The 72089-nt window shown below is 36.7% G+C and overlaps 3 protein-coding genes and 1 long non-coding RNA gene across 12 annotated transcripts; 2 read left to right on the top strand and 2 right to left on the bottom strand.

The window, feature by feature from the left end:
• Positions 1-16251: 16251 nt before the first annotated feature.
• Positions 16252-49648, top strand: IMPL2 (inositol monophosphatase family protein). The gene is made up of 9 exons (XM_006833413.4): positions 16252-16879; positions 17551-17629; positions 17821-17915; positions 23898-23947; positions 35129-35253; positions 38125-38191; positions 38989-39078; positions 47769-47880; positions 49282-49648. The coding sequence occupies exons 1-9, from the start codon at positions 16579-16581 to the stop codon at positions 49350-49352; spliced, it is 990 nt and encodes a 329-aa protein (XP_006833476.2). The 5' UTR covers positions 16252-16578; the 3' UTR covers positions 49353-49648.
• A 417-nt stretch (positions 49649-50065) lies between these two features.
• Positions 50066-51224, top strand: LOC148782841 (uncharacterized). Of its 2 annotated transcripts, none has more exons than XR_016051059.1 (2): positions 50066-50206; positions 50867-51224. It is a non-coding gene; the product is annotated as an uncharacterized LOC148782841 (long non-coding RNA). The 2 variants fall into 2 exon arrangements; XR_016051060.1 differs by having other exon boundaries at positions 50123-50206; positions 50864-51224.
• Positions 51225-52172: 948 nt separating this feature from the next.
• On the bottom strand, positions 52173-57473 carry LOC18426769 (NAD(P)-binding Rossmann-fold superfamily protein). Of its 7 annotated transcripts, XM_020662696.2 has the most exons (9): positions 57409-57472; positions 56292-56367; positions 55857-55949; positions 55456-55534; positions 55298-55379; positions 53646-53685; positions 53426-53560; positions 53167-53304; positions 52173-52523 (listed from the first exon to the last, which is right to left on the bottom strand). In XM_020662696.2, the coding sequence occupies exons 2-9, from the start codon at positions 56354-56356 to the stop codon at positions 52250-52252; spliced, it is 906 nt and encodes a 301-aa protein (XP_020518355.1). In that variant the 5' UTR covers positions 56357-56367; positions 57409-57472; the 3' UTR covers positions 52173-52249. The 7 variants fall into 7 exon arrangements, with proteins under 7 accessions (XP_020518355.1, XP_088716644.1, XP_020518357.1 ...); XM_088860518.1 differs by lacking the exon at positions 56292-56367 and having other exon boundaries at positions 57409-57473; XM_020662698.2 differs by lacking the exons at positions 56292-56367; positions 57409-57472 and adding an exon at positions 56847-57101.
• An 8626-nt stretch (positions 57474-66099) lies between these two features.
• Positions 66100-67671, bottom strand: LOC18426770 (uncharacterized). 2 transcript variants are annotated; one of them, XM_088860517.1, is made up of 3 exons: positions 67600-67671; positions 67244-67491; positions 66100-66573 (listed from the first exon to the last, which is right to left on the bottom strand). In XM_088860517.1, exons 2-3 carry the CDS (start codon positions 67469-67471, stop codon positions 66355-66357), a joined length of 447 nt encoding a protein of 148 aa, XP_088716643.1. In that variant the 5' UTR covers positions 67472-67491; positions 67600-67671; the 3' UTR covers positions 66100-66354. The 2 variants fall into 2 exon arrangements, with proteins under 2 accessions (XP_088716643.1, XP_006833478.1); XM_006833415.4 differs by having other exon boundaries at positions 67244-67622.
• Between the last annotated feature and the right edge of the window lie 4418 nt (positions 67672-72089).

The raw sequence follows: 72089 nt of genomic DNA, 5'->3' as shown, positions 1-72089 counted from the left end.
AGGAAGATGTTGTCCCTCTTTTTGCTAGGCTTAGACATTTTCCTGAGTGCCTCCTTTCCTATATTTCGCAAGGCCTAAGAACAGGTGATGCTCCTCAGCAAATTCAGGGTTATCCTGTTATCGGCCCCTGTTTCAGGGGTTGGTTCCTCTCTGCTTGGCACTGGCCTGAGCTCATGGCCTTTCTGACCTCGATTTCAATGGTGGGTATCTTGGCCACTTGCCATGTGAAGTTTCCCCTCCTTGAGGCCCTTGTCGAGAGGTTCAACTTTTAGACCAATACCTTCTTTCTACCGTCAGGAGAGACGACTCCTACTTTAAAAGAGGTTGTCAGGATCTCTAGCTCGAGTCTGTCTAGTATTGCATATAAACCCTCCACAGCTATGGTTGATCATTCCTTATTGGGTGCATGACTGTTGGGGGCCGCGTACTATTCTCATGGTGATTAAGTTGACATGGAGTTGCTGGTCCTTAATCGAGAGAGATCCCGGGCTGCCGAGCAAATCCATATCTTTCTCTTTGTGCTATTGGGGTCGGTCCTCTTTCCGAGTAGTCATAAGACTATTTGTAGTTCTCTCATCCTTCTAGCTCATGCTTTCTAAGTGAGACAAGGTATACCATTATTTTGGCTGTGTTAGCGGTCATATACTGGGGTCTTCACAACCAAGTTACCTGAGGCGATCGATTTATCGAGGGCAGTGTTCTAATCTTGCAGGTGTGTTCTTAAACTCAAACTTTTACTTCATTTTTTCTTTTGAAATTCAGTTTTTTTCCCTTGTTTTTGCTCATTGAATCCAATTTTTTATCACAGATCTACACTGAAAAAGACCCGAACTGATCCAGGGGTGTCTGACTTGGGCGACACTGGTAGTGCCGCCCACACAATTTGTGCGACACCAGTAGTGTCGTGTAGGTCATCCTGCCCCGAGATTCTAAATTTAAGTTTTGTGACATATTGGGGTGTTTTGGCTCTTGATTTCCACAGATTTGGGCCTATGACCACATCGCAGTTATTCGTCATCATCGATCCATGACAGCTGTATCTGCTGCTCTGGGACTCGCGTATGTCAGTGATACCACCCAGCATGACAACATCAATCATTATCGAGGGATTTTTGACGAGTTGTCATCATTCGATTGAGTAATCAAGGGTCTCGAGAATGTGCCCCTGTTTCTGCCTCTTATGGGGTATTCGTGTCGGGGCAGTTCACAGAGGGCTATTTCCCTTAAAGGTTGCGTCACCAGTCTCGACATATTCAGCACTATACATTTCCTGGAGAGGCAATCAATCGTCACCCTATCTTTGCATTTCAACGATACTCTTCCACCCTTCTTGTTAAAGCAAGTTTATCATGGAAGGAGAAGAAACCTTCTTCTGGTGAAGGGCTGATCAAGCAAGACAAGCCCACAATCACTTCCAACTATGATTCGTAGTGGGAACGTGCCTGTCCTCTTCCACTATGCCCTAGGGCTCCGATTCATCGCGACGAATCTTCTGCCCCTTCTCATAATTTCATGCCTTCTCAAGAAGACAACGCCTCTTTTTCAAATAAGCGAGTCAAATCCAATGATGATGTGTCCAACATCAGCTTGGAAGAAGCTGAAGTTGAATTGGCTTGATGGGTGGCCTTTGTGGCGGACCTCAAGGAGAATGATGTTTATCCCAAGTCAAAGACTGAGTAGTCATAGTTTTTTTTTCATGAATAAGTTGATCTCATGATCACCTTCATTTTTCATTAGTTTTATTTCTATTGAAGTCTGTTAGGACAATAGAAATTTTGGTCTCATGACCATATTTGATTACGTGAGTGCATGTAATAAACCCATTTTCAATGGATGATTAAGATATATATTTTGAGATATCTAGAATTTTATTTTTCAGTTTTGATTGATCCTCTGGGACTCTGGATTCCTCTCCATTTTTTTTTAGAATTTTCTTTTTAAATTCTTTTTTTTTTGGAGGGGAGCCTCTTGGGCTGGGCGACAAAGCCTGTGTTGCCCACAATTTCTTTTCATTTTTTATTTTTTTTTGGAACCTCTTGGGCTGGAGGACACAACCTGTGTTGCCCGGGTGACACGAGTAGTGTCGCCCACCAAACATTTTTTTTGTCGATTTTTTTTTGGAATCTCTTAGGCTGAGCGACCAGCATGTATCGCCCATGCGACACATGTAGTATCGCCCACCAAATTAGGCTGGGTGACATGGGTAGTGTCACCCACCAAATTATTATTATTATTATTATTTTATTTTTTTTGGAACCTCTTGGTCTGAGTGACCAGCGTGTGTCGAATGGGCGACATGGGTAGTGTCACCCACCATTTTGTTGTCTGTTTCACCTCTTGGGATGGGCGACACAAGCCTGTGTCACCCACCATTTTTTTTTTCTTTTTCAAAATTTTTTTTTTTTTTTGGAAACCTCTTGGGTTGGGGGACCAGCTTGTGTCGCCTAAGTAACTAGGTAGTGTCGCTCAGCAAAGTTTTTTTTTTTTTCGATTTTTTTTTTTTTTGAACCTCTTGAGCTGGGCGACACGGCTAGTGTCACGTGTTGCCCACCATTTTTTTTTTTTTTTGGAACCTCTTTTTTTTTTTTTGGAACCACCCTAGTTATGGGATGTCTTATTTATTAGTCTCTTGTGTGCAATTGATTCTTCGAGGTAAAGATGGACATTTTATTCGCACACACTTTTCATAATAAATTTTTAAAAACTCACCCGCCTTGGTTTTAAAAACTTTGGTTAACGGACCGTCATATACCTAGACGGCGATGGGTTCACCTCTTTTTGCCTCAGGGGATTTAGTTGAGAGAGAGAATGCTTCTGAATTAGCCAATGTTGTCATTAGCGAGGTTCACCCATCTCCGATATATGGTAGTTGACAGTTACACTCATACAACCATGAAGTGCCTGACAAGTTTCAAGCCTTCATAACAAGCATAGGAAGTTGGCTTCAAGAGTGAGGTCAGATCGACTAACAGTTTAACCTCTTATAGTAATGGAGGAAGTCCTTTCTAGAAATGAAAGATTTTTTAAAATGGATGATTTGAACAGTTAATTTGAAAAGCATTTTCTAAGAGGGACGGACCTTACAGTTTTTGCCACCTGTGGCCCCTTTGGTGGTCATTTTCTTTATTTCTTATTTATTCATTTATTTAATGATGATGAAAAGGATTTCCTTGTGAGGGCTTAAGAGTCTTAACGTTTCCCTTGGCCTTTGGAGCTCCCATCTTTTGTTTCGCAAAATCATAAGGAGTTCTTTGGGTTCTTGCCGGGCTTCCTTCTTAGAGAGGTCTCATCATTCTTCCTGGGGATCGTTGAAGTCTTGGGTCTCCAATTTATGTTACTTTCCCATATCTTCCCGAAGTTGGTTCTGTTGGGAACCTGTGGGGATTAGGGGGTGTCTCCATCCTCAAGGTCTTCTTATGTAGTATTATTGTGGCTTGCAAGCACTTATTTCGTACTTGAAATTTTGGACTAGCGCCTCATTTTTGGAGGATTTTTTTTTTTTACCTGTGATGCCTTTTCAGGTTTTCACCACGTCTTTTATTTTCATTCTTCTCTCTTTTTTTTTTTTTTTTACTAGTGATGCCTTTTCAAGTTTTCACCACTTTTTTTTTTTTTTTGAGCCTGTTACGGGTAGCATTTTCTAAGATACATTACATTTGAGTTCATAGTCCCCCCTGATTTTTTATTTTATAGGAATTGCCTGCATGTACTCGGGTTATCACGAATGACCCCTCCCAATTACGTTTGAATTTGCCTAAGGGCTGCAGATTTACAGGAGTGTGGAAGATCATCTTGAGTACCATGTCTCCTTCTCTGAATTGTCGAGGAAAAATGTTTCTTTCGTATGCCCTCTCGATTCTGCAATGGTAAGCTACGATATTTTGTGTTGCTCGTAGTTGGCTTTCATCCAAAGTATCGAGGGCAACGACTAGTGCCTCGATATTTTGTTCCTCATCTAAATCTTTAAGAATGAGCACTCGGAGAGACGGTATCTCAACTTTAATGAGTAGCACAGCCTCCATACCATACATTAATGAGTATGGGGTCATGCTAGTGCAAGTCTTCTCAGTTGTTTGGTAAGCCCATAACAAGTCATTTTGCTTTTTGTGTTAATATTTGCCACCTTCTATTATTCTATCTATAATTATGAGAAGTCCTTTGTTTGTGGCCTCTGCTTGTCCGTTTCCTTGAGGGCAGTAGGTTGTGGGGAATTTCCTCTTTATCCCAAACTTTTTGCACACCTTAGTGAGCCTTTCATTTTTGAAGTTGGTTCCATTGTCGGTAATGATTGACTCGAGAACGCCAAATTTGAATACAATGTTGTTCTTTATGAAATAGAGATCATGCTAACCTTCAATTTTGACAAATGATGCGGCCTCTTTTGTGCAGTATTATGTAACTATTAGTATGTAACGGTGGCCATTCGAGGCTTTTGGTGAAATCACTCTGATGATATCAAGACCCCCATATGGCAAAAGGCCATACGGGCGGTGTTGAGTTAAGTGGTACTTACGGTGCATGGATGAGGTCTTCATAAAGCTGAAATTTGAGACACATCTTAACGAATTTCCAGCAATCTTTGGCCATAGTGGTCCAATTATAGCCTTGACGCCTGATTTTCTGGGCTAAGGTAATTTTGTTAATACTTGGTCAATTTCTAGATGGTCGAGGCACCACCAGATGATGTTGTCGAATGATTTATTGAACAGAATATCATCTCTTATTAGGAAACCCATAGAAAACCTTTGAAGGACTTCCTTATCCTTTTTGGTCGCTCCGTTGAGGTATGACCTATCTTTTAACAAGGACAACACATCGTGGAACCACAATTGCGCTTTGACTAGCGCATCTAAGCCCATGAAAGACACTTCCTCATCATTCACATTTTCTTGTTCTATTTCGTTTTCAATCCTTGATGGGGAAGGGTAATGTTTATGCCTGATGTAAAATGCAGCGTGGTGACCTTTAAAGGGATATCGGCCATCAAACTAAGGGTCGCAAGGGTGTCGATGAACCGATTGTTTCCCTAGTTACATACTGGAAGGTGATTTGCTTAAAATATTTTATCATCTTTTTCACCTTTTCTTTTATAAGGTTTGAGCTTTTCTTCTTTAACTTTTCAAATCCCCTGAACTTAGTTTATGACGAGTAAGGAGTCACCAGTGACTCGTATTTTTTGGATCTTCAGTTTTATGGCATTCTTAAGCCCGACTATCAAGGCTTCGTATTCAGCAATGTTATTGGTACATGGGAAATTCAGTCTGATGGCTGTTGTCATTAAAATTTTATTGGGTGAGTATAATATACCCCTACACATTAGCCATATTCGTTTCTTGCACTATCAAAGTATAGCTCCGAAATTGAGTCCTCAATTTTGAATAAGTTTTCATCAGGGAGATCTGTGTTAACGGGAGTGTTATCCAGCAATGCGTGTTCAACTAAGTAGTCACTAATGGCTTGTCCTTTAACCGATTTTTGGGAGACATATTAGATTTCGAATTCGCTTAATAGCATTATCCACTTTGTGAAACGTTTGTTAAGGACTGGTCTCGCCAATAGGTACTTATGTGGCTTTTTTTTATATAAGCTTGACTATATGAAATAAGACATAGTGTCTTAATTTTTGCATAACCCACACAAGCATTAAGCAATGCTTCAACACGTTTGTGTATCTCATCTCATAGTTGACCATAGTTTTGCTGATGTAATATATGGTTTGTTCGTTTTCATGGTCATCGTATTGTCCTAACATTGCCCTCATGGTCTTGTCTTTTCACAGATATGTATAGGAACAAGGGTTTGTCTAAATTATGAGGACTAAGGATGGGAGGTCTAGTTAGGTACTCATTGTTTTGGTCGAACGCCTCTTGGCATTCATTATCCTATATGAATGTGGTATCTTTCTTAAGGAGCCTATTGAAGGGTGCACACTTGTCTGCCAGTTGTGAGATAAAACACCTTATGGATTGTATGCGACCTTGAAGCCCACAAATTTCTCTGATGCTCCGGGGAGGGGACATTTCGGTGATGGCCCCTATCTCAATGCCCCTTTGGCTTATTATAAAGCTAAGTAATTTCATGGATTCAACTGCAAAAGCACGTTTTGTAGATTGAGTTTGAGTTGATATTTCCGGAGTCTTTTGAAAATGGTTCTTAGGTTAGTGAGGAGTTCGGACTTGGCCTTTGACTTGACTCGGATGTCCTCAACATAGTCTTCCATGATGGTGTGTACTAAGTCGTGGAAGATGCTAGTCATTGCCTGTTGATAAGTTTTCCCTACATATTTTAGGCCAAAGAGCATGACACGATAGCAGTAGGTTCCCCATTGCATTATGAATGATGTTTTGGTCTGATCTTTTTCTGCCATGAGCATCTCGTTGTAACATGAGAAACCGTCCGTGAATGACAACATCTCGTGCCTCGCAATGTTGTCAACCAAGGCATCCATATTTGGTAACGGGATATTGTCTTTGGAACATGCTTTGTTGAGGTCTCTGTAGCGACACACACTTGGATCCTCCCTTCTTTCTTGGGTATGACCACTATGTTGGCCAACCATTCTGAGTAATCGATAGGGGCGATGAATTTTTCCTTGAGCAGTTTATCGATTTCTTCTTTGATTTTGAGCTCAAGGTGGATCTTTTGATGTTAGAGTTTCTGCCTTACTGACCTTGGCCCTTTGTTGAATACTAGGTGATGATGCACTAATGTGGAATCTAACCCTGACATATCATCGTATGACTAGGCGAAGATATAACGATATTCTTTGAGAAAGGAAATCATGTTTTTTCACTCCTCAAGAGATAGGGAGGCTCCAATCTTGATTAACCTTCGTAGTGTACATCATTTTTGATGTATTTATATCTTTTTCACAAATAAGGAGAGAGCCAGTGACAACCTGGTCCTGTAGGTACCAAAGACACCGTCAGATCAAGAGAACACTGCAAAATAAGTCTAAGACTAGGCAACCTTGGAAAAAGACTATCACGCCAGAAAGAGACCGTACAAATACAACCCTATGGTAGGGACATCAAACAATACCAGACCACTACTATTGCATCCAAAACATCGAAAAACCCCCAAGGATCAAATTTGGGCTCAATCGAACCTCTTAAGAAAATTTTGACGATAGGTTGTACACTGTTGCATTGTGGCCTCATCAAAACAGTCCCCAATCATGGAGGTCGTGATTTTTCACATCTCGGAATGATCTGCAAACACCCACACATTGCTCAATTGGATCAGAACAAGCTCAAATTTGGATACAAGCTAGGTCTCGACGACCCGAACATTTTGACATATGGCAAGTGTCATGACATGACCCATAATCAAAGATTTTCTAGAGAGAAGATGAGCCCGCAACCATGGAAATCAAAGTTTTTGAAGAAAAGACATCTCGAACTTCGTGAATCAATAACCGAGATCCGTACATCGAATCATCGCATAGTTAAGTCTGATGCGACCGTATCACGAAGGGCTACAAGCTGGTATAATTGTTACACTCAATCTAAGGTCAGATAAATCATGAATTCCAAGGTTGAAGAAAGAAAGATCACTCGGTTGCTGGAATCCCTTTTTCCGACGATATCTCGAATTCATAAAGTATTTCAAGCAAGAACCAAAACAGAAAAAATTTGGTGGAAAATGACTATGGAAGTCTCATCTTTAATTTGCAATCAAAATGGAACACCATGGACTGCATTGCATTTACGGCAAAAGTTCACGATCAAGTCGGATTTCTACCCCTCAGAAAAAGTCCATCTCAAGACAATCTAAAGATATCAAACTCTTCATAATCAAGCAAGCATCAAGACTTCAATGATGAATTGTCTGAACCACCACCATAAGCATCCAAAAAAGCTTTCAAGATCTGGCAATGGCGAAAGGCCCCTCATAGAGGGATTGTTTTATCATTAGCACAAAAGGTTTAGAAGGCATTTTGATCACTATTATTAAATTTGGGATTTTAGTGTAATTTCTTTTAATTGTTATTAAGCTTAGTTTTGGGCATCCACCCTTGGCCGGTGGGTCCTCTATATAAACCAGCTTAGGTCATTTGTAATAGGGTCGGATCATTCATTAATGAAATAAAAGTATTCAGCTCGTTTCTACTAGTCTTTTGCTTCTAACCCTTGGATCCAATGCCAAAGAGAGAGAAAACTTTTCAGAGAGAGAAACTACCCCTAGTCCACCCTAGTCATGTAGCTTCGTTCTCTCTCTCTTTCTCTTCTTTCTTTCTTTTCTCTCTTCACTCATTGCTTGCCCATGTGCAGTAATCCATGCCCACGGCAAACGCGCGGTCCCGTCTCTTTCCCCTTGCATCCCTTGCGTAAACGCAGCAAACCTGCGGCACCGCATAGCATCCTGCTATCCGACATACGCTCGACTCAATACCGTTCAGAGTCAACCTAGGAGTTCCAACCCTCTGACCTTCGCTCGAACTTCCTCTCCGTACATTCGAGTTGAGTTGTGAGAGACACATATGCTATCTCCCTCAGTCACTTGGGAGGAGTTTTCCCTAGCCGATAGTCACGAGTGTCCTAACCCTTCATTTGCCCTGATCACCCGAGCACGTAGCGTTTGTGTGCATAGGGAGAATATTGTCACCATTTCTCCCCATCTTATTTCTTGCCAGCCAGCCTCTTGTTTGAGTGAACTTTTATAAAGGAGTACCGACGAATCTGCATTGCAATTTTCAGTGAAAGGGAACGGAGCGATGTGTTAAAGCCTGAGGAAGGTTCATGTCCAAACCGCACCGGCAAACAGCCGGAGGGCTTCGTAATTGTTCTAAGAGGGCGAACTGCCCGAGTGTGTCCTAAACCCCAAACGACGAGGAAAGCGCCTAAAACGCACCCCGGTCGTAAAATCTCTTTCATTGTTGGTTCCTATCCACGCATAGGAGAGCATGCTTGCGCACACTCACAAACGTGCAGTGCGCACAGACCCTCCACAGTGTTTGGGAGAAGATTTTTCTCGCCGTACGCTTGTGGAAAAATCAGGCTCGACCAACTGCGGACATGCCACACTATAGTTGGCTCTGACTGTTCTCAAGCAAATGCCTCTCTTCTTTCTCTCTCTAAAACTGCAATGGAGTCTCATTACTCCTCTTTCATCCAAGTTGGGGACTTCATCATCCCTATATTTGCGACCTTGCCTACGGAGAGCAGGACAACTAATTTTGTTTCTACCCTGTCCTGCTCAAGCGGCTTGGCTGGCCATATCATCCTAGTTTAGGATAAAAAAACTAGGGGAAAGTGTGCTCAAATCCCATTTCCTCTGACATCAAAGTGAAATCCATTGATGTCATCTACATGGGTGGCCTTGAAACCACCTTCTCTCATAAGCACCACGTTACTGGCGGGTATCCTGTCGGTCATAAGCTTAAAAGTGGTCCTCGCACCACTCTTCCTCTTCACCTGATGGGTCCTAATAGGACTACCGTTTCAGTGGGTAACCAAAAGGTAACCCCACATGAGCTTCACAAAGGCATCGCTGTTACTAGTGCATCGCCACACACACCTCACTTTGGCGACTCCTACGTCAGTTTGTGTGGCCCCAAAGCCATCACGCCCACATTTACACACGTCGTGGCTGATGGTTTAACCATCACCGTGATGAGACGAGAAAAGCAACACCTTACCCCAGTCTCTTCACTTGTTTCTGGTCTCTTAAGGCCTCGACTCATCACGAGTGGTCTTCAGGCCACTAATGCACCTCGTGATAATCTTGCAGCTCGGGGCAGCCCAAAGGCTGGAACCAAGTGAGCACACGACTTTCGAGGCAATTAAGTCTTTCAGGACAATGCACATTCATGCTGAAGGCCCTAAGGGCTCTCCAACTAAACATGTGGGTATTTCAAGTACTCAGCCTTTCACTTCACTTGGTGTTGGGTCACAAACTACCTTGAACACTTTTGTGGGCCACACACACAACCACAGGTCCAGTGACTCTACCAACGGAAAGAGGAAAGGAGTGTCAAACACGCGCCTCACTACCCCGAAGTCTCTTAGCACGTGGTACTCGAAGAAATTCCCTTCAAGCACCATTCTGTCTACTCCTTCTGTATACACGTGAGCTAGCCCTTGGGGCAGGGCTCGGGGCAAGATATTCTCAAAGACAATCAGTCATCATCCCCCTTCCCCAAACAAGCTTATGCCTTCAAAGTTGGTCACGAGCTCCCTTCTTCTTAGATGTCATACGTTGCAGAAGTTGATCAATTTTGCACTCATCTTCGCAGGGCGAGCCAGTTGGGAAGGAAATCGATATCGTTTCCGATTCTGAGAAAATATCTATCAGAGCTTGCGAATTAAACAAATGAAAGAGATGAGGGTGCCGATTAGAAAACGAAAAGCAAAGTCTTCAGCCTCAAAAGACTTGTAGAACAAAACTGGTTCTACTCGTTGCAAGCCACAGAAGAGCAAAAAATCAGCGACGTTGTTCATTGCTATGTCGTCAAGGTACATGAGGATGAACTCACTCCATTCGATCCATGACCCCATGGCCGTCACGAGCAAGTAAAGAAGATATGGCCCCAAGGCCGTTTCAAACCCATTCAGGTTGAACGATGGCCCTAAGGCCGTCTCAATCCCATTCAGGTTGAACAATGGCACCAAGGCCTTCGAGCACCAAAATCGGCAGTAATTCGACCCCAAGGCCGCCTAGAGCCAGTGCTTACTCACACTGCAAGGCAATCCCAAGCTCAATTTGGGCAAGCTCAACCCCTATTGCTCGGATTGCCATATCTAGGTGTGAAGAGGACCAGAATCACCCCTGTTGCCGAATTATCTGACCAGGGCAAACAAGTCGAGGTAATGGTAGTAAGCCATAATGAGGATGAGCCTGAAAATCCAATGGCCTGTTTCGAGGACATATTGAACAACATTCTGGACAGGCTCAAAGGACTCGATACAAGAAGCCTTACCCGCCTTTTATTGATCGAATCCCCTTCCCCATCGGATATCAAAAAGGAAGGCTACCAGTCTTCGATGGCACAGGCTCGCCCCAGCAGCATGTGGCTCATTTTGTGTCGGCATGCCAAGAATCTGCTTCAGACTCCAGACTGCTTCTTCAACAGTTTGTAGAAACTCTAGTTGAGCCCGCTTTCAAGTGGTACACGCTCTTACCCCCAGACTCAGTTCATTCATGGCAAGAGATGAAGCAGTTGTTCTATAAGCGCTTTTACGAAGCAGAACTGGATGTTCAAGCAATATAACTCCTCACATTAGCTCAGGAGATGGATGAGTCAGTGGACAAGTACATCCAGAGATGGAGAGACCTCGCCATGTGCCAGGGCAATCCTATGACTGAGATTGATGTTGTACAAACGTGTGTAAGGAACATGAAGAAGGAAATCTCCTTACATGTCGAATCTTCTAATTCTATCACTTTCTCCAACATGATCACAAATGCAGCTAAAACTGAAAGCTTGCTAAAGTATCATGCAGGAAATCGAGCTCAGACCTCGGGGGGGTGGGACTCGTAATTCCGTTAATAACAAAGCTAACCCTCAAGCTAGCCAGCAAAGGAATCCGGTCAGCGTGGTGGTCACTGCCACGCCCCTTCGTCATGAATCCCCAGCTAATGTTACTCCTCTCTAGACATTAGACACCTCTCGAGGGTTGCCACCCAGGGGTCAAGGGGAGCCTCAGTAGCAGCAACCTCAAACACATAATTGCAATAGGGTACCTCCGGCACAAAGCTACTATAGGACCGAACAATTCATCCGAAGACTGAACCAACCATATAGCTTCAATAAGGCATGCGTGCCAACTCTCTTGAAAGTGCTGATTGAATAAGGCATGGTGAACCTTCCTGACATTAGAAATCCCGAATAGGCAGAACTCATCAATCACGCCAACTACTGCGCTTATCACCGAATGTTAGGCTACTTCGTGCAAAACTGCCTCCAACTCAAAGAGCATGTCGAAGCCTTAATTCAAAAGGGGCAAATCAACTTGGAGAGCCTTAAGAAGGCTTTCAAAACTCTAGAATCTTCACAGAGGATCACAGTCCAAGAAGAGTCGACCAACGGTGCCCCTGTAGGCGAATTGTCTCCTTGCATGTTCCCCGTTCTCTTTGACGTAATGATACAACACAAAATGATCGAGCCTTGTGTACCCAAGAAACAAAAACGGGTGGCAGAAAAAGATCAACTTGTGGTGCTGATATTATCCACTAAAGGGCACGATCTGTGCTATTGTTTCACATTCCGATCTGTTGTGGAGAGGTATATACGAACGGTGAGATAGTCATAAACAACGCATCATCTCCACCTCTAAAGGAAACTCATGAGGTCGAAGCCTAGCAACATGAGAAGTTCAAGCAGGCTCAAAACCCCGCCCCTAGTGCCCCGGAAGCACCTGCTCTTCGTGACCCTGCGGGAAAGCCTAGACCATGGGAAATATATTGTGGTCGTGGCAAGATGAAAAGCCTCGGGAGGGAGGCTATTCACCAAGCGAACTTGGTACCCACATCTCGAGCTCAAGAACCCCGTCCACCGAAAAGAAGAGAAGAAAACAAAAAGGTTTTGTGAGCACAACCCTACAGGTTGAAACTCCCTCAACACCCAATTAAAACGGCTCTCCTTCCCCCTTTTCCTACTCTGTATGACTTTATGCCAAGGCAAGTTCCTTTTGCAGAGGGCGGTCAATACATGACTGTGAGGACAATCCAGGACACATCCCATACAGGGGAGGTTACAAAGGAGGCCCCCGCAACGGTCTGATAAAGGTACTATTCCTGAACAAAGGTCCAATCTACACGACCGGTAAATTGCTAGCGCATGTCCCGGATGTACGACACTAAAACTGCACCACCCATGGTCACGACGGTATGTCCTTCAAAATTGCCTCCTCAAAAAAAAAAAAAAAAACCTTGAATGAAAACCTTAGCGGGTGTTCAGGTCAAGCAAGGAAGAATTCAAATCTGCTTTTGGGAGGCGTCTAGGTTCATCCCTTATTCCCCCTCTTCAGGAGATAAACGATAGGTGTAAAAGCATAAATGGAGGAAACAAGCCATTAATAGAGTAAACATGGGAAGCAAAGAGAGAAAAGAGAATCATTCCAAACATGTGTTAAAAGAATTACAAAATTTTGGATGGGCATCAAAAGTCCGCGAGCTTAGAAACCCTTAAAAATGTTCGAGAGCTTCGCGGATCTTCGCCTTTAGCTCCTGCGCGTGCCCCAGTGCAACTTGCCTTCGCTCTTCAAGAATACACCACAACCTCCTTGTCCACTACCTATTTGGGTGGCTATCTATCTATATCTCGAACACCTATTGTGGCACCCTTTTGTTTTTTTTTTTTTGGTAAATTTCATTATTTTTATGACATTAGAAATACTTTGAAAACCCTTAGGACTACACTATCACATAGCACCTTGGACCACAATATTCCATGGTCTATGGCTTTCATTCCATGATCCCTTATCCCTTCAAACCCTCATTTAAAATTGAAAATAATCTAAATCCAAGATAGAAATTGCATTTAAATTCATAATTATTATCCAAAATTGTGTGAGAGATAACAAGAAACAAAATACCATTATTCTGGTGGTCTGTGACCAAAGCGACACACAGTGAGTCGCTTTGGGCGACACGGTGTGTGTCCCCAGACCTGCTAACCTAAACGACACATTGTGCGTGGTTTGGTCCATTTGGTGTTTGTTCCTTGTAAATGGTTATCGTTAAGCTTTACGATCCAGTTAGTGTTGTTTGGTTGTGTTTGACCAAAATGACACACTGTGCGTCATCTATATGTTTGACCACCAAAATTTCAAATTTTGAGTTTAACCATTTGGATAAGCACTCCTAACCTTCTCCCAACCAATCAGAGGTTTATAAAAGGAATTGAGTTCAACCTCTATGGGTTGGTCACAAAAATTTACCTAGACTTTATTAGTGGAGGGAAACACTTATAATTATAGGATCACGAATTCCAATAGAAAACCCATACTTCAACCTTTAAGCCTTAGATTTAGAAAACCCTGGGTCCCATTTCAATCAAAGCTATGGCTTGGTCACTTTTAAAGAGTAAGAGAAGGACAAACGGCATAAAGTGAAGCCACAGTCCTGATACGGGCGAAGCTTCAAGCTTCAGGTGTCTCGGGCCAACTGACCTGATCAGATAAGTCTCTTACCTCAATCTTTTAATTATCTTAGTCATATCTTAATTATTTGTATTTCTTTAGGTATTTTAGTGAGAAAATCATGCCGGCCCTGCCGATGATCTAAGGGAGGATCTGTTTATTTGGATAGATCAACCCCTGGATCATAATTAGACTGATCTATTGACTTCTCTATGATTTTAATTAATGAGTTTGTAGTGTCATATCAGGAGGATTTTCACTTAAGAATCTTTCAGATTTGCGTTGTAAACGCCTATGCACTATGCCAACTTGAGGGGTAGAATGATATAGTAGGGTTTTATTATGTTTTACTATTTTATAGATTTTAAAGTTGGATTTATTTTGAGTTTCTATTTTTTTTAAGGAGAAAAAATTAGGGTTTAGGGCTTTTTTTTTTCTTTTATAAGCATATAACTATTGGATTAGAAAAAGAGAAAAGAGAAGAAGATATTATTTTGGATCTTGTGAAGAGATTTTTCAAGATGAACTCCTTTTCAAACATTTGAGAGATGATATATTCATCAATATTTTTTTTTATCTTTCATTTTTTTGATTTATTTATTTCATTACCCCTCTTCCAGAAATCAATTGGTATAAGAGCTGTTGGTTTCGCCAATGACAAATGCCACCAAAACCTGCTCTTATGATAATTGGAATATTGTTGCAAGTCATAGAATAGTGAATTAACAAATGAAAGAGATCATGAATCAACAAATTAATGAGAACATAAATCAAGCCATGACACATATTCAAGTTGAGAAATGAGGAATGTGAGAAGAGGTCAGGGAAATAAGTCAATGGTTGTAATGGTCAGAAACAATGTTACTTGAGAAGAGGGTGCTTGCAAATATATGAATTCAATGAGCTCGAAGTCCAACTTCTCCCAACCCTATGAGAATGATGTAATATGTTTTTTAGTTTTTTTTTTTACTATTTTCTAGATTTTTGGTATGGAGTTTATTTGAGGTTTTTGGTTTTCTTTAGGCATATTTGTGTTTTTCAGTTGTAGAGATTTGAGGGACATAACTGGAATATTATTGATTAGGACTTCTTAGGGAGTAAATTAGAATTTAGGGTTCCTTTTACATAACAATTGGATAAAAAAAAAAGAGAAGAGAAGAAGATTTTAATTTGGATCTTGTAAAGAAATCTTTTGGGATAAACTTTCTTGCATACCTTCTATATTTTATCATCATTTATTTTTAATTTTTGATTTTTTTATTTTATATCCCATCTTCTCTATGTCAATTCGTATTAGAAATTTGCTCTCCATCACATTTTCCTTTGTTTATCAAGGGATAAGTTCTTATGAGTCCTAGGACTCATAAGTGGATACATGTCCACTTATTCATGATCCGTTTTTTAGATAAATTTTGGACCCAATTTTTTCGGTATAAATAATCTCCAACATGGATAACATGAATTTATAAAGCAAAAATAAAATTTTAAAATAAAACATTATTGATTTTCAAAGGAGAATTTTAAATTATTAATTATAACTTTTCTTGAAGAAAAAAATCCACATCCATCTTTAAGATGATGCAAGATGCCTCAAAGAACGCATAGATCACTTTACCTTTATCAAGAGGCTATTTTGGTGAAAAGAAAGTCCGCAGGGGTTTTCGAATACTTCTACTACCAAGCAATGATCCAATGCAACAATTGTATCATAGTATAATGCAATGACACTTCTAGAAAACTATGTTTGTGGTAGTTGTATGACCCCAAATTTGCACACACACTCTCTTCATCTCAATAATCAATTCCCAAAAAAAAAAAAGTTCAATTTGAATCCTAGATATGTTCAGAATGAGTCATCTCCAAAAATGAATCTAGACAATTCAGTTTGTGAATTTTAAGATTTTAGCCTTTATAAATTCAAAGTCATTTTTTTTTTTTTAACATTGTTCATCTAATTATAATAAAGCCATAAAAAAAAATAAAAATGAAATTTCTAAAGCTTAGATCCAAACATCTCACTAAAATGAACTGTCTACGTTAATTGGGCTAAAAAAGATATTTTTTAGATTGTGTTTTTAATTTTTAATATTTTTTAATTGTTTATTAGAATGAAAAGAGCGTATATTGCAAATTTTGGATAAAACAAAGGGTCATAAGATGGTTTTTTAAAGTTAGTTGCATCGTATTACTATTGCATGATAGATACTTCCATGTATTGTTGCGGCCGACGTTGAGAATGTAGATTCCCGCCACTTCGAAGCTCCATTTCTCTTTCTCCTGTATGGGCATCTCTCTCTCAACTGTCGACCAGTGCATCTCGTCTCTCTCTCTCTCTCACACACACAAAACACAAAGCCGAGACTTCCTTTTGTCCTCTACCCTTTCTCACTCCAACCTACCTCGCATCTCTCTCTCTGCTTTCCCCCATTAAAATTTGCTTTTCCTATTTCTAGCCTTTCTCTATTTAAAATATCTTAAATCATACCCCATTCCAATGATCTCTCTGTCTACTTCTCCGTCTCCACTCTCTAAACCTTCTCATCTTGCCACCCTTTCACCAAACCTATCCCAAAGCACCCTTGCCACCTCTGTGAAATTCCCAATCTTTCACATTAAATATCGTAAATTTAGATCGAGTTGCAGCTCCAATTTAATGGATCAATCCTCTTGCATGGATTATGACCAAAATATGGGTGTTTTTGAAAAAGTTGCCAATAAGGTTGCAGATGCTGCCGGAGAAGTTATCAGGGGCTATTTTCGCAAGAGTTTCACAATTCTTGACAAAGATGATTTGAGTAAGAAATTAAACTTCATAGTGTCTCATTTTAATTGCCTGTTTATTTTTGTATAAATGAATTTTCATTCATGATTATTTGTTTGTGAAATGCTGGTCATTTTTTTGGTATCAATGTTTTGGGTCATGGGAAATGGGAAGAAGGAATAATAGTGAAATAGGGTTATCTGTATTTCATTGGCCCGTTTAGGTATAAATGGTGCATGTACCATTTGATGCATCCCTAAATCTCAGTCAGTTCAAGTAGAATAGAATATGCTTTCTCTCGTCAGTCTTCTTTTGGTTCTCATATTCTTCAGGGTTTAGTTACCGCAATGTTCTGATGTGCATTGAAGAAACTATCGAGCTAGTAACTGCATTCCACTAGTTGACATTTGTTTCTCTGGAATGGCCTCAATCTGATATATATTGATACTATTACAATTATAATTTTGAGAACTGTTTCGAAAATGGGAATTTTTAGTCTTTTTGTTTAAGGAGTCTTTTTATTTTTGTGGTGCTATTGCTCTGAGTTGTGGATTGCAATTCATTGTTTTCATGAACTTTGTTGGCTACAGCATGGAATCGTAAAAATTTCATTTTATGTAATATAATTAAAGTACCTCTCTTGTTTGGCAACACACTGACTATGTTGAAGTCTGGGCAATTGGATTGAATTTCCTCCCGATACAGGTCCTGTAACCATTGCTGACAGAGCTGCTGAAGAATCTATGGTTTCGGTCATCTTGGAAAATTTCCCTTCTCATGCCATGTGAGGACCATATTGTGCTGAATCTGCTGATAACAAAGGATATTGTGTTCATTTTCTGATAGCATTTCCTTTTAAGAATTCAGTGATTTTCATTTGCAAATAGCATTCATATGTTTAGTTTATTGCTCTGGCGGATCTATTGTAGTTATAGTTTCAGACTTATAATTATGCTTTACTAAAATCTTTGGCAGATATGGCGAGGAAAATGGATGGAGGTCTAGCGAGAGAACTGCAGATTATGTTTGGGTATTAGATCCCATCGATGGCACAAAAAGTTTCATTACTGGTATTTATTTCTTGAATCAACTATGTTGCTTTCATGGGGTAAATTTTTAACAGATATGTTGTTTATTAATTTGAAAAAGAAAATCATAACTCATTCATGCGAAGAAGGCATTAATTCTCATGGACAGAATTTTTGTATATATATTGATTAAAGTACCCCAAACGGGTGACATACTGATGTGATGATCTAAAATGGATAGGATATAGATACTTACAATTCATTTACTACAGCTTTCCCTTGATAAATTTGAATCTACATAGCATGAAAACAATATATTCTAGTCTCAACACTTAAAAAGTTATTTTCAAATGTATATAAAATCCATAAAATAAGGAATTAGGCTTGTAATACATTTTTTAATATTCTTTATATTAAGGTAAATATTAAAAATTGTTTTGGTCATTAATACTTACTTTTATATTTTTTCATCTTTTCTGGAAAATTTTAAAAATACCCCTAGGCACAAATCGATTATTTAAAATTTATTTTTTTCATGAATTTTCAACATCATTTGAATGTGTTTTGTTTTAATCATTCTTTATATGTTTTTCATATTTTAGTAGATTTTTTTGTTTCTTTTTTATTTTTTTTAGCAATTTTTTGATCGCCTGGGACTTGCCCTGTTAGAACGGTTGAATCGGCCTGTTTACTGGTTAGGCCGGTTAAACCACTTCCGGCCCCACGTCCAGTTAACCGTTCCAGTCGATTTTGCGAACACTTGTCTGATTACTCTCCTCAAACTAGAGCACCAGTTGATAGAGACAATATTCTATTAACTAAAGTAATTATGACTTAGGAAACAGATTTGTATTTTCTACTATGAGACGGCTTTTTGACGATGGACAAAATGGTTTTACTATAGAGATCCATATTTTTCATAATACAGGGTCTGAAGATGACTAATATCCTTAGTTGTAAGTTTACTTTAATTGTTAAAACCAAAGTAAACTTCAAAGAAATTATGGAAAGTGCTCTGCTCTTGCTCATTTTTTTCTTCAATATAGCTTAATATCCTCTATTAGGAACTTTTTGCACATTAAAAATGCTGTTTTGGGAGCCCTACTTCACTAGACATTGAAGAAACTTCTGTTTTCTTCTTATAATAAACATACACACAAAAATTATGTTAAATGCAACTTTTGTAGTTTGTTGTAAAAAAAAAACGGTTGAGGTGTGTCATTCTCCACCCAAGTGGACATTGACATCACACATAAGGTGCTATGCCTTGAAACCATTGAATGAACTGTATTCCTTAGCTTAAGCAGGGATATATTGAATGATGCTGCTTCTGCTACATTGTTCGATAAGTTCTTATGCTAAATTTTATGTACTTTTGTTGAGGAAGGACAACAGTCAAATTTGTTGAATATGTCAGTTCACATCAACAACCCAGAAGTTGCACCTTAGAAACTTTTGCCATATCATACATAATATTAGATGATCTTCTGAACATGGTCCCTGAACTCTAGGTTGCCATCTCTTGAGCTTATGACCTGCCTGCTCTACTGGCGAGTAGGTATAATCTCTTGATTATAGGAATTTGATGAAAATTGTCTTTTCTTTGGCACTTCTGTTTTTCTCCTGCAACATCAAGAAACAATATATTCTGTAAAAATAGAATACTAGGTTGCGTACAACCCCATGTCTTTCACATACTTCAGGTTTGTGTTGCTTCATTCTTCTTGACATACCTTTCCATGCATCTTACTACTTTATCTTGGCTAAAACTAGAGTGATTCAAATAATCACTGGTTTAATGTTTCGAAAGACTTCGTCTATAAACGGCGATAGAATCGGTGTCAAATCATCCCTCTTGCACTGTCAACATGGTTCTCCATTAATGACTAAGAAATTATTTCATGAGGTCTTTTCTTTTTTATTGTAAACATGGGCTAAGAGTGGCATTTTCAATGCTTAATTGCAAAAGACACTGAAAACAATGGTCCGTTGACCACCATAAACCCTTAACTGTATTTTTGTTTGGGTATAATTTTGACCTAACCTAAAACTTTGTCATAATACACTCTTGAGAAAACCCATTTTCTATTCAAGTCACGCACTATAAGGATTAGATCCAGACTAAGTGTTAAACCTACATAAATTCAATTCATTACTTTGGCATTCTTCTAAAAAAGCTGGGGATAATGTCTATAATGACCCCCCAGTTTGTATCTTTGACCTTTAGTTGCACTCCTGACCTTGATTTACCCTTTACGAGACCCTTCGGTGAATATCCATCATTCTACGAGGCTCTCTGGTGAATCCATTCCTTTTTCTGTTATGCTCCGGTGAATACCTTCTCTTATCACAAACTCTTTCTTATTAACCAGTATATAGAAAATTCAAAGATTCCCTTTTGCTCATCTCAAGATTTAGTATTGATAAAAATACTCTTTTTTGACCCATTCATGTGGTCCGGAGAACCGTGAACACTTTCCGAATGAAAACAACTTTATTCTTACCAGAGGGGCAAAATGGAAATATAAGCTCTTTCCTACAAGTCACTTATGATGGAAATAGTATACTTCCTTCTAAAATGTTGTGTTGGATAAGGTATGACACAATGCACGTTTAAGAAGCATAACAATCATCCTTCAGAAACTAGACATGAAGACCACTACATGCACTACACCGTAACTATCGTGCATGATTGCAAACTGTCAAACAAAAGCGTTTGATATTTGTATATAAGCAAAGAGAAAGATAGGTAGTGAATGACACACACCGTAGTGAGAGACAATAGAATATCCTTTGGCATACAAATGATGTATCTTGTATTGTATTCATATTTGATCGATTAAACATAGGTTTTTCGCTTCTCCTTAGTATGAGACAATGAATGTAATTAACAAGGCATCCATGGGTATCATGGAAATGCTTGACCAAGAAATAAAATAAAAAGCTTTGTATATGGATATACCTGGTCAGAGTGATTGTTTGAAGCAGTGTTAAAAAAATCGGCGATTTGATCTGGAACCGGGCGATCTGGATCGGGTATCGGTTGGGCCGTTCTGAATCCAGCCATAAAATGAGATCTGGCCGTGTATGCACAGTAAATCGGTAGCATGACATCACAACTCACCGAGTCTATTGATTATGACATCACAACTCACCGAGTTTGTTGATTATAACATCATCAAACTTAGTATTGACTTCATCACACTTTTTTTTAAAGTTGGAAGGGCATTTTTGTAATTTTCGTTAAAAATGGGGGCAGTTACATAGCCATGTTTGCCTTTGTCAACCATGTCCCCCTAGCACCGCGTGCCTCTATCAACCATAGGCACAATGCCTCATGCTCCATCATGGATGGATGATCCATTAAAGCGCCACGTACCCCATGCTCCTTCATGCTTTTCAAGCACCCCTATAGCGCAACATGTCTCATGCTCCATCTTTTCAACCACCCCTAGCGCCAGGTGCCCCATGCTCCATCATGCTTTTCAAGCACACATTTGATGATGGTGATGAGGAGGCTTTTATTCACATCAAACTTGTTCTATTTTTTGGATGTGGGACATTTCGTCCCATTCAACTTGCACAACGTCATTGGACCGTTGGAGGCTTGGAGCATGTTAGCTCTTTTTCTCTCTCTCATATATCAATGCCTATTGTTATACTTTTTTTACCTAGGAATAAATGGTCTAATTATATTTTTTATTTTTATAAGATAGTGATCTTTAGCATAAATTTAGGAATATTAATTTAAAGATAGGGTTCATACAATGAGGCCATTCGAAATCTCTCTCTCTCTCTCTCGCGCTCTCTCTCTACTATCAATCTCTTCCACTAAATTTATTCTAGAAACCTAAAATATTAGATTTGTGAAAAATTAAAGTGTTATTTCGAAAATTGGTACGCATTCTAATAATTTCTACATTGATAACCAAATCTTGTATTTTATTTATTAATTTATTTGCATTATAAATTATGTAATATACTATTTTTCTTACAGTTGTCAATAATATATTTTAAATTAAATGATATTATAAGATACTTCATCCATGATAATTCTATGATTCTTCTTGTGTGATGTAAATTTAATGGTTAACATAAGTTCATGCAAGGAAAGAATATCTCAATATTCCCATATTGATGGAAAAAAATGAAAGTTAATAATGTAGTACCCCCATTTTTTATTGAATTCCTAAAAAACAACATTTATAATGATTTTTTATAATTTTTTTGGACTTTTTTATTGCCGAAATTGACCGATTCGATCGATTGTCGATCCGAACCGCCGATTCACCGATCTGGATGGGTTTTTGGGGTGCCCGATCTGGAGCACCGATCCGTTTTTTAAACCACTGGTATGAAGTTTTCTTGACTTATTCTGTGCTTATTCTTGCATACAACTTAAGATTACCCCAAAAAATCTAGACTTTTTAGGGAAATAAAAGTCCCAAGTGCACGGAAAACTTAAAAACACATTGAAGTTGGTTATAAATTTGTCGTGGAGGAGTTCATTACAAGGATTATTTCTCCTTAAAGGTTCCACCAGAGGTCATATTGTAGATTTTCTCAGTCAAGCTATGGGCACAGTGAGGCATTTGTACTAGCGGACATGTCGTCACTCCTTGATCTTTGTGTACAGTTTGAGGAGAGTTATTGGAGATGATTGTTATGAACACGTGTGCCTTGCATAAAGGCCATATTTGCCTTTCTTGAAATGTTTTATGTATTATGCTACTCGATGGGAACTTTGGTTAATTATGAAGTTTTTCTGCCATTTCTGAAGATTGTGGTAGGCATTAAATGTTCCCGTATGTCGATGAAAATTTAGAAAACCTGAGGTATATATGCTATGATCAAGTGCTTTCTAACCATGGAAGACATAGAGGGATATGGATAAAGATGGACGCCCCAAGCGATTGAGATATACGTTCAGTAGACTTTCTGTGCATGATTGGGTTGGAGAACTTCTAGTTCTGCTGGTAGATTTTACATTGTGTCTTCGGCTCAAAATTTTTGCTGTCATTTTTTTTTGTATGAGGAGCGATCTTGGCCTGATTAGTTCCTATAGTCACTGTGATAGTCAAAGGAAAAGGAACACCTGCTTCTAGTTGCCAAGGTTTTAAAATACCTGACCCCACCTCAGGGCAGGGCAGAACAAATCTGCCCAGTATGAACCGAGGAGGCCTCACGGGATCGCTCAGCCTTGGAGTGCCTAAGCCCAATAAGGTGATGACAGAAAATGCCCTTCAGCAAGTGCATTTTGGTCTTTTTCACCATTCTTTAAGGGGGGAAGACGTGGGTAGGCACCTCCATCCCCTCCATTGTATGCATTATGAAAAGCCCCTTCTTTCATAATAAAAACCCTAAATCTAAACATTTCAACCTTTTTTTTCCAGATTGGAGGAGAGGAATCTTCATAGGAAATCAAAATGAATCTAAGCCGTTATTTAGATTCCAATGGTGTGTTTTGAATATGTTGTCTCTTGGTAATTGTATTCTTGTTTGTTATGTCCATGTCTATGTCTATGTAGCAAAGTATACATCACAAATGACAAAAGTTATCACAGTCACACACAGAGGTTTAGGCTGCTCAAGATTGAGGTGGCGTGTAGGCAGCCAGACGCTTATGGCTGTCTAGTTACTGCTTCACACTATCTTATTCATTGATCGTTGGTTTGGCAGCTTGCCTACTCAGAATAATTGCTTCTTAGATATTCAAATATGATGTGAATAGCGATGGCTTAGAATGTTTCTGTTACTACCTAAGACTCTTGATCACCTATGTCAAGTCCTCAGCTGGTTATGTTAGAAGGTGTTAATGCTGAGAGATGTGATCATGTATGACATTGTGCCTTTTATTTAGTATACTGGTTTCCTTACCAGTGTGTTATTATTATCATCATCGTCATCATCATTGTTATTATTTTTTTTCATAAATAACCATGTCATTAATGAAGGATAATATTTTTTTTGATCACTATTGAGGATAGATCATTTTTACTTGAAATTTCCTCCTTTATATTGCAGGGAAGCCCTTGTTTGGCACTTTGATTGCTCTTTTGCACAAGGGAAAGCCTGTAAGACCTGCAACAACACATCTACTCATTTCTACATTTGTGGGTTTTGGTTACATGTAACATATTTTCTCTATTGATAATTATTTATTACGTGAAGTATGATACAATCTTCATGTTAGACTTAGGATGAAACCGGAAGAAGTAAATTGACACGATTTCTTTATGTTTGACATTGTTGGCACGTCTTTTTGACGAGAAGGTGGTTGCGACGATAGCCCATGGGTACCAAATATGCCTAGGGACTATGGAAGCCCACGTGAAATATGCCCAATTTTGAAGAACCATTACAAGAATGTCATCTCGGCCCCAAAAGCTGTATAAGGGTGGCATTTGACGTCCCAAAGTCCTTCCCCAAGTTTCGCCTCGAGCAGGCGAATATATGAAGAGACATGAAGAAGATAAGGTTTGGAGTATTGCACTCTATACATGTACGAGCTACACCATAGCCAAAACTCCCTGAAGGTGATCTTAGATGGTCTCCAGACCACTGTTGAGGCTTCAGAAGGCCAAAAAACCCATAACTAGCAAGTTTTAGGCCAAACAGACGTCTCTGGGTCATACTTTCCTAAAATGGGTAGGCCATTTACTATTCAGGGGCAGGCAAGCAAAACCAGTTGCCTAAAATAGTAAAAGACTGATACCTCTTCTCAAAATATGGCAGTGCTGGATGAAAAATAGAATAAAGTAAAATAAAAAATAATCCCAAAATCATAAAAAAATGACAAAAAAAACCCCTAAAAAATCATGCAAATGACATCTAGGTCCCCAAAAAGGGGCATCTTCCCATCCACATGGCTTGAGTCCTTCTTTTTGGACTTTCCGATGACGTTCGGGCAATTTATTGTCCTGAAAACCTAGATCGCGCCGAGATGATCATTTTGATATAAGATGTGCATGATGTTATGGAGTTTTGATCATGTTCGTACAAATTTATACTTTTCTGACCAACATGCAAACTTGTGCTTCTTTTGTTGCTTGATCTTGTCCAAAATGTTGCTCTTATTGTCTTCTTTTTGTTAGCAAATTGCAGCTAACCCCCAACCTAGTCTAGCCTACCCAACCTAGCCTAGCCTAGCACACCACAACCAAGTCTAACGTACCCAACCCAGCCTAGCCTAGCACACCCCAACCTAGTCTAGCCTACCCAACCTAGCCTAGCCTAGCTCATCCCAACCTAGTCTAGCCCATCCAACTAGCATGCCCCAACCTAGCCAAGCCCATCCAACCTACCAAACCTAGCTTAGCATAACACAACACAACCTAGTCTAGCCCATCCAGCTAGCACGCCCCAATCTAGCCAAGATCATCCAACCTAACGTAGCCTAGCCACCTACTTCACACATTGCTAAGTCTTATATCCAACACTCCCATTCTATTTTTCATCAATTCCTATGGGTTTTGAGTTTACACCCATATTTCAAGGGGTACCTTTATATAAGCCCCATACATTATAATGCTTTGGGGGCTTTTTGAAATGAATGGAAAATAGGCTTAACCTAGGTGAGGGAGTGTAGTTTTGTTTGTCTTGTTGAAAATCTACTACCCTTGGGAGAGGAGAGAGAAAACTTTGTACCTAGGAGAAAATACCCCTCTCCGACCATACTCCCTAGTTGGACTACACTTCCACCCTAGACCATACCCGATACCCTTCCATACTCCATACCCCTCCATACTCCCTACTTATCCGTACTCCACCCTTGACATACCCCATACCCTTCCATACTCCCTACCACCCATACTTCCCTACTACCCATACTCCATACCACCCATACTCCCCTACTACCCATATTCCCTACCACCCATACTCACTACTACCCATACTCCCCCACCTAGCCCACTCTCTAAGGAGGCTTGCTCTAAGGTTCGTCCCGGCAATCGACACCTTTGACAAGCCTTCGGGTACTTGGGCATCGTGCTTAATACCTTTTCCCCTTCTTCCGGAATGGCCTCCCAGGGGAGGTGACACTAGAAGGCTGGTGGATTTATTGAGTGGTTCCTTAACCCCCAAACCTAGTCTAGCCTACCCAACCTAGCCTAGCACACCCCAACCCATAGCCTAGCATACCCTAACCTAATCTAGCCTACCCAACCTAGCCTAGTCTAGCACACCCCAACCTAGTCTAGCCTAGCCTAGTACACTGCAACCTAGTCTAGCCCATCCAACTAGCACACCCAACCTAGCCAAGCCCATCCAGCCTACCTAACCTAGCCTAGCCTAGCACACCCCACTAGCACGCCCCAACCTAGCCAAGCCCATCCAACCTAACCTAGCCTGGCCACCTACTTCACACATTACCAAGCCTTACATCCAACACTCCTTTTCCAAGCCCAAGGGTCCACGTGGCCCAAACCATACAAGTGCGTATAACCGAGCGGAAGATTGTGAAGGGGCTGATTCCAAACCACAACGATTGACGGCTGGGGTGCTTTTCGCGGGTGCTCCAAGGCGCCAGAATCTAAGGGGGCAACCTTGCCCAGGTGCATCCGACCCCATCCTTACAAGGTAAGATTTACCTTGTAGATTTTGTTGGTTCAAACGTCTTCACCACACCGTCCACCCTTATCCTAGCAGGCACACACACCAAGGTCACCCGTGTGCTCATATGTGCACGCACTTTAGGGGGCACGACACACACTTCTCTTTCTCCTTTTTCCAAAATGTAGAAGCACCTCGGTTTTAAGATTTTTCGAAGCCAAAAATCTAGGGTCGACCAAACATATATTCCAAAGGATGGGTTTCTATAACGCTGTAGCCCTACTTATTGAAGTAGGGCTGCAACCATCTGCACTGTTTTTTTTTTCAACCTTGCAGATTTGGTCCTTGAATCGATGAGAAAACCGAGGTTTTTTTTCTGTGACAGTCTTCCAATTGTTTTATGCTCTCTCCCTTCTCTTTTTTGCATCAAATCATGTAATTCCTTTGGTATCCTCTCTCCCCTCTTTCAATTTTCACGCTGCATCAAATCCATCTCTCCATCTCTATCCCCTTCCATTTAGATGATGGAGCTGCACAAAATCTTTTGAATGGCCATTGGAGTACAACTATAGAACTTGATATGCTATCAATTTTATTAACAAAAACTTTGGCATGTCTCTCATTAGAAGGACTTTGTTAATTTATCTTAAACAGAAATTAAGACACATCTATGCAGGAATGACACTCATAAGTTGGAAACGTACTGTGCAGGATAAGAATCCTTCCATTAATTGAGTTTATAAAGTAGCAGAATAAGTAAAACCAAACCAAAAGAAAATACTGTAGCAAAAGTCATGGTACAAACCTTATTCATTCTCCTCCCAAATTCTGCAGAATTTAGAGTAAAACTGTCAAAGGCATCAAAACACAAGTCGTAGAGAGAAAAGCCACCAAACGCTATTGGAGAGAAACCAATTTTAAAGAGAGAAAACCAAGAAATGGCATCCTAGAAAGAGAACCCACCAAAATCCAACTTCACAAATCTTAGAGAGACCACAATTTTAAAGAGAGAAACCCACAAGCAAGGCATCCAATAGTCTTCCATGCCACAATAGTTTTAGAGAGAGAAATCAAGGAAAACAAAAAAGGTAAAAAAAAAAACAAAGAAAATATTCTTCCATGGAGCCAAAGCATGATGTGGGAAATTGAGGCATGCTAAGAAGTCCCTTTCCTAAAAGCAACCCATAAGAGCTTTCCCCGCCTTTCTTGTGGGTTTCGGTAGATGATGAAAAATGTTTTCAAAGTTTTAAAGGGCGAGAGGCCATGGTATCGTTTTGTTTTTGTTGAGAAAAGGTTTGGGTAAGGGCCTACGAATTAGGATTCTCTTTAGAGAGAAATCGATTTGACGAAGTGAGATGGGAGAGACGGGTGAGTTAGATGTGGTGAGAAAGCATGAGAGAAGAAAAACTGTGGCTTAGGTGACCAGGTATCTTCATAGATTATCGTGCCAAAAACCAAACCATTCAAATATTTTGGATGGTGTAGAGGCTGCAGCAGTACCAATTGTAGTAGAGCTGCAGCCTTAGGTAAACATTTTCCTCTTCCAAAGATAGAGGCATAGTTTTTGATCTCTTTAGCATTGGAATAGTAGGGTGATTCCTCTTTTTTAGAATAGCAAATGTCCATTTTCAAGGAAATTTTAGGTGTATGCACTTACAAGGTAGACCATGTAATGTCAGTCAATCACTGATAAATATATATTTTAAATGCTACATGTTCTTATAATTGATTCAAAGTCTTGCACGATGCAAACTAAATAAGCTCTCTTTGGGTAAGGGTTTGAAAGAGGACATTGTGAATTCTATTGTGATACTGCCTTTGTCCACATGCATTCATCACATACCTCTATGAGCCTTTTATTAGAGATCCGTTCAGCGTACATTGGATTACACTAGGTTCACATGGTTCCTTGTTTAGATGGGTTTTACCCCCTTGTTTGTATGCTAAATGTGGTTTGGAAATAATGCGGTTTGACTTTCATGAAAATGAGCTGCTTTTGTGGTTTGAACAGAAACATGTAATTTCTGTTTCTTTCCCACTCACATAGTGGCAGCATTTCACAAGGACATGCACATATTGAAAAGGGGAAAAGGCGGCAGCATCTAAAGAAGTCACCTGTGCATAAATATTTAATCACCCAAAACAAGTCTTCATGACCAGGCATGGGTTTATAGAAGTATGATTGTAATATTTACTTCAATATCATTAATCATAATGTATTTATAATTATAGTACTATATATGGATGATATGATGGATGTTGAAAAATGTATGGTAGAGATTAATACGTTAAAGACTCAATTGAACAAGAAATTCAAATTGAAAGACCGTGGGTCTTAATAAAAAGTATTTGGCATGGAATCCATACTCCATAGTGATAAAAAGAAGAGGGAAGTTGTGCTTATCTTAGAAAAATATATAGAAGAAGTCTCTAAGTGTTAATATTGGTGATGCGCAACTTGTTAGTACTTCCTTAGTTGATCACTTTAAGATCTCTTCAGATTTATGCTTGGTACATATGAGGACATGCAATATATTTCTTATGTTTCAAGTGCTATTTCTTTGGGGAGCATTACGTATGCAATGGTTTGTACTAGGTGCAATGTCTGATGATGTTGGCGAACAGGCCATTCTGGAAACTGATCCAGATCGTCAAATTGGTGATCCAGATCGGTGAACCGGCCAGTTCGGGATGATCCGACATTAAAAAAATTTTTAAAACTAAAATTGCCTAAAATCATGTTCTCTAGGTTTCCAAGAAAGAAGTATTGCATTATGGATTTTCATTATTTTATCAAAATATATAAATATTCAGAACTCATTTCCTGTCTGAGTTTTTCTTAACCATTACATTACTGTGTTTTTTCAATATTATAAAAGCATGTAAATACTGAGAGTCTTATTTCTATTGGAATGTTACACATTCATTTCATAGTCAATTGGAGTTTAAAATGGAACCAATTACAATAATATGGATCTATAGGAGCATACCCTTATCAAGAATATGTCATAGTCCCTTATATACATTCTAATACCAAAACAAGCGACGAGCTATGTCATAGGCATTCGAATCCTAATTCCTGTTGTGGAACTATTGAGACAAATTGTTGAGTCGATTGATGTATGAGTTTGGGAGTTCAAGCTCTTGAGAAACTGATTAACTATTCGTGCACCATCAATTCATGAACAAAATGAGCATGGTGAGCCTCTTTCTTAACCTGAAATCCCTCAACAGGTACATGACCACCTACATCTGCTTGTGATTGCTCTAATTTTGGTGGGTCACACACTCCCTACTCGTCCTCACCTTGTTCATCATCTTCCTCACTTATTACCTCAAGAAATACTCTCTTTCATAGCACTGATTACTCCTCTTCTACCACAAACTCCTCGATTGTCTAACAACAAATATTGCATCTAGGTTGATTGGGATGTACTCCATTTTTTTCTTAATTGCTGCTCTCGGTGGTTCAAATTATAATGAACATAGACCGGCTTTTGAAGTTTCTTTGAAGTCAGTTGCTTCCTCTTAGGTGTTGGCAACCACTGGAATGTACTGCAGTTTTGCCCATACCCTGTAGTTGAATAGGTCCAATATATAGTACCTTGACGGCTATCTTCCTAAAGTGAGGTGTATCAGAAGCATGTACCTCCCACCATTCAACTGGAATAAAAGGCGAAGGGGGTTAGTAATAAGAGAATGTGAAAATAATTTCATAATGTAAAAGAGACATACAAAATTGTACGAACTATCGAGGGATTAAATTAATGAGCCACACTATGAAGCTCTGGGAGAGAGGCATGAACAGGTGTATCAGAAAACCAATTCAGTTTTATCCTAGGGAGGTCAATAACCGAAGCTATTTTTCTATTTAGGCAACTGATTGAGAAGTGTAAGGCGAAGGGAAAAGACCTCTACATGGTCTTTATTGATTTAGAGAAAGCTTATGATAGAGTACTTCGAGATTTGATTTGGTGGGTGTTAAAAAAGCAAAGAGTCTCCAGACACTACATCGACTTGGTGAGAGACATGTACGATAAAGCGCTAACTAGCTTACGAACAATTAGTGGAGAGATGAGTGAATTTTCAGTGATAATAGGCCTACATTAGGGGTCAACATTGAGCCCATATCTCTTTGTCTTAGTTATAGACGATTTAACTAGGCACCTATAAAATGAGTGCATGTTGTTTGCAAATAACATAGTTTTGATCAATGAGACCTGAAACGATATCAACATAAAGTTAGAACTTTGGAGGGATGCTCTAGAATCTAAACGTTTTAAATTTAGCCGGACTAAGACATAGTATATGGAATGTAAATTTAGTAATAATAGGAGTAGAGACGATGAAGTACTTAAGATTGACGACTAGAAAATACCAAAAGAGCACACTTTCGATAGCTTGGGTTGATAATCCAAGGAAATGGAGAGATTGAGGAAGATGTTGCACATAGAATTAGTGTTGGGTGGGTGAAGTGGCGATGTGCAATTGAAATTTTATGTGATCCCCACATACAAATGAAGCTAAAGGGCAAGTTCTGTAAGACAATTGTGAGACTAGCTTTGCTCCATGGGGCAGAATGTTAGGCGATCAAAAAACAATATACCCATAAAATGAGTGCAGCAGAGATGAGGATGCTGAGATGGATGAGTGGCAAGACAAGAAGAGATAGAATTTGAAATGAATACATTCAGAAAAATTTAAGTGTGGCTCCAATAGACGATAAGATGAGAGAGAGTAGACTTAGGTGGGTTGACCGTGTGTGACGCAGACCCAGTACAACAACTGTTAGAAGGTGCAAGTTAGTTTAAGTGGAAGGCTCAAAAAAGGGCAAGGGGTAGGCCCAAAAGGACATGGTTGGAAGTAGCGAGTAAAGATACAAGGACTTATGGCCTCACTGAGGATATGACCCTTAATAGAGCAGAATAACGGATCAGGATTCGTGTAGCCAACGCCAATTAGTTGGGAAAAGGCTTTGACGATGATGATGATGTCTGTAAAGCATGTGAGAGGGTACATATTTAGCAATAGATAATCTAGATCCATGTCAATGAGAGAATTTGTAGTAAGTCTTGTTGCAAATGAGCTTTCTTCATCCTTATAAATGGAAAGCTGAGAAAAACAATTTAGATTAATAGTTAAAGGGAACATCGCAAATGTACTAAGTCAAGAAAATTCCCACATGGAAGATTAATTGGGTGCATGTACTTGATTCCTATGACTTCTCTCTAATCTTCTAATGCAATATCTCACCCCCTCAATGAGCTTCTTGGAAAAACAAATATTAAATAAAAATATTTGGGGTTGAAATAGAAACCTGGACACGATGATGGAGAGACTATTTACTGTGACAATGATGAAATATTTAAATATTTAACCTTCTAAACACATAAAGAAGCATTTACCTCCATAGTGAATTTGGGCCCAATTGTTTATTCCACATTTTCTTGCATATAAACTGTGGGCAGAAATTTTCCCTTCAAATACCTCATCATCTTCTCCTAACTGCAAACCTCTTTCTTTCCTTTTCTTGTGTGATCAACTTGTATATGCTGCCACCACACTAGTACCAACAAATTGTACCTTTTATGCTCCCCATATCCTTCCATTGAAAAATTTGTTTGAAACTTGCAAGCCAGTCAAGGAAGTCACCTGGCTATAATATCTGAGTAAATCAAGAACATCTACGTTAATAGTTCGTTCAGGGCCTTCAAGCACTTGGACCAACCGTTCCTCTAATTGAATGGAGTTTCTGGCGTGTGACCTATTTGATCCCAGGATATCCGAGTCTAAATCATCCTCTGAATTCAGACCTAATAATTCCAAACAATTCTTGAAAGCACCATATTGCTCTAAACATATAAATCGTAGAAATTCCCTTGCAAACAATAACATGTGAACAAGAACCGTGAATAGTAATTTGTGAATGGTAAAAAAATAAATGAAACATAAAAAATATGCTAGAGATAATTTCAGCAAGACCTCACCAAATTCCAAGGAGATGTAGGTGTTCAAGTACATGTTAAGGGAGACAGGGAAGGAGTTTTTTTTTTTTTTCAATTGGGATGGTGGCAGACTTAGGAATCTTGGGTTAGGAGAGATTCACTAAGCCCGATTCCTTCATGAACCGATGGAGCATGTATAGTTGGCCAGGCTCTTAAGAATTTGAACCCTCAGACCTGTAAATCTCACGACTCAACAATTTGTCTCAACAGTTCCACTGCAGAAATAGGATTCCAACAACTATGACTCATATTGCTATTTGTTTTGGTGTTAGGTTTGTATCTTTTGGACTTTGGAGTTATATTTTTGATATGGGTATGCTCTTACCTATAGATCCATTTTATTGTAATTATTTGAAATTTAGACTTCATCTTGATTATGAAATGAATGTGTAACAGTCAGGCATAAATCAAATTCTCAATATTTGCATTTTTTTATAACAAAAAAAAAAGCGTTAATGTAATGGTCTATTTTTTTGCACCCCTAAAAACTTGTTTTTTATTTTTTTACATTTTTTTGTTATTTTCTCTAACCCAACGGCTGATTTGCCAATCCAATTCGGTTTAGTGACCGGCCGGTTCACTTGGCCTATCCGTATTTCTGAACACTAGTTGAAAAAATGGAATAAAAATCTTAGTATTTCTTTGTTTGGCAGAGTGGAATAAGTTAGAATGTCTACCTGATTAATGTTGACACGGCAAGTATATGATATTTTATATCAACCTGGATATCTTACAACAAGTGCTGTAAATAACTTTCTAATTATTTACAGGTTATTATTTATGTTTTGGAAAATTTTCATTAGTAGATAGACATAAAGACTGCTCTTGAAGTATGACTTTTTTGTAAAAGAAGGAATGAGTGTGAGGATATTCATTTATTCTGTAAGTGTGTGTGTGTGTGTGTGTGAGAGAGAGAGAGAGAGAGAGAGAGAGAGAGAGAGAGAGATGTGCCTCTTGCTTTCAGGATCTATATTTAAGGGATAAGGGAGTTACAATAAGAAGCTGACCCCAATTAATTGAGAGAAGGCTATAATAATGTTGAGAGAGTTACAATAAGAGTGCACTAATTGGGTCACCAATTATGGGAACATGATCCTCTTAGAGAGAGAGAGAGAGAGAGAGAGAGAGAGAGAGGAAAGTCCTCTTACACAGAAGCCGGGCCTCCTACAAAGAAAGGTGGATCGCCTAGAGAGTTTTGATTTTTAGTGGGGATTTTGGGTGTTCCCCTTTACTAAAGTGAGACATTTGGTGCTCTTGCATCTCTTTCTATGAGCTCTAATGGCCGAAAAAAGAACAACGATTGATGGATGGTATTGGTTGGAAGAGTGGTTTAAATGGGAAGATTGGCTGGTATTGCTGCTGACTAGAAAGAGTAAATGTTGTAGCCAAAAGTATGTAATCTGTCAATGAAATAGTGAACCCTATTTGTCATACCCATGGACATAACCCCTGGGGGTTTGTGTCTTTGCTTTATTTTTTTCCTTTTGTTCTGATATGCATGCGTCTTTTTCACCTGTAGCCAATTACGTGCCTGATCTGTCTGTCAGACCCCATTATTTGGGTTCTTCATTCCTAGTTTATTACATCTGAATTTGTAATAAACTAGTTATAGGAACCTTGTAAGGAAATTCCTCATTATCATGATGGACTTCAGAGAGTTTGCCTGAACCCCCTGTTTATTTGGGAAAGTCCTATAGTGTTATGATTTGTTAGTTTCTAGATATGCCCCGCATGATCCTTGATGCAAGAAGTTATATTTAATTCTTCTTTTATTATCTATTCTTCTTTCATAATCTACTAAACAACAAAATGAATTATAGTGTGCATGCTTGTTTATATGTAGTGCACACTACAAGCAAAGGTAGGGTGCCAGTATTTATCTGCTCTTATATATGGTTTCCCCATGTGGATACTCATAACATATAGTTACACTTTGTACCATAAATACATATATGAGGATGTAATCTTGAATTCATGCATTGGATGTTAAGTTGTATGCTTCATAATTTATGTTTTCATAGTGCCAGGACTGTACCCATGAGTTAGCTGTATCTAGATATATTCATGCTTTTGCATATATATAAAATGTGTACATGTATCAGTGCGCGTGCAAATTTATCTAGATGATTGCACATGTAGTTAATGTACATGTCTATGAATGCTTTTATGTGTACTTATATACGGTAATCAGTAGGAGACATGCAAGAATATTGTTTTGGCTAGGCACATGGTAGGGAAAGTGGTGGACATTGGAAGAGCACACGGAAAATTTTCGCGATGGCCAATGAAATTGGAGGAAACTGTGAAAACTATTTACTATTTGGGGAAAACTATACATAATGAATAAAATCACGGGTCAAGAGGAATGTATCTCTGCCTCATGATACTCAAAAGTGTCTTTTTGTGTGCTCTGGGAGATTTCTGTGAGTCACACGCTTCAGCTTCCAAATTAATTTGGCAGATAGTTTATAGCAGTATTCTCATGCTTCTTGCTCCAATACCACTTGTAGCAATATGTTTAAACTCTGATGTTGGAAAGAGCATTCAATGGCCCATTTTCCGAGCCATTATTTCCCCAAGTTGGATAAGGCTTTCATGTTTATTGCTTGAATTTCCCTCAGCTTAATCCACAAACAATTGCTTCTTTTTCTTTTTTTAAATTAATGTTATAGTTGAAGCTTAGAACATGCTATGGTACAGATTATGGGTATAATTGATCAGCCTATTTTAAGAGAAAGATGGATCGGGATGAAAGGCCGGAAAACTACGTTGAATGGAGAAGAAGTTTCCACGCGCCTCTGTAGCAAACTCTCTGATGCGTACTTGTAAGTTATTTTACCATCCATAGTCCTAATATTTAAGGAGATCTAATACCCAAAATATGGTAGTGCAAGATATTTTTTTATGGTAGAGCATTTTCAATCTGCCCAGGATCAATATTTAGTTTGTATGCCTATTACTTAAAAACAGTTTTTATTACTTAATTTGAAAAAATATGTTAACAGTTCATCTATTGGGCTAGCTTTTGGTGCTATTCCAGGTTAAGGGTACTAATTACTTGATTAAGGTAGTATTGTTATAGAATAGGAATCAAAAGCAGGCCCAAGGACATGTATATCTTTAATTTGTGAAAGTTTATGATTAACAAGCACAGTAACTGCTGTAATTTCCTATCCTTCATAGTCCAGTCTGCAATGTTTATTGTTAAATGGATTGATAATCGCAAGAAAGAAATTGTTCATAATCTAAACAGCTGTATAAAGACAAGATGATTGAAGAAATTTTTAAATGACAATGTGGGCAAGATAAATTCCTTATTATAAAAAAAATTAGAAACACATGATGCCTTGATTCTGATCTGTCAATTTCAAATAAGAAACTTTTGAACAACTCAATAATTACTTGTCCATTCCATCTTGAAATTCGTAGAGGATGAGTTCTTATGTAAGAGATTCATCAGTTCTTGAGCATAGTCCTGGTAGATTTATGTGGTACATAACTTTCCATTTGAATGTTTTCTCTCTTGCTGTAGCCTCTCTTAGTCCTCAAAATGTAAATGAAAAGGCAGACTGAACCTTTTGACACACTTCAATCGCCTGAAATAGTTAAGCACCCACCAACCTAATAATTGGATCATTGACACTATGATTGTCATGATGCAGGCGTTGCTTCTGGGTATTAGGTTCTCTGAGCTATATTGTTGACAAGGTGATTTGTGTTATGTTTGCAATCGGAATAACATTTCTATTGTGGGTAGGGGTAAAGCAACTTCTTCTTACAATTTTAAGAGTCTAGTGGGGATTGTGTCAAGGTTGCGTGTTGTGGGGTTTTCCATTTAGTTTAAATGAATGGAGCTATGTCCCAGACTTGTTTGGCATGTCTTTGTAAGTAGTGAGGTGAATCTCTTGCTATTGCCCTCTAGATTTCTAATGGGAAATAGTATCAGAAAATGATGTCTATATTACAACACAAAGGCTTTGCATCATGTTATTCTGGCATACTATTGAAACTTATTGTTGATCCTTTGGGAGTCTTTGGCACAAATTTATTTACAAACTAAAAAATATAGAAGAGGAGAAAGTAGTAAGTACCTTAAGGATTGTATCTTTTTCCTCTTGGTAAAGTGGGTCCAACAAAAAGGCTTCTTAGAGTTTGATAGGTTTTAGTGCTTCTTTAACCACTTCACCTGATTGAAGTGTCCAATGTATATGCAGGCAATAAAATGGACTAAACCATCATTTACTAGAAGTTAACTGAAAGTTTCTTTGTTTAGCACTCCTCTTCATTACAAAGTTATTAAAATTGGACCAGACTAGCGGTCCAACCGGTAGAATCGGTGCTTGGAACATTGTCCGTTGCGATGCAAGTACTAAACCGGGATTTACATGGAACCGGTATTTGACCGGTTAAACTGTTTCGATCGCCAGTTTTGGCAGTTTTATTGGTCCATCCGGTTTGGAAAAGTTGAGCATAAATTCTATAGTTGAGCTTAAATTCTATTTTTTCAAATTTATTGCCAATTTTTTTCATGATCTTATTCTTTCTTTCCATTTCTCACATGTTGATTGGAAGGAAATTTTTCTTGCCAATATAAAAAAGAAACTATATCTTTCTTTCCTTTTTTTGAAAAAATAAAAGGTAAAATTTGTCAAAATCTTGCTTTTTATTTTACACACACATACTCTCTCTCTCTCTCCCCCCCCCCCCCCCCCCCCCGCCCCCCTTGCATTTTTGTGCCTTGTCCATGTAAAATGGAAAGAGAAAAAGTTTTACATATGCACCTTGCTATTAATTAAACAAAATGCAATGGTTAATTTAATGAAATGCAATGCTTAAGTATTTACTAATGTTTAATTTAAACTTTAGTTAAATAAAATGCAATGTTTAATTAAAGGGTGTGGTTTGTATAAGGTTGCAACCTTAAACAATCCACCTAAGGCGCACCTCTAAAGTTTATCATAAATGTACTTTTGATAAAAAAAATTCTTAGGATAGCTTGAGAATCTATTTTCATATGTAATTATAAAATTTTAAACTCTAAGAGTGGTTCAAATCAAGTAGATCTATAAAAACATGAAAATCTTGAAAATGGATGGTCCAGATAATGTGCTGCAAGATACACTATTTCGCAGACTCGAAATCTATTTTTTGTTTTCATATTAATGTCGAGATGATCAATTAGAGGGTTTTCCAACATCCAAATAGCATTTTATGATGGATTTTTGAGGTGCATCTTTAATTCTACATTTTAAGGTTGCAACCTTATATAAACTTTTTCCTTAATTAAATAAAATGTAATGCCTAATTATTTACTAATGTTTAATCACAATAATTTTTAAAATGCAATGTTTTATTATTAAAGTGAGTTAATTTTTTACAATAAGTTTTAAAAATAATTTCTTATTTTTACAAATTTCAGGTAAGTTAACTTGTGTTTTTCTAATTCGAAATGAATATTTAAGATGTTAATAAATTTCTTGATTCTTTTGTGTTGAAAAAAGGGTTTGCCCAGTCTGATTGCTGGTTGAACTGGTTTTGATTGGACCATCCCCTTCACTGGTTCAAGCACCTGTCCGATCCTAATAACACTGCTTCATTAAGTTTGTCTCATTGTCTTAAGGGGATGCTGTTATCTCTTGCTACGATGTTAAAGATTTTGTGCATCTGCTTAAACATTACCATTGTAATTTTTGCAGGTATACTACTAGCCCCCATCTGTTCAGTGGAGATTCAGAAGAAGCTTTTGTCCGTGTTAGGAACAAGGTAAGTGCAAGTTATCTTAATATTTGATTTCGGATTATATAGGTTATTTTTTCACATGATGTCTTGTGCCACCTGCATTTTTTAGGAAATTTTTTGCAGTGCTCGTCTATTTTTTTTTTTAGTTTTAGTTTTAGTCTTATATAACAACAACAACAACACACATTGCATGCTTTTAGGAGAATCTGAGGTGCCGCACTAGAATTGCTTGTCGACATGGTACAGACACGGCACATTGTGTCAACATGTGTGTCTAGAAATTTTCTTTTTTTGGATTCTTAGTCACAGCATGTTTGCCATGTGGATGGAATGGAAGTCCATATATTTGACAAACAAGGCACGTCTTCCATTTCTAATACATGCGTCGCTGCACTTGTCTATGATTTGGACACACATCTTCAATTTGGATCCACATGTTTTACTTTTTAAAGTTAATTTATAATAGTCATGAATTAATTGTGTATGTGTGTACGCATGTGTGCGCATTGACGTGTGTATCTGCATGCATGTCCATGTGTGTGTGTGTGGACACATATGTATACTATGGATGTTGAGATGCATTCACATATCTGTCCTTTTAAAATAGGTTTTAGTTCATGATTTCATACGTTTTGCATTTTCTAGAGCATTAACAATCGAATATAGGATAGTTAAACTAGAAATTATGCCATGCTTACTTTGTATGTGCCGTAGAATCATTTGTAGAAATTGAAGTTGAGACTAACTTATGGGCATAGAGACCAAAGAAATTATTTAAAATATAGATCAATGTCACTAATTCCTATGTACTGGAATGCCAGGTAAAGGTAGCGCTATATGGTTGTGACTGCTATGCTTATGCCCTTTTAGCGTCTGGGCATGTTGATCTTGTTATTGAATCTGGCCTCAAGGTAAGTCTTTGGAACCTCTTAGAGTTGTCCTTGTTGAACGAGATAAAATTTGATGATTGTTTTGCATTAGTTGTAATTTCATGTTCATAAATATTCATGTGCTACGAGCCCTATAACCATGTGAAACTTGCCAAGACTAAATCCTGATGATGGCAAAGCCTTTTATGATGACGAAGCCTCAGATCTTTCATTAAATATAACCATGTCATTCGAGAATAATTCTCCATAAAAATAAAAGAGTTTATGTGACTAGATAGGCTATGAACTCTAGAAGGACCCCCAAATCTTTGAATGAACAACTGCAAAAGGAACAAATTTTCGTTTATTGACTCTAGGATGAAACGACACCTTATGATGCTTGCCTAGCGCACAAGCCTCACTCTCTAATGTCGACATAGATTCCATGGAACTGAGAACTTCAAATTATTAACGGATATATGACCAAATTGATTGTAGAGGGGAAACAATAAAATGAAGAGCAACACATAGTAATAGTAAAGTCAACCAGACTCACAATCACCACCAATCGTCCTCTTCATCTTTATATCCTGAAAAACGCAATACGAAACTATAGAATGCTACTAAACATCAAAGTAATTTGGTTAATTTACTAACTGACAATGTTCAAGAAGGCCAAGGCAGGTGCCCAAATACTTGGGCAGCTTGCATAATGGGGGGACCCCAGACCCTTCTAGATTGTTGAAGCCGCCCTATTTTTGAGTATAGAATATCATTTGTTTTTTGTTTGATAAACATGATCCAATAATTTTTATATGTAATTTATTGTAAAACTATAGATCAAACTTAAACATACATGACTTTAAATTGTGAATAAAATAGTTAGAAGTAATATTAAAAGAATGAAAATTACTAGCCATAACTAGCAAATGTTAATTTCTGTTATACTTATCCCAAAATTTGAGATATCCATTACATCTTGCATGTTGCAAAAGATAACTGATAAGAAAAAGGCACAACTCACAATTCAAAGGCCATGAACTAGAAAAAGTAGCATTCTTCATCCCACAAATATGATGAACTCAAATATGATAGTAAGTTTCATCATCACTGAGAGCGGCTTAAAGCCCAGTTTCCAGAGGAAGCGATCTTGATCACATGGGAATGGGAGTTACCTGGGGTCCCTCAAGGATGCGGTAGGGCGGTTGATTGTTGCTCCTCACTTCTACAGGAGGATGACCTGCTATGCCTTCTACCTCGTCCCCGATGTCAAGTAGTCCGGTCGGCTAGGGTAATATGACATCCACATCCAAGGCCAGCATGAAATGCACCTAAACTTGATGATGCTGCCAAACCATCATCATTAAAGACATCCTCCTCCTCCTCATAATGAGCATCTTCCCTTGTCTCCTCTTTTGAGTCTGCATCCTCTCCTCCTCCACTATCGTCTTTTTCCTCTTCGTCCTCACCTTCTCCTTTCCCGTTTCCCTTCTCCTTTATCATTGTGTTCCCTTTAATCTGAGTTTGAGATCTAGTAGTTCTCATGGGGCTCGATGCCATATCAGCGGGCTCTTGTACTTAGGTCCATGTCAAATTGTCTCCCTCGAATACAGGCTAATCCCAGCATCCTCCTCGACCAACCATTTTCTTGATTCATTCAAATCTTTCACAACTATGGGGTCGGATATTTGATATCACTCTATATGACATGCCCTCGGCTTCTGAATATACTGAACAGAAGCAACGCTCTTCAGTCTCTTCTGTTGAAGTCTGTTTCTCTTCTTTGTATGGACCTGTTTTATAGTGCATCATTGCACTATTAGAATTTGTTACTTAAAATATTATCGAGAAGTTAGTGCAGTAGCCTGATAGGAGATGAGGATAAATAGTAAATTTACCATCTCAAATGTACTGAAATTGCACTCGCATCCAGATAATGTGCAAGTCAATCTCAAAATCCATTGCGCCATCCTTTGCAAGTTGGGAGCACTTTGCCCATGGTTGGCCCACTATGAAGCTACAATACATTAAAAATGAATAGAGTACATGTATGAGTGAACTTAGAAAATTAAAGTTAAATATGAACAAAAGGGTAAGATTTTAAATGACAAATACCGCTTCAACTTACATGGATATATTTTTCTTCTTTGCCTTATTGCGAAGACCATCCCAAGTGTCTCTGTACAGTACTGATACAAGTCAAGTTACATAGACACTTTGTCTTGGATATCTGAGTCAGGGTTGAGCTTCATATTACACTTGTTAATTGCTTCTATGAAACAATCCCTACTCTCTCTCTCACAATCAATGTAGGTGTAGGGGTCTCTCCAACTGTAAATCCCCCCATTTGTTATCTATAATTTTCAAAATGGAGCCATATTTACTTTCATCTTTTTTCAAGTTCATCTTGATTTCTTCTCTTACAACCTCCATTGACTTGTAAATGTGCCCCATTGCCGGTTCCTTTTCACTATACACAAGGCGTAGTATTTTACAAGTGGCTCAAAAAGATAGATGCATTACTGAACCCCACTCCAAAACTTGGGTGTCTTAACAATGTCATACACCATTTTCCCTTTGTCTCCTTAGACCACTTGCTTTCCTTCCAATCTAAGGAAACAAACATGGTTTGATTCTTTCTTTTTTATTTTTAAGAGAATCCAAAGACAACTTTGAAGTTGCAAACCATGTGATCCTCGGCCTCACCAAGTCAGCCCTTTTGTATACTTCCTCATTTTAATTGGTGTGGTTGTAAATGATTACTGTCAAAACTTTTGCTTTATCGATTATCCCCTTTACCGCTTCCAACAATCTAGCAGCCGTCATATTGGCCTTAGCCATATCAGTGACAATCTTGCACAACATTTGCCTCTTCCACCTCCTCAATACACTTATCTACCACTCCAAATATGAAACTCGCATCATGAATCTTATCAGGTGCGTCATTGGACCTCCCAAAAATTGTCCCCATGGGACAATTAACCAGTAAATTCATAATACTCATTGACCTTTTATTGCTCCAAGTATCTGTTATAGTGATCACCCCACACTTGCCCCATGCATCCTTGTGGGTCTTCAGATAGTCATTTGTGAGCTCCACTTCTTTATTCAACAAAGGAACCTTGAACTCATAAGGTGTAAGTGCCCTATAGTCGAGGCCAAACTGCCTGTTGCCCCCAACATAGCTTGGAAGCTCTTTAAGCTAGCTGTATTAAATAGTAGATCTGCTTGATAATATCATGATGCTACTAATTAATATGATCCCTATCCTGCTTCTTTACTTGACTGTCTAGACTAGTTTGTGCCTGTACCCATTCTCAAACTACCACCTCGGGATCAGGAGGGGGGAAGAATGTATCAATAGGCCCCTTTCTTCGAGGTCTCTTATGCCCAAAAGTGGTTGGTCTAGATATGAAGGTCCTTTCCTCTTCTTTGTCTTCTATTCCATAGATATTTTACAGATCTCCTAATATCTTCATATTGTTTCCTTGTCTCTTCTCTCTTCTTTTGGACCTTTTCCAACATCTCTTTTTCAACATCTCCAGGGACTTGAGTGCATGACGCTATGTCAAATTAATGCCGGCCAAACATTTCCTTAATCGATTAATGCCAACATTGTAGTCCTTTTTACATAATTTGCAAGCTACATTGTTCTTTTCATTAGGATTGGGACAACCATATTTCCAAGCTGGATCAACTTTCTTATTTGAACTAGAGGAAGACATTGTTGCTTACAACCCTTAGTTATCAACTTATCATGTAATCCTGAAAATTAGACAAAACCACTTAAGTCAAACTTGAATGCATTTAAAAGAAGTCCACTTTGTAAATAAATTCACAAAAGCAAGATTAATTTAGAACTATGCAGTCTAAATATTTAAAATTGATCAACCAAATAATATTAAAAATTGATCTAGAAAACTACAAATAGTCAATGAAGTAGAAAGAATAATCTCTATATTTTGACAATCCAAGGAAGAAGTAAAACTAGCATGCTCTAGAAGAAAAAAAAAAAAAAAAAAAATGTCAAAAAACTCAAGGTAAAACTTACACATTTAAATTGCAATGATTTAAAGCATAAAATTGGAAAAACAAATTACGAATCATGCAAGTAAACTATTTCATGCAACAACATTTGGGAGCAATGGACTTTTTGCATTGATTTGGTTTCTTGATCTAAAAATCACAAATCCAAGTAAAACCTACTCATCATTATGGCAATGATTTAAAGCTCGAAATGGGAAAAAAAAATATGATCATGCAAGTAAACTAATTCAGGCAAAAAAAAAAAAAAAAGTGTCATTTTGTTTAGGGTCAATAGACTTTTTCCATTGATTTGCTTTCCTTAACTAAAAATCAAAATAGGAAAATAATCTAAATACAAACTATTAAAAATATAAAATGGAAAAACAAAAGGGAAGGAATAACATATCTTTTTTTTTTTTTTTTGATAAAGTTAACCTCCATGGGGGAAGGAATAACATATCATTATACATTTTACACAAAAAATATATAACCCTAATTAAAAATATTGTAATACAAACCTTATCGGTAACTTTTGATTGCCAAAACCCAACCACTCCACGCTCCAAAAAGATTTGGGATGAATGCCTTTCAACTTTGCAAGGATTCGAGGAGGTTGAAATTTTTTTCGATCTTCTGAAAAATCTACAAATTTATGTTTTTAGAGAGTTTTCTCTCTCTAAAACTCACCACAAGGGTTTTGTACGCATGAATGCCCCCAAAAACCCTTTTCCCCCTTTTTAGGGGGAATATTATGAAAATGCCCTTAACTAAGGGCCATTTTCCACCCTCGGCCAAGGGCATGCAAGGCACAGCTTCGGCACCTGCCTTGAACATACCCGCCTAGGGCCCAGTGCCTAGGCATTCGATCAGGCCTCTTAGGCGGGTGGCCTAGGCATCCAGGCGGCCGGAATTTTCAACCTTGCTAACTGAGAACAAGTTAAATGGAAACTTTGATACATAGAGCACAAATGATAATGAAAGAGAAGTAGGATGACTGACGCCTTTTCGAGACACACTTGATAGAGAACTATCAATTAATGTAACAGATGTATTGGACACTGGTAGATCAGGAGAAGAACATGTAAGTGAGAGGTTCCTAAGTGAACGACCTTAGAAGATGGCTTATCAGACACAAGGAATGTAGTACCTGTATTTGCAAGGGTAGCCGTTGGTGTAGAGGGACGAGTGGTTGGCTGTTGGCTATTTTTCATAAGTTTATTGTATTCCTCATGCAGAGCGAAGTTGAGAGAGCTTGGTGATGATCATTGGAGCCAATTAGATGGATATCATCACCGTTAGAAAAAAAAAAAGTTTACCACCACCACGACATCTACCATTGCCTCTACCTATGGAGGAGGTTAAATTAGACCTGTCACTAGCACTAGGGGCAGATGAAGGTGTGGATATGGCAGCCCTCTTGAAGATGAGACTATACATGATAGAGAGAAGGGAGTTTGGACTGGTACTTGGAATTAAGGCCAAACAATAATTTTGCCACTTTAAATTCTTCTCTTTGCTTCTTCAGTAGCTCCATATTATTTAATAGGGGCTGATACATGTTCAACTCTTTCCACATACCTCAAAGTGTATTGTAATACTCACTAATACTCTTATTACCTTGCTGTAAAAAAAATTCTCTTACAGTTGATAGACTCGGGAGATATTCTTTTCAGAAGAGTACATCTCATGCACAACTTCGAAACGCATCAAGAAACATCACATTCACACTCACATGCGGTTTCATACTATTTCACAACTGTGTCATGATTTGATAATTTTCCTTAAGTCATTCTTCGTACCCACTATCTGACTCTTTTGGCCCATCTTCAGTCAAGAACTTCATCTTACTGTAGGCACTGAGAAACACCTTTGTAGACTGAGCCCATAGGAAGTAATGGACCCATTTAATTTTACAGTAGTAGTTGGAATTCCAATCATATTATTGATGCTAGAAATTCTAGGCTTACTCTCTCTAGCTTGAGGGTAAGATCCAATAAAAATGAGAATATGGAAATAATATAACAGGCCGAATATTATTAGAAGCCCTAAATCACTCGATTGAGTCTTATAAACCAGAGAGAAAAAACAAATTGCAGATTACAGGGCAAAAGCCAACACAAACAGTGGGTCACATGGAGAAATACTTATCATTCAGATGTAGACGGAATCGATCTCGCCACTAGAACTCTTGCATGAACCTCCACATGCCTTCTACAACATCAGTCACACACTTTGACATATGTCAACCACTATTCCTCTTGATTTTTTGTATCCAAGGACTGAAACGCCAACAACACAAGTATTTACAACAAACACTGATAACCATGTTGGTTATGCGCACAAAAGAGAGAAAGGCTTAAGTGCGACTTGTTGAGATCAGCATAGGCAGAATAGGGTTTCCTCCTTTGAAAATAAAGAAGAAAGAGAGGAGAATAGTGAGATATAAGGATATGATTGCTCTGATACCTTGTCAAAAGTGTAGTTCCATAGGGAAAGAAGGGAGAGATGAGAGGAAGTCGAGAGAGAGAGATAGAGAGAGAGCTGGAAGGAAGGTGCAAGAGAGAGGTGGCTGGAGGGAGTCTCACAAAGGGTTGGATTACCCTCCACACACCTCTCGAATTTTATTTATAATAGAAGCATATACAATTTACTGTTGGGAAAACTTTGCATGTGAACCAACCCACATATAAATTATGTGTGACCCTTGCTCTTTGTTGTTGGATTTGAGTAGATGGCTGGGATGGCTTGAGTCACAATGTCACAGTTTGGCTCTCGAACATCGTATCCTAATCTGACGGCTCAGAGTAGTTTATTTTTAATCTTTATTTTGGAAATCACTATTTAGCGAAATTTGGGGCATGCATTCATCTCATAGGGGCACGCATGGTAAAAATAATAAAAAATATTTCCTTTGATGAAAACTTACCAAAATACACATGAAACTTTTGTAGGCTACTTTTTGTAGGTATTTTGGCCATTTATTTACATGAGAAATATTTTTATTTTTTATTTTATTTTATTTTTTTGCTAGGTGTGCCCCAATAAGAAGATGGAACACCACAAGTTTCACTCAAAAAGGTTTTGAAGAAAAACAATTAAAAATCAAACAATTTTTTGGCATGACATTGTGATGAGCAATTCTAAGCGTTTATTCAGATCGAACAACTGAGAAGTGGGGTCACATATGATTCATATGTGGTTGGGTCACATAGAAAGTTTTCCCTTGTAATAATGCTCTTATGAATAACACGAATGTCATTTAGTATATAAAAAGGTCAATAATGCACCACAATCCATAATAACACGTTAACCAAAATAATTGTCTTGAGCAAAGACAAAATAAAACAAGTAAATAAAGAACCAAGAGGAAGAGAACCAGAAGGGTTTGCAAAGTGCTTGGGTAACAAACAAGGGTTGGTGAAGTTGGCTGCAAGAGAGAGCCAAGCACTATCAAAACCAGGCTAAATCTGGACCCTTCATTGAAAGCAACAAAATGGTTGGGTCATGTTTGCCGTAGCCTCAATAGTATGACCTTTCTCTTAAAATCCCTCCCCCGCATTCTGCCCCCTCTCCTATCGCTTTCTTTCTCTTTATAGCTGTGATTTTTTACTCTTTTCTTATGCCTTTTTTTACAAGATTTTGAGAGAAATTTTGAGAGAGAGAATTTTTGAGAGAAACTTTTGAGAGAAATTTTTGAGAGAATTTTTGAGAGAAATTTTGAGAGAATTTTTTGTTATTTTGATGGAGATTTTTCATGATATTTTTTTTACAAATTATGGGAGAGATTTTTTCGTATGAGGGTTAGGATTTCATTATTTTGAGAGAGAATTTTCACAAGATTCTTCAAGATTTTGGGGGAGATGTTTTTCACTAGTAAAGCCAGAGATTATCGTTTTCTTGTCTTTCCTATTTTCACCTTTTTTTTTTTCCTTCTGATTTTTAAGGACTTCCCCCTTTTTCCCTTCTCTTAAGGCATTTTCAAACTCGGTGTGGACTTGGGCAAGTCGACATGGACTCATCCTAGTAAATTGATCCAACCAGGGGCCGAGGTCTGCGCACAAGTTTAATTTTCTAACATTGTTATATTCTGTTAGCTGGTGCATGTTTTACCCCTCTTTGTATTTCTGTATCTTGCCCATGTCTAATGTGGGCCTTTTTATGAATTTATCCTTTGCTCATGGAGTCATGTCTATTGGCATATCCATGTGTTTGTACGTGTGTGCAAGTACCCAATTCTTATTTTTACTTTATTACAGAGGATATTACAATTCTACCACCAGTTAAAAAATATTGCCAAGAATCACATGCTCTTATTTTAAAAATATTGCCAAAAGGATTTTGGTTTCTTATACCACGAAATAAGAACAAGAGCTGCCATAGTTCTTTATAAATGTGTGAGAGAGAGAGAGAGAGAGAGAGAGAGAGAGAGAGATGTCATGTGCAGCGAGAGAGAGAGGGAGAGATGTCACGTACAGCCCTGAATTCGTGGACCTTACGCATACGTTTAGACAGATTAGTTTTCTTTTTCTCATTAGTTTTCAAATGTGCGGCATCTTTCAAAGTTTAAAAGTCAGTCTCTATTTAAATTGCCTATATTGCGGTTCCTCTCTCTCTCTCTCTCTCTCTCATACACACACATTAGTTGTTTCTCTTTACTGGTCTGCATAACACTTAGTTGGGCTTATTGTGATAATATATTATTGCAGCCCTATGATTTCCTTTCGCTTATACCAGTAATAGAAGGTGCTGGAGGATTGATAACTGATTGGAAGGGACACGACCTCTATTGGGAGGCCTCTCCAGACATGCGTGTGACAGGTACTTTAACTTTCTGTTTGATTGGGGCTCCACACTGGATTTTAGGCTGTTTGATGTCACTTTTATTTACGGGATTGTATACTATGAGACCATTTATCTTTGTTACAAGGAGGTCAAAATTACTTCTAGCCATTAGATGACAAATTGGATGGCTTGGGGTGTCATGAAGTTCGAGAATTATTCTTTGAACTTTTGAGTCTTACAACCACCTATTTTGAAATCAGACGGATAAGAGTCATTGTGACCTTCTTGTACCCAAAGTAAATAATCTCTTTGTATACTTCTCTGATATTTATATTAGAAAAACATTGAGCATACTATGCCTACGAATATTGTCAATCATAGAATATAATTAAAGATATAAGGATTCTGTTGAACGCTTTTTCCTAATTCCGAAGAGTTTTCACAATCTTCTTATTGGCAAAGTTGCTTCATACTAGCAAAATTTCAAGTTTATGATTTTCTTGATAGGTTTCTTTGCAGACTTATGTTGCATTTTTTTGCTTTATTTATTTTTAAATAAACTTGGTCTACAAAAATCCTTTGGATCCCCTCAAGTTTAAAGCTTTAGAACGAGTAGTCCCCCAACTATGATTTTCTTTGTTTTTTTTACGAATTTCATTATTTTGTTTTACAAAATGTCGAACACTTCCATTAATTAAAATAATTTCCGTTGCCCAAAACCAAAACAAGGTGTTAAGCTCCATGTACCCCATACTCTCTTCCTTCGCCGGCACAAGCTTTCTCTTCCCTCCCTCACTCTCTCTTTACATCAGGTATGGCCTTTTTGATATTGAATACACCTCCAGAAAACCTAATTTATGGAGAGCTTTAAGAGATGAGAGAGCCATAATTTTGTTTTCTGCAGAACCCCAACTTTTGAGGATACTTTAGAGAGAGAAGGCCATGATTTGGTTGTTCACATGGAGAGAGGGCGCGCGTGGAGGGAGTAGAGAGCTTGGGGAGGGAGTAGAGAGAGAAAAAAACTTGGGAAGGGTGGAGAGGAGAGCTGTGGGAAGGGTGGTGCGAGAGAGCCGTGGGCTGCGACGGGGAGAGATACAAGATAGGGACGCTTTTGGTTTTCTCTCATTTTGTTTTGAATTTTGGATTACTGTGTTATTTCTTTTGAGAAATGGTTGTTTTGATAAATAATGTGTAGTAAAAAGGTGGAAAGGGGAGTGCCCTTTTATAAACTTTGGGGGGGCCAAGGGTTTTACATGAACCCAAGGTTTATGAGGCTCGTAATTGTGGGAGAGGGGGTAGTTGGTCATTTTTCCCTTTTTTTTTTTTTTTTTTGTTCCCTTCTATTTAAAGTTTAAGATCCAAAATTCTTCTCTATATATGGGATCCCTTTATACATATGGTATGCTTTAACGGTGCCGTTGCTTTGCTTGCATTTAGGCTACAATGTTGTCGCAGCAGGTGATCCACAACTTCATCAGCAAACTCTGAATGCCCTCCGATGGAACTAATATCCTCAATACTTTTACATATTTTCATTTATTTGGAGTAAAGGTGTAAGAGGAAAAATAAATAATAAGAAAGACCACTCTTTTCACTCTTATTCCCTTTCTTTGGTTTTGGTGTTGTAATTTAGAGGTTGACATAGGAAGTGTTGGGGTTGAAACAAAGAGCTCTGTGACTAATCCAGATGACCATCCATTTTCAGTTAGACTTTGTATTTTGGGTAATTTTACTCAGGTGTCTCGAGTGTACTGTAAAAACACTGGGCCAGAGAAATTTACATTTTAGGTTGACTTTTAGTTCAGTATGTTGTCTAGGTTGACTTTTAGTTCTACTATGTTATTTCTCTCTCTCTTCGCTTTAAGTTTAAGACTGATCCTTGTAGTTAACAAGCGCCAGTGCAATTTTCTCCATAAGATCACCGGAGAGGCAGCATTAGATTTGACCAGTGTTTGAGAACCCGATTGGATTTACCTGATTCAAATGCCCTTAATATATTAGGGAACTAGATGGTTCCCAAAAGAATCCTCTAGTTCCAATGAGGAACCAGATGATTCAGCATAGTGAATCGTTGATAACCCTGAATTATCGATCTAAAATGGCTTCTTCTTTTTTCCTTTCACATGAATCTGCAGCGTTTGGATTGGAACTTTTGGCATATTTGATCAGTTATAATCCAATTTCGCTTGTAAAATGCAATTTGGAATTGCGTTTAAGAATTACGAAACTAACTTTTGAGAATTTTGGTAAAAATCTGAACCCCAAATATTTTTTTGTTAGGAATTGTGAAATCAGTTGATTTTAAATCGTTTTTCCCATTGGGACATCAGAGCGTGGAGGAGTATCCTATCACTTATAGGAGGTAATTTTATTTTTTGATTGTTACAATTTTTTTATTATTATTATTTTTATAATTGTCTTGGGCTTGGTTTTATTTCTTGTGCTTTGTTGTTTTGTCCGCCCTCCAATCGTCAAACTTATTCCTCTATTTTGAACCATTTTCATTCAAATTCGGTTAAAAAAATGTTTTTTTGGTCTTCAATCTACTACGTAATTGAATCAATTTTATTTAAGGGTGTGGTTTGTATAGAGCCGAGGCTTTAAACAATCAAAGTAGAGCGCACCTTCAAATAGTATTGAGAAATATAGTTTCAATATTGGAAATCTTTGTGATAGCCTTAAAATATATTTTTATATTTAATTATAAAATTTAAAGCTTCAAAAGTAGTGTAGATTTATGAAAACTTGAAAATTGTCGGTTCAAAAATGCATTACAAGATGCATTATTTTCAAAACTTGAAATTCATTTTTTCTCATGTCCATGCATCTTGATGTTGAGATGATATTTGAAAATATTTGGGCATCAAAATAACCTCTTCTAATGAAATTTGTGAAGTTGGTTCTAATTTGATCGTTTAGAGCCTCCGCTCTATGTAAACTTTTTCCTTTATTAAAAGGAGTTGGGGTAGATTTGGACCAAAAAATATCTGATTTTGAGTTCTTGCAATTTTTTTAAAAGAAGTTTATAGCCGAGCTGTGGACAGTGAAGGAAGAGATCTACTGCTGTGCACGAAAGTAATTCTTAATCAATCAAAGAGGAATTTGAAGAAGAAGATGCCAAGGAGCGGGGAGGAGGTGACCCGTCGGCATATCTACAGTTTGTTTAAGATGTAGGTAGCATTACAATGATGCCGTCTTTCATTTTGATACTAGGTTGGATTTTAATAGTTGTATACTTTATTTTAGAACATACATTCATATCCATTATAATTGTTTGCTTTTTTTTCTGTAATGTAAATATAATGGTCAATAGATATTCAGACAAAAAGAGTATTTTAATATTCACGTATTTTAACAAATTAATGAAAATACATAATGTGCTACCTTTAGTTTTTTCAAAACTCAAAATAACAATATTTAGAAGCATTTTCAGACATGTTTTGAATTTTTAAGCATGGATCAGACCGATTCAGACCATTTTTCTGGATGAGAGATCCCGGTCAATGATCATTTTTTCAAAAATTGGATATGACTAACCTCTGGCGAAGCTTTATTTATTGTGATCTCATATATGTAGCTCATCTTTTTTGCACATAATCGCACATTCTTCCAACAAGCCCTTTGAGAGAAATTCAATGTTATTGAGTTGAATGCTGGCAGAGGGAGAAGGGTTTTTCAAACCTGAATAAATTTTTATCTTTTTTAAGTGTAAGTGCTTTCAATTCTCAATCTTTCTGATTCTATTTGCAACATTATATTCCTAATCTCGGTATACAGCCTTATTGTTATACCATTTTTCTTTGAGGTTGAAGTGATCATTTGTTTTTTCTTTTCCATTCACTCTTTTTGGATCTACTTGGTTCGGATCCCCCTTTCTTCCAAACAAAAAAAAACAAGGATCTTCTTCACTTGATTCGTCTTTTTCCTATTCAATCCCTTTTGGATATATTTTGTTCGGATCCCCTTTGTCTTCCGAACAAAAAAAGAAAGGATATTCTTCAATTGATCCGTCTTTTTCCTGTTCAATCCCTTTTGCTTCGAAAGCTCTTTCTATTTCTGCATATTTTGCTTCTTCAGTTTATAGGTTTCTTTCAATTTCTTAGTTTTGAATTTAAGTAGTGCCTTTTGGATATAAGTAGGTGTTCGCTGACATAGTTCAATTTTCCCAAATGCAATTTTTCCTCTCAGTTCTCTTACGCTCGTATAGTTCCGGTAATCATTCAAAAAGCCCAATGTACGTTGAATCGATTTCTTTCTGATTTCCACGTTCGTTCCACCTACGTCACCCTTGCCCCATAGAGAGAGTGAGAGAGAGAGAGAGCGAGAGAGAGACCCAACACCCAATTTCCACGTAACTGCAAATTGCCAGACACATCGTTTCCGGCAAAATGGGCCAAACAATGTTTTACCAAAATCCATGACTAATAAGGCGAGTTTTTATAGTCTCCACAATACTCTGCAAGCCCAACTTATAACTTGGATAAATTAGATTTACACCCAATTCCTCTTTCAAACGATTATTTGATACTCGTTTTTCTCCAACCAAATGCTTGAAGGGAGCTGAGCCCATAGGAGCTTGGGTGAACTTCCCGGGCCATTTCTGCTCAATCAAGTTGTATGCAAAGGAGAAGACTTCCTCACGTGGTGCTGGATCATCATCCACAACATTGTATATTTTTCTGAAACAGGTTCATAATATGGTGAGTGATACAAATGAGAAATTAAATTAATTAGGCTCTCTCTCTACTCTCTCTCAACCAGATTTTGTATCTATTCCTTGTGGTTATGCAATGAGAAAATAAAACATACTACGAATATAAATTTTAAATAAAAAAGGTATGGGAAAACTTGCCGAAGTTTGCACAAACTGATAAGAACTTGTTAACCATGGGAACCACATGGAGTACAAAGCAACCGTGTTTAAGGAAATTGAAGCATTAAACTTGTGCAGTATTTTCCTGATAAGAACAAAGGAGAAGACAATGACAGATTAACGGTTTCGATGGTATCCACATGATTTGGTTAATAAATTTGTCTGAGGGCATGTCCAAAATATTCAAAGGCACCGAAGTTGGACATTTGAGTTTGAAAATCTTGTTCTGTTGGTTGACAATGTGGTTGTTGAGCATTATTCGTGACTTGAGCAACACTCGGGTTGAGTCCAACTTATAAACAGGACAATTGACTGGGTATTTCTAAGACTTGAAAAAAAATATATAGAATGCCATGACACATAAATCTCATGATACATAAGTCACCATAAGAGTAAAACAGAATGTACAAGAGAAAAACATATAAGAGAGTGAACATAGTGTAGCGTACCCAGAAGAAGATAAGTCCATGCTGGCCTTGATTGCCTGAGAGATATCTGCAACGTGAACTCTCGCTGTGTACCTCTTTGATTCCCTTGTCCTGTGATCATTTGATAGGCTTTTGCGTTTGATTATAGTATCCACAGCACTGCAAGAAAATGAAGGCATTCAGAGCAGAAACCAATTTGTTTGTGGTGCGTGCGTGTGTCTGTATGTGTGTGTAAGAGAGAGGGAGAGGGAGAGGGAGAGGGAGAGGTAGAGGGAGCTACCTTCTTCCGGGTCCATATATTCCTCCAAGGCGAAGTATATTGACACAGACACAAAGATCGCGTCCAAGATCCAGCCAGTCTTTCTCAGCAGCCAACCTGGCTAAAGCTGAACTTTTTGATGGCTTTGTTGGAGATCTGGGATAAAAGTCAAAAATAGATGAAGTTTCTCTCTCATACGAATTACATTATGAAGCATTTGTGTAAAATTGAAGCATCTTACTCCTCATCAACCCATGCGCCACCACAATCTCCATAAACACCTGCAATCCCAAATTAAAAATTCAGTATGGAAATCAAGCAAGACATTTTCTCTAGGTATGTCAGAAACAACATTTCTTTTTTCTTTTGATAAGTTATGTGATACAAAATGGTGGTTTTAAATCTTTATTAATATAGATGTTTGCATCATTGGCAAGATGTGTATGCACATACCTATGCCTGTCTCGGTCTTTGCATGCAAGTATAGACATGGACATGGAAAGGTTCATAAACTGGATGGAAATTTGATGTCAACCAAGCCATTGGCTTAATAGGGAGACACCTAGTTTGCAAATGAGAGAGGTCTTGGGTTCGATTATCTCTCTTTGACCTACCCAGAAATAGACATGCAGATAGGGAACAATTCGATGAAAATCCGGTCTCATTGGCAATGTAATGGAAAAATTATGTGGCTTAATCTGGGAATGCATCCATATCCAATGCATGACCCAACAAATCCCAAATTCTTACTTCTAGTAGCCTTTCTCCTCCCAAGTCCAAACAGACCACTGAATCTACTGGCAGTCTTTAAAACACTACAGATAGGAATATTCTTTCCATTCCTCTTTCTGGTCATGATAAGGTTCTTCAGTTAGGTTCTCTTTATTCTAATTAAGGCACTATTGCTTAATTAAGCCACAATTGCCCAATTAATTATTTCATCACATTAGTCACACAAGATCATCTAGCATGTAGATTGAGATGTTAGGAAGAATAGTGACTGATACCACCATATTTCCCGAAATCTTGTGAAAAGAATTTTGTTTTAAAAGAATGTTTTTGTCAATATTGTTTCATTCTCTTTTTCTAAATTTCTTGCAATTCGTTTGAAAGTTAAATATTTGGTTAAATGCAAATACAAGTTTACAACAAAAAGATACATGAACAATAAGAGAACAAGTATATGCTGAGATTCTAGTAATTGAAACTTAAATTCAAGAAAGACTTTTTAAAGACATTATAAAAGATAATTTTTTCTAATCATTTAATAATTTTTCAATTTTCTCCAAAAGATTTATGAGAAACCAACAAGTTTAAAATCTTCAAAATAATTAGCTCACCCACGAATACGCAAGACTAAATCTTTCACATAATTATTTAGAGACTAGGCATCTAAGAGATTTTAACATGGAGCTCTATGCTTAAGCAAATGACAGCCTTGCGTCTTGGCATCTAAGAGATTTTAACATGGAGCTATAATGTAAGTTACCATGGAATCAAGGCTCAATTTTATGAGCAATTAAGCATGGTTAGAAAAAAATATCCATATTTAAGTGAGACAGAGAGAAGAAACTTTGATAACTTATTGGTGACCATACAATTGTCTTTATCATCAAAACAACCAGCTCCACACTATCCTCTCTCACTACAAGCACTTCACCTGTGGAGGGGAAGTAGTTCTAAGCAACCATTTATGGTGGAACTTATAAAGTAATGTCCTAGAACATTACTGATGTTGATCCAAAGAATCATATTCCTTAGTGATGATATAAATGACCCAAGAAAACTTTTACTTGATTTTCTTTTTTTATAATTCAAAAAAATTCAAGGAACGAGAAATAACAAATATTTAAAAGAAAAGGAAAGTGGTCACTAACTAAAGCATGTACATACTTGTTGATGATAAGTATCCCAACCAACAAAGTTTGCTATCACGCAGTATAATCCTCAAGAAATCTTGATGCAGAGACAATACCTGCAGAATGCGAGGTTGGGCATCACGAACAAATATGATACATTAAATAGTTATGATCAGTTTTTATTTAGCATACTGGATCCCCCAAGCCAACAACAGGAGGTATGGATATCAAGAGATGGCTCATGTCTTGAATGGCACTTAACGCCTCTTGCCTGAGATAAACAAAAATTTTCACATACATGAATGATGAATTTGGGCTAAACCAGCTACCTAAACTTAATGAATGGAAAGGCAAGCACTAGATGAAGCCCAAATAAATGTAACATTGAAAATTCATCAGGAAAATCATCAAAATTTACAACTTATTCATGAAATGAAGCCCCAAAAGATGGCTTGACATAACTCTATGCACAAAACAAGATCTTCAGTAAAAAGAACAAAAGAAATAGCATGTCCAAAGAAAATGCAGAATGAATTACAGGCTAAAGGCCATTTAGATGAAGATTCAATGATCCTGGTCACCTATAAACTTACCCATCCTTATCAGCTTCGAAGGTGAACATGTTAAACCCCATTTGCTCAAGTTTGTTCTTCTTATTCTCATTTGTACAAGTTCCAAATACCTCCCTGTTTCACGTAGAGAGAGAGCAGCATTAATCTCTTTTTGGGGTCTTAATGTAGTGAGAGAGCAGCATTAATCTCTCTCATTACTCTTTTTTTTTTTTTTTTTTTTCAACTTCTCTCTCTTTATTCTCTATTCTCTAAATACTAAGCTAAAAGGCATAATCTTTCAAACATTTCTCAAGCAGAATAACCCTCTCTCTGTGGCTAGAAGTTCATTTTCTCTTTTCGATTTGGCAGAAGATGTGATAACATAATTGACTTTTGTTTCTCAAACATTCGATCATTTATGACTTTCGAAAACCTCATTTTTGGGGAAGGAAATTGCAGAGAGAGAGAGATTAATACCAGCCATTACTTTTCAGTTGATGTGCAAAACACGTTCCAACAAATCCCATTCCAAGAATAAACATTGATTTGTTATCTGGATAGCCATAAGAAGAAGATTTCATAACAGGAAATCTCAGAGTTTTCTGTTTAAACTGAAACGATTGGGCCTGAAATTTAAGCAGAGCAGCAGGGAAATCGACGGAAATGCTACATATTTCCATCTAGGAGAGCCAGAACCAAAGCGCTCTCTCGTAAAACAAACAAAAAGCTTTCCTCAGCTCAAAATCGAAATTTTAAATAGGAAAAATATCACCATATCCCCTGTTGATAGGTTTCGTATCTTACTGGATCCAAGATTTCAAAAGTTTTAGAAATATTAAGTTTTATATCTTTTTAACCCTAGGCTATCTATTCTTATTTTAATTCTAACTTTTTTAGCCCAAATAAAACATAAAATAACAAATCTTTTTAAACTTATCTTTTTCTCTCTCATCTCAATTTCTCCCTCTGACAACCCAATCCCCTTCTCCGTCCTCTGTGTATTACCTAATTCTCTCTCTCCCTCCGTATTACCTCACCGTCTCTACTTGTGTTTCCCAAGCCCATCACCAAACCTCTCATCTCTTTGACAGAAGTCGATTTGCGGAGGTTCCAAACCAGGTTCCAAACCACAAAGATCTTCATTTGTAGGGATTCACGCCATTTGAAGAGGTATTGCCATTTTCGATAGAATTTTAAGTGACTCCAAAATTTTTCAGTTTCAGGGAAAAACCTTCCATCTCTGCTTAATGCTTAAAATACTCTTCAATTGTCTCATTGTTTGATGCTATGTAATACCTTTACCTAGGTTTTATAGAAAGTTGGCTGGGGCTTACAAAGTTCAATGGTAAATTGAAGATTGATTAAGGTTTTGAAGGTTTAGCAGTGGAGAATTAGAGGTTTGGTTGGTAAATCCAATCAAGAACATATGGAAATTTCATATTTTTGAAGCTCATTTATCAAAATGCTACAAGTTACCACACATGGTTTCACTCTTCTTTGATTCATCTTGGTAAGAAGATAGAAAGCTCCGGCCAAATTGCCCTTCAATAACCAAAGTATAAGCGATGGAATCTGGGGTACAACCCATCCTCACCATTTCATCCAAGAGCTTATCAACTTCTTTCACCATATGCTTTTTGCATACCCCACGAATAAGCATGTTATATGTTATAGCCCTGGGCTGAATACCCGAGGCCACCATCTTATCTTTTACACTGAAAGCCTCTTCAATTTCTTCTACTCTCATCAAATCATTAATCCAACTATTGTAAATATAACAGTCAGGTTATAGTCCATTCTCTAGCATTTCAGTGATAACTCGTTTTATCTCTTGAGTCGTTTTCTTCGTGCATACACCATATACAAGAGCCCCATAAGTGAACCCATCAACAATCAATCTTTTTTGAGCCATTTTCTTTTTCAATTCGAAAGCTTCAGATATAAAGGTGTTATAAGTTACGACATTTGACGGAGAGAAAGAGGGGTTTGGGGAAACACAAAGGAGAGAGAGAACGAGAGACAGAGAGGGAGAGAGAGAAAGAGGGAGACACACACAGACACAAAGAGAGAGAGGGGTTGATGAGTAACATGGGAGAGAGGTAATACGAAAGGAGATAGAGAGAGTTGGGGTAATACACGAAATAGATAGAAAGAGAGAAGGGGTTTGTGGGAGAGTGAAAGAGTGAGAAGTTTGGGGATGGGAGAGAAAATGTAGGTTTAGAAATGCTTGTTATTTTATAATTTGTTTGGATTAAAAAAAAATATTAAAGTGGAAAAAAGTTAGTCTACTGTTTTAGAAGATATAAAACCTAAAATATCTATCCTCAAATATGTGTTTTGAAATATTGAGTCATGGAGATATGAAACTTAAAAATAAGAGATATATATATTTCTTCTTTTAAATAAGATAATTATGTTTTTGTAGAAAGCACTACTAATGGAAGCATACTGCAGGAATTTTAGAAGAAGACATGCCTTCCAATAATCATGTAAATCACACCAAATATTTATACGATCTCGTTTGGATAGGAGGAAATTAAGAATTTTAGATATTTAAAATCTAAAAAAATCTATAGATTTTCTATATCAAGGATTTTTGTCATGGATTCCTCAAATATTTTGTTTGAATAATCTTTTGTTTGGATAAACCATATAAAATCCATGGATTCTTTACAATCATTTCTATGTTCATTTGTTTGGTAACAAAATTTGTTACAATTTCTCTATCTAAAATTTTAATATACTCTATCTAAAACTAAAAATTTGGGATAGCCTCTCTCTAAAATTTGATATGGTTTTTCTCTCTAAAAATTTAATATAATTTCCATCTAAAACTTAAAATTAGAAATTATGTTTCTAAAAATTTTCACATAATTTCTCTCTCAAATTTTCAAGTGCTTTATCTCTTTAATATAGTTTCTCTCTAAAATTTTAAGTTACCCTCTCTCTAAACTTAAAATTTGAGATAGTTTCTCTCTTTAAAATTTTTGAGATAGTTTCTCTCTCATAAACTTTTAAGTACTTTCCTTGTGTAAAATTTGATATAGTTTTTCTTTTTAAAAATTTAAAATACTTTCTCTCTCGACAACATAAAATTTGTGATAGTTTCTCTCTCTAAAATTTTGGAGATAGTTTCTCTGTCTAAAATTTTAAGTAGTTTTTCTCTCCAAAATTTGATATAATTTCTATTTAAAAAAGTGTAGTATATTTTCTCTCTCTAAAACTTAAAACTTGAGATAGTTTCTCTCTCTAAATAATTTGAGATATTTCCCTCTCTAAATATTTTCTAGCAATTTCTTTTCTAAAATTTATAATAGTTTATTTCTCTAAAATTTTAAGAGTAATTTCTCTCTCTAAACCTTAAGATTTCATATAGTTTCTCTCTCAAAATTTTGAGATAGTTTCTACCTCTAAAATTTTAGATACTTTATCTAAATTTTGATATAATTTCTCTATTTAAAAATTTCAGATATGTTATCTTTTTAGAAATTGATATATTTTTTCTCTCTAAAATTTTAAGATACTTTCTTTCTATAACCTAAAATTTGATGTAGTTTCTCTCTCTAAAATTTTGAGATTGTTTTTCTCTCAATAAAATTTTCAGGCACTTTCCATCTCTAAAACTTGATATAATTTCTATATCTAAAATTTTAATATACTTCTTTTCTCTAAAACTTAAAATTTGATATATTTTCTCTCTCTAAAAACTTTGAGATATTTATCTTTCTAAATAATGTTAGGTTGTTTCTCTCCCGAAAAGTTGATATAGTTTCTATCTTGAAAATTAATATACTTTCTCTCTCTAAAACTTAAAATTTGAGATAGTTTCCCTCTTTAAAAAAATTGAGAGAGTTTCTATCTCTAAAAAGTTTTAGGTACTCTCTAAAATTTGATATAGTTTCTCTCTCTAAAATTTTAAGATGCTCTAAAACTTTAAATTTGAGATAGGTTTTCTCTCTAAAAAATTCCATATACTATCTTTAAATTATACTCTCTTTAAAATTTAATACAGTTTCTCTCTAAAACTTAAAATTTGGGATTAGTTTATCTCTCTGGAAATTTTGAGATAGTTTTTCTCTTAAATTTTTTAAACACTCTCTCTAAAATTTTATTAATTTCTCTCTAAAATTTTAACATACTTTCTCTCTCTAAAAGTTAAAATGAGAGATAGCTCTTTGAAATGTTTTTGAGATAATTCTCTCTTTAAAATTTTTTAGGTACTTTTTCTCTCTAAAATTTTCATACCTACCAAATGTGCCCTATGTTTATGAAAGAAAGACTAATATGATCTTGTTGGGAAATATATATTTTTATTTATTTATTTTCACCTTTTTTTCTTTTGACAAACATCACTTACAAGTAGTCTTATTATAATTACTCTTTGCTTCAATGAAAATAAAACCAACAAATCCAACATATTAAAACGTTGATGCCACTAAACCAATTTTCTTTAAACAAATAAAATAAAAACTACTTGTTATGCTTAGGAATATAAAGACAATATAATTAAATATGCAAAAAACAAAAAGAGAATACCAGACATTGCCTCAACCGGCACATTACACCCCACACTGAATCACTACCATCTGATGATGCGGGATCAACAATCAACTTTCAATCTCAACTGAAAAAACAAGTCTAGGCCAAGCCCTCCAATGGAACTATGAACTCCTCATGATCACAAAAACAAACTTAAGTCCGAAAACCCTCAAGATCTAATCCAAGTAAGATAGCATGTTCTTATTACAAGGTTCATCAAGGCATGATAAGAGAGAGCTTCATCTAGGTGGGGCGTGCCCCCTATTGCTACCAAGAAAGAAAGAGAAATACTTAGAGAGAGAAGAGAGATTTTGGTGTAGAGCTTTTATAGGCAAGCAGTCATCTATTTATAGTGCGAAAATATGATTAAAGTTTTTTAAGGTTTTCATAGTTTTCTTCTTTTTGTGAGATTGAACATTAACTATTGATTTTGGATGACCTGTTGGATGAGAGATTTGAGCCCTCCATTCTATAAATGGGCCATCACATTATTGAAAGGTGTTAAAACATTTATCTCCTTTTTCTAAACCATTTTCCCATCAATAAAACTTAAATAAAATAATTCTAAGTATAATATTGTGCATATCAAAATAATGCACAAGTTTCTCATGTTTTCCAAAAATTCATTCAAAGTTTCCTCAAGCCAATACCTTTCTAAAACTCATGGCAACTTGATCTACAAGCCAAAACCACTTATCACAAAAAATAAAAAGCTTATAAATGGGTGGGGCGTGCCACCCATGAGAAGATCTCATGGGCCCTACCATCTAGGCCATGGTGGGCCCATGTGCATAATGGGCTTCCATGCAACTTTAAATATTTTTAAAACTCAATAAAATAAATTCAGAATTTATTTGAAAATTTAAATCAATAAAAAATCAATATATTTGATTTTATAAATCCAAATTTGATAAATAAAATATCTATAGGTCTAGAAAAATTCAAATAACAATTCTAATATGATATATATATAAAATAAAACAAACATAATTAAATTCATTAGATGAAAAAATGATCCATATGGTCTAGAAATGAAATAAATAAAACACTAGAGCACTCTACCTTCAATTGTGGACAACAACCTACACTTGCTTTAATCAAACCGACCCAGTGCTTCTCATGACCCACAGTTCATATAAGAGCTCATTAGTGGGTCACTAAAGTCTGACCGACGTATCAAGTTGTCGTAATCCTAAATTTGGATGTCAGATTCTCCCCTAGAGACGTACCAATGTCACGTAAATATGATGCAAAGACAACTCCTATGGTGCATAGAGGTATCTCTCGCACTGAAAGATAGTAAACGATTATCATATATGTATGCCATGTGATTCTGATGGTATATGAAATGAAGCTTTGACCTTCGTCTCTGAAGGCTACCATCATACACAAGAGTCACACATCCCTCGACTCACTCATCTGAGATATTCCGACCTCATCAAAAAATGACCTATTAGAACCCTTATCGGATAGTTTTCTATGCGTAAGTAAAATATGTCTTTCCCAATCAACTGGTCTAGTTCGTAAAACTCAGTTAGCTATCAACAAATATTATTTACTTAGTATTCACAAAGGACCACACTCCTACTGAGTTCATATTCTATTATATCAAAATGTTTTATTACAAGTACTCATAAGGTTTTTAATGGCTACATTCACTTAACAGTTTCAGGTCAAAGAGAATCCATGGGCTTTAAAAATTAAAAAAAAACAGATTTTGATATGAAAATGAAACCATAAAAAAATTAGACAATTTTCCAAAATTTAATTTCCATAAAATTTAATATCGTAACCATTGAACAAACCAAACGATAGATTTCAATAATATCCCAGATATTAAAATCCAAGCCATAAACTCTATATGCCTAAACGGACGAGGAAAAAGTTTATACAAGGTGTGAAACTAAAGTAAGGTGAATGTTAAAAACCCTCCAATTGATATTTTTACATCGTTTTTACCTTGACATGTGATATATGGATATAAAAAATTCATTTCAAACCCTGAAAATAGTACATTTATAAATAATATTAAATTCATTTCAAACCTTAAAATAGTACATTATAATATTATTTTAATAATCCATTTTCAATATTTTTAAATGTTTATAGATCTACTTTATTTGTACCATTTTAAAAGCTCTAAAATTTCACGGATAGGACAAAATAAATTTCTAAGCTATCACTAAAACATCTTTTACTTAGACTTGTACCTTACTCAAATTGTTTAAAACTGATACCTTATACAAACGGCACCCTTTATTAAAAAATAAAAGTGCATTTTGCATAAGGTTGCAACTCTAAATAAGCAAGACATGAGGCACGTCCAAAATTTATTAAGCATAAAAAAAAAATGTATTCTTTAGTGCCGAAAACACCTAGGATGGAACGAGAATCTAGTTTTATTATTATCATCTTTCCAGCTTTATTGTTAAGATTTACATGAATCGTGTTCTTCTATTCTTATATCTCAAAGGCCATACTCATGTTTCTCTATTTATATCTCAAAAGCCGTACCTTCAATTAGATCAACAATAACAAAAATTAATTCTATAAATACATGAAAATAGATAGTCCACATAATATTTTGCAAGATACACTATTTTTTAAAATTAAAATCTTTTTTTTCCGTACAAATATATCTTATTGTCTAGATAATCAATATATATTTTATTGTCAAGATAATCAATAAAATGTTAATATCGAAACCGCTTTTTCAAAAGATTTTTGAGGTCCATCTTAATTTTATATTTTAAGGCGTCAATCTTATATAAACTTACTCATAAAAATCATTTTTTTATTGAATAGTATATAATGAAACTATTTGCCTTTACAAGGTGGATCATTGGATGTGAAATTTTTACAAGGTGGATCATTGTGAAATTGAGTGGCTACATGCATTTACCTCAAAGTTCAAAATTTTTTTTCTCCAACTTTATGAGACACCCAAATGGTTGTCAAACGTAAATGATCCTATTGTGTACAATACCCTTTTTTTATATATAAAAAATTGTTTCATACTGGCTCAACATATACAGTTAAGTATAAAGCATCCATCTTTAAGATGGATGTAAATAGATAGTCCACCTAAAAACATTTAAAAGTAACAGTCCAAATGTTCTTTTAATAAAATTATTATTTTTAAATTTAAAAAATTTATTTATTTTTCATATTCATGATTTTTATGTTAAAAATTACATCTCCTTAAAAACTAAGTCCAAAAATCCATCTCAAAAACAAAATTTTAAGACGCGCCTCATTCCTACATGTACCCTTCCTTTCATATACTATTGGCAAAGCCTCATTCCTATATGGACTAGTTCCTTTTATATAACTGTTGGCAAATCTGCGTTTAGTTCGGCGATTTGTTTACTTATATGCTGTTGACAATACTACCGCACCAGACACTCAAGCCACCACCACTCCACAACCCAATCTATAAGTATAACCCTGCGTCCACCACCAATCCTCACGCTATTACCCATCACCATCGTTTTTTATGCCATTACCCGTCACCATCAATTTTTGAAAATTGGGTTATGTGATCATACACGATATATAACTTTCAACCTCTTTTTTTTTAAATAAAAAAAAAACTTTTTACAAATATCCAATTTATAGATATTCTATATATTAAAGTTTACTCTTTTTAGTAAAATCAAATCTTAACTATTGATTTAAAAAAATTGACAGTTGATCTAAAAGATTTGCGAGATAAACAATTTAAACCATCTACTTTTTATATCTATTATTTCTTAAATATATTCTCATCAAATATTGAACTAAAAAAATATTACGCATACTTCATTAGATATCTAATTTTTATTCTTTCAATTAAAGATAAACACAAAAATTCCAAAATTTTAATATTTGTTTTCTTTACGTAAATTGGCTTCAGCCAAAATTAAAAAACCAACTAACATAATTAAAAAGCCCGCTAACATAAACGTGCCAATAGTCTCTCATGAACCCCACCCAATCAACATGATAAGCATATTTTATATAAAAATCCCACATATTTTAAGAACTATTAATTTTATTTTTAAAATTTAAAAACTCTTAATTTATTTAAAATATTTTAATTTATAAATCTAAATGATATCAAACGATCACAAAAATTCAAATAAAACATTCTAAAAATCACATAACGTAAAATTAATTCAAACTGATTAATTTTGATAAAAATTAAATCTATCTAGATTTAAAATTTTTAAATTAATTCAAACTGATTAATTTTGATAAAAATTAAATCTATATAGATTTAAAATTTTTATTAATACATTAAAACACTCCACTTTGATCACGTTCCACGCTAGCTTTCTCAATCACCAGTCCGCTGTAATCAATCAACAGTCCACTGTGCAGACTCAAAAAGTAAATTTTATTAAATTCTCCCACAGAGACAAATCTTAAATCCCCTCGCAATAATATAACCACCATTCGATGATACAAATAAATAATCTCTCAAACATAACCACAGTTCGATGATACAAATAAATAATCTCTCAAACATGCACACACGTCACCATCGATAGTAGATCACTAAATCACTACCTTGATATAACCATCTATATTTAAAATTTTAACCTTATCTGTAAAAACCAATCCCTACATCCTTCTCTATTTTATCTGGCGAGATACTTCAAGTTTTTCCGCCGACTTTTATCTCACGAGATACTTCAAGTTTTTCCGCCTATCACATCGAACCTAATCTGAATTTTAGGTCGAACCTATACTTTGAATATCGACAAATTGCATTTGCCCTACCTAAATATTAGATCGAACCTATAATCTGAATATCGATAAATTGCATTTGCCCTATTATGATTTTCCAATTGACCTACCACATAATATCCACAAAATCGCATTTGCCTATTATGATTATGATCCACGAGTCTCCTATTAAACCCAACAATTTTCCCACCACTCCTAACTAATAGGCCGCCGACCATCACTGCACACCACCGCCACCACACCATAGCCACCAACTCTTCCTCTACAATCACCAACACTTAGTGCACCTCCACCCACCACCACAGATCACTACCACTCCACCCGCTCTATCACAACTGTCACTACCATTCCAGTATCACACTATTACCTCCCTGCCCACCGACATCAAAAAAATAAAGGGAAAATGTAATCGTTTATGATTAGGAGCCTCGCCTCGCCTCACCTTGGCCTTGTCACTCTGAACTTGGACCTCTTCAAAGTCCAGCTCAGGGCCTTTGGCCCTAAAATGAAAAAAAATTAAATACCGTAAATAAAAATTCCAACAATAAAAAATTAATTTAAACTAAAACTCTAATAAATTCAAACAAGATTAAAATACTGCGACAGACCCCTTAATTTTAGATATTTTATGAACTATCAATAAATAAAATATAAAAAAAATTATGATCACAAAAAAAGGCACTCAAGCAATGTTCCAAGTACATTCAAGTAAGATCACAAAAACAATCCAACATTTCTTAAAATTCTCTAAATTTTTTATATCTTGGATTAGAAACTTCTCCAGAGTAGACCAATGCCTGAGATATTGAAAAGAAGCCTTAAACATGCTATGGTTCTTTTTATTTTGAACCCCCCCCCATCCCACAAAATTTTAACACTCCTCGAAAATTCACCGGCTACTGGAAAGAGATCAAAAGCACAAACCGCACATAAAACTACTTCCCATTCCTCTTTTTACATTCTCTCAAAAAACGAAAATTTTTGTCATTTAGGAAATCAGAGCAACGCAATATCATTTTGGATAAAATAGGGCAACACATTAAATAAAACGAACTCCACCGTCTTTAAGTACATAAAGACTGGTTTATTTATAAAGTTAAACACGATTCCCTAACACTAAACTTATCCAAGTCCAGAATTCATAAGTAATACATATAACAAGTTAAAACTCTATAATATTACAGATATTTATAGTTAAAACTTTATAATATTACGGATATTTATGTTATGCATATATATAATAGAGGGCCTTCATAGTACATGGTAATGTTCAGGCGTTGAGTTGATCCTTGTGGTGACCAGGCAGCTTTTCCTTGATCTTCTCTATAATGCCCTTCTTCTCATGCTCATGCTCATGCCCGTGAACCCCCGCCCCCGCCTCATGTCCTTGTCCTTCTGTGGTCTTGTGACCACCAGGGAGCTTTTCCTTGATCTTCTCCTTTAACCCCTTCTTCTTCCTTCGGCCCCCCATGCCATCATCCTCCGAGGACTGAAAAACCCATCAACAAAAGCTCAATTGTTGGTCCTTCACGAATGTATTACCAAAAAAAAAAAAAAAAAAAAAAAAAAAAAAAGAAAAAAAAAGAAAAAAAGAGGGAGCATAGAGACCTTCAATATTTTACAATGAAAAAAAAGACAAAAGAAAAGAGGATAGAGATCTTCAATATTTTGCAATAGAAATGTCTTCATCCTGTTAAAGTGCTTTAATTTCTAGACCGACAAAAAATTAGACTATTTGCACTTCCATTGTGTTCCAACGAGCTTTCTTAAACATAATACTAAATTATTTGCACTTCCTTTGGGTTCCTACAAACTTTCTTAAACATAATACTAAACTATTTGCACTTCCTTTGGGTTCCTACAAACTTCCTTAAACATAATACTAAACTATTTGCACTTCCTTTGGGTTCCTACAAACTTCCTTAAACATGCTTTCTAAAAAATTGCCCAAAACTTAATTTCATTACGAGTAAACACTTTTGACTCAAAATATTTCAGGATCGGCAAGGACTAATCGCACAAGCATTCTCACCTTGCCGCTTAAAACACAGACCATTTCACACCTCTCTAAGTTGTCATTTTGATTCTAATCCGTAGCAAAAAAAAAGAAAAGAAAAAAAGAATGAGAGCCAACAATTGTGAGGTAAAGAAGCACTGACGGATGAACTGGAGCTGTTAGAACGGTGAAGCTTCTGCTGCTCAGGCTGAGTGCCATGCATCATACCAGCGCCGGTTGTACCTAGCATTACGCCACCAGTACCCGTACCGGCTCCGGTGCCTGCTCCGGTGCCGGTGCCGGTGACGGTCCCACCATAATAGCCTGGTTGCCCTTGCTCATAACCGTGCTCATGCTTCTGGTATCGCTCATCCCCACGGTATTCTGCCATTTTCCTCCAAAAAATTGTACCTGATGCGAAATAGGAACTCACAAATAGATGGCACCTCGAATTACTCAATAGAAAATTCGAAAAATAAGCTTGAAACTTGATAGAAAATAGGAAAAATAAACTGAAACCTCGATAGGCCCTGCACCGAGCTGTGTTGCGGAAGATGTGAATCCGTCTATATAGGTTGAGCCGTTGTCGGATGAAGCATATCGTTAACGTCCAGAGTCCCGACACGTGACGTTGGAGAACAGGTGTCAGTTGATCATTGTGGACGTGTCGGGACGACGTTTTCAGTGTAAGGCGAGGTGTCAATGGAATTGATTATTTGAGATGGGAAATTGACAAGTGACGTCGCCATGAAAAAGGCCCTTTGTATCTTGTGATTTAGATTTGGGATGTCATGACCATGAGACCAGTTAGCAGTTTGCACTCTTCCTTATTCTTGAACGCGTTATGTGGTATGGTGGAATAGTGATATAATTGTTTGTTGGTCTTGGCTTTGGCTTTGGCTTTTGCCTGTCCTTCCCAAGGTGCATGCCAACACTATAGGGCATCGCATTCTCAATATGTTACCTATGGTTTATTTCTTGCTTTTCTTTTTTTGGTTTGGTTCTTCCATAATCATCATTAGATCATCATATATTAGAGTTTTGTTTTTTGTTTATATGAGATTTGTTGCATGAATTTTGATCCACCATTGATGCCATAAAAATCATATAATTTAATTCTTCCATAATAAAAATTTACAGCAATGATTTTAAGTGAAAATCGTATCCAAGTTTGGTTTTAAAAAAATCTTTTTCCTTTTCGTCTATTTGATTTGTTCTCGTCTCCCATTCTCTTTCCCTTTGTGCCACGATGCACGGAAAAGTTGGCGCAAAGAGATTTGGGGCTGTTGAATTGTTCCGTTAGTTTTCCCCTCTTGCTGAGAAGTGAAGCAAAGTCCTGCGGTAACAAAATGCATATAAGTTTTACGTTTGGCAAGCCACAAGTTCACGTTGTAGGAGATGTTTTGGGTCGGGAAATTTTCCATACCATCTTTTAAGGTTTAATGATTTTTAACTCTTAAAAACCTATGATCTAATCCGTCTAGAATATGTTAGTGAAAATTGATGGCATAGATGAATCCAAATCTTAGATGAGAGAGGAGGGATGCCGTGAGGCTGGTGATTGCAGAGTCCGGATTTTAAATCTCTTCAATTTTAGAGATAGAGAGAGGAGAACTATATATATTTTTCTTGCTATTGTCTTCGTCGCTCTGGCTTCCCATTTTTATAGGGAGAAGAATGACTATAATTATCTTTCTCCAACGGGTTTTTGAGAAAAGTTCTTCTCTGATCTTAAGAATATTCATCCAATGCATCCATATGAACGTTGGAGATAGTCATGGATAATTATAAACATGAGATTCCTCCAAACGCCCAATTGTAGGCTAAATCACGTGAGGCCTCATAGCCATACGTGTCAACACTCAGACAATTTGTTCAACACTCAGACAATTTGTTAATGGATCACCGATCATATCTGATGATGGCAAGTAAGTAACAGTTACTTCAGATTTCTCAATTACATCCTGAATGTAGTGGTATTGGACATTTATATGTCTCCCTTTGAAGCTATTTGCTCCACTTTGAATTAATTTAATTGTAGCTTGATTATCACAAGACATTTGAATCGGTCCGTCAATTATTTGTAGCTTCAAGTCATCTATGAAGCGCTTTATCCAGATGACAAAAGTACAAGCAGTGTTGCATGCAATATATCATGCTGCTTGTCTGTACCTAGCTATACGCCTTTGTTTCTTACTAGACTAAGAAACAATTGCCCCTCCAAAGAGGAAAACATGCCCTGAGGTAGACTACTATCGTCCTTATCCCTAGCAAAATCTGCATCTAAATATCTTATAACTTGAAGCTTATCTTCTTGAAAACACAATTTTAGATGCTTTGTTCCCTTAATGTACATTAGAATTATTTTTACCATTTTTTAATGAGTTATACCTGGATTACTTTGATATCTACTAACAAGTCCTACAACATGATTCAAATCTGGTCTTGTACATCTTACTGCATAGATCAAGTTACCAATAGCTTGTGCATAGGGAACGTTAGGCTTTTATTGTCCTTCTACTGGACAATCCTTCATAGACAACTTTATTCCCTTTTTAACAGGAGTAGACAACGCTTTACAATTTTCTATTTGAATTATTTTGAGAACAGAGTCAAGATATCTCTCTTGGCTCAAGCACGACATTTTTTATTTCGTCTCTAGTTATTTTTATGCCTAGGACATAAGATGTTTCTCTCATATCTTCATCTCAAACCGAGAAGAAAGACATGACTTAGTTTTATCAATTATTTATAGGTCATTTCCAGCTATTAAGATATCATCTACGTATAATGAGAGTATTGTGAATTTACTCTCACTCTTCAAGACATACACACAATGATCCAATCTATTTACTTTATATCCTATCTGTAGGATGACATCATGAAATATTAAGTACCATTATCTTAAATATTGTTTTAAACCATTTAAATACTAATTTAATTTATATACTTTATTTTTTTGACTTTTAATTATGAAGCCCTCATGTTGTTTCATGTAGATGGTTTCCTTTAATTCACCATTCAAGAATATTCTTTATATCCATTTGGTAAAGTTCTAGGTCATAACATGCAACGATTGCCAAAATTAGTTTAATGGAAATAAATGTTGCAACTGAGGAATAAGTGTCGACATAGTCGACTCCCTTTCTTTGGGTAAAACCCTTTGATACTAACCTAGTTTTAAATTTATCAATTGATCCATCAGATTTTAACTTTTTTTAAGTACCCATTTAGAACCTATAGGTTTCGTATCTGATGGCAAATCACATAGATCCCAAACCTTATTTTTTTCAATAGAATCTAATTCTTTTCTCATGGCATTAAGCCATTATTGAGATTCTTGTGACTTCATAGCATCATTGAAGTCAAAAGAGTCATGGATTTCATCTAGGTCAATAAAGTTTTCTATCTCCTTATTCATATAGACATAGAAATCATCAAGGTATGATGGAGGAGCTTTAGACCTCTTTTGACCACTTAACATTGGGTGTGTGGGTACTTCAATATCATCATGTTGATCAGCGCTATCCATATCCACTGTAGGTAGTGGTTCTAAGTCATATATGAGATTAAGTGGAGTATCATTATCCACTATATATAGGTTTACTTCAATAAAATCTTCTAGGAACTCAACATCTCTGCTTTCAATGAGTCCATTATCTTTATGATAAAATCGATATCCCTTTGATCCTTCGGGGTATATTATAAAATTACGAATTAGAGTTTTGTTTTCTTATTTATTTCTATACTGATATGGAACTAAAAAATGGGCAATCGATCACCACTTCCTCAAGTTGAATAGATCAGGTTTTCTACCTGTACACAGCTCATAAGAGGTAGAATCTATTGCCTTAATTGGAATCCTATTAAGAATATACATGGATATGCTTATTGCTTATCCCCAAAAGGTCTTGGGTAGATTAACATCAGCCATCATGAATCTAGTCATTTCTATGATCTATTACACCTTTTAGCTATTCCATTTTGCTGTGGCATATAAGGCATAGTGGTATGTCTTTTAATATTATATTCTTGGCAATAAATACTGAAAGCTTTAGATGTGCATTCAACTCCCCTATCCGTTCTAAGAACTTTGATGTTGCTACCCTATTGGTTTTCTACTTCATTTTTATATATTTTAAATTTTTTTAATGTTTTTGATTTATGATGGATTAGATACATATATCCAAATCTAGAAAAATTATCAATAAAGTGATAAAGTATGACATCCCTCTTTGAGTTTTAATATTGAGGGACCCACAAATATCTGAGTGAACCACATTCAATAACTCATTAGCTCTCTCCCCTTTATTGAATAATTTCCTAGTCATTTTTCCTGACAAGTATTGTTGACCTATCAGCAATTCTACATTATTTAGATTTCGAATAAGACATTTCTTTATTAACCTATTTATTTTGTCATTTCCTATGTAGCTAAGTCTAAGATGCCAAATATATGCATCAACAACCATTACACAATCAACATAACCAGAATAAGTTGAAATTTTATTATCAGCTTTCTCATTTGCATGAAGAAGTAACAAGTTGTGGTCATCAACCAAATGTCCCTAAACATAAATTTGTCCACGCTTTTCGATTGATACTTTCAATGATCGAAAGCGGACCTCAAAACCTTTTCTAAAGAGCAAGGGGACACATACAATATTTCGTCTCATATAAGAGACAAAATATCAATTAATATAAGGTCCATTGTCCCTTCATACAACCTACAAGTTCCTACACCTAATACATTAGAATAGGTGTTGTTTCCCATGTTGATGCATTTTTCCCCAACTTTTATTTCTTTGAAGTCTTCGATGAGGCATTTTGAGGTTGTAATATGCCGATTAGCTCCTGAGTCTTTCCACCAACATTTGATGTCGTGGTCTGCTATCAGGCACACAGAAACCACACAAACCACACAAACAACTTCACGCCTCTTGCTTACATTTCCGTTATTCTTCGGATTTTGTGGGTTCTGTGGTCAGTGATTCTTGAAGTAACATGGC

Source organism: Amborella trichopoda, chromosome 3 (assembly GCF_054954075.1).
Source record: "Amborella trichopoda isolate Santa Cruz 75 chromosome 3, AtrichopodaSantaCruz75HAP2 v2.0, whole genome shotgun sequence".
NCBI lineage: Eukaryota > Viridiplantae > Streptophyta > Magnoliopsida > Amborellales > Amborellaceae > Amborella > Amborella trichopoda.
This window is presented reverse-complemented; position numbering and strand designations above follow the sequence as displayed.

Coding starts and splice junctions, on each gene's coding strand:
- IMPL2 (XM_006833413.4), top strand. CDS start 16,579: ATGATCTCTCTGTCTACTTCTCCGTCTCCACTCTCTAAACCTTCTCAT. Junction 38,192..38,988: donor TTGTCCGTGTTAGGAACAAG/GTAAGTGCAAGT, acceptor CTGGAATGCCAG/GTAAAGGTAGCGCTATATGG. Junction 47,881..49,281: donor TCCAGACATGCGTGTGACAG/GTACTTTAACTT, acceptor GCTTGCATTTAG/GCTACAATGTTGTCGCAGCA.
- LOC18426769 (XM_020662694.2), bottom strand. CDS start 56,494: ATGGAAATATGTAGCATTTCCGTCGATTTCCCTGCTGCTCTGCTTAAA. Junction 53,686..55,297: donor GGGATACTTATCATCAACAA/GTATGTACATGC, acceptor TTGGGATTGCAG/GTGTTTATGGAGATTGTGGT. Junction 52,524..53,166: donor ATGGACTTATCTTCTTCTGG/GTACGCTACACT, acceptor AACCTGTTTCAG/AAAAATATACAATGTTGTGG.
- LOC18426770 (XM_088860517.1), bottom strand. CDS start 67,471: ATGGCAGAATACCGTGGGGATGAGCGATACCAGAAGCATGAGCACGGT. Junction 66,574..67,243: donor CTAACAGCTCCAGTTCATCC/GTCAGTGCTTCT, acceptor TGGGTTTTTCAG/TCCTCGGAGGATGATGGCAT.